The sequence below is a fragment of the Pygocentrus nattereri genome, chromosome 14, assembly GCF_015220715.1.
Source record: "Pygocentrus nattereri isolate fPygNat1 chromosome 14, fPygNat1.pri, whole genome shotgun sequence".
Taxonomy (NCBI): domain Eukaryota; kingdom Metazoa; phylum Chordata; class Actinopteri; order Characiformes; family Serrasalmidae; genus Pygocentrus; species Pygocentrus nattereri.
This window is the reverse complement of record NC_051224.1, coordinates 38,579,299-38,650,876: the sequence shown is the minus strand read 5'-3', so window position 1 is coordinate 38,650,876 and position 71,578 is coordinate 38,579,299. Positions and strand designations below refer to the sequence as shown.

The 71,578-nt window shown below is 42.2% G+C and overlaps 3 protein-coding genes across 8 annotated transcripts; 1 reads left to right on the top strand and 2 right to left on the bottom strand.

Annotated features, from left to right (window-relative positions):
- Positions 1-17,102: 17,102 nt before the first annotated feature.
- On the bottom strand, positions 17,103-27,206 carry si:ch211-76l23.4. The gene is made up of 4 exons (XM_037544584.1): positions 26,969-27,206; positions 23,507-23,627; positions 22,608-22,737; positions 17,103-18,768 (listed from the first exon to the last, which is right to left on the bottom strand). Exons 2-4 carry the CDS (start codon positions 23,607-23,609, stop codon positions 18,534-18,536), a joined length of 468 nt encoding a protein of 155 aa, XP_037400481.1. The 5' UTR covers positions 23,610-23,627; positions 26,969-27,206; the 3' UTR covers positions 17,103-18,533.
- Positions 27,207-28,323: 1,117 nt separating this feature from the next.
- On the top strand, positions 28,324-60,406 carry flr (fleer). Of its 5 annotated transcripts, none has more exons than XM_037544791.1 (20): positions 28,324-28,540; positions 28,730-28,795; positions 30,881-31,090; positions 32,544-32,600; positions 35,292-35,427; positions 35,676-35,780; positions 37,437-37,565; positions 38,436-38,485; positions 43,069-43,221; positions 43,797-43,862; positions 45,852-45,905; positions 47,480-47,545; positions 48,569-48,639; positions 49,697-49,907; positions 50,404-50,436; positions 51,013-51,084; positions 51,163-51,266; positions 52,577-52,655; positions 57,768-57,897; positions 58,303-60,406. In XM_037544791.1, the coding sequence occupies exons 1-20, from the start codon at positions 28,487-28,489 to the stop codon at positions 58,437-58,439; spliced, it is 1,983 nt and encodes a 660-aa protein (XP_037400688.1). In that variant the 5' UTR covers positions 28,324-28,486; the 3' UTR covers positions 58,440-60,406. The 5 variants fall into 5 exon arrangements, with proteins under 5 accessions (XP_037400688.1, XP_037400689.1, XP_037400687.1 ...); XM_037544792.1 differs by having other exon boundaries at positions 28,325-28,540; positions 47,480-47,533; positions 48,563-48,639; XM_037544790.1 differs by having other exon boundaries at positions 28,326-28,540; positions 48,563-48,639.
- c14h16orf89 (chromosome 14 C16orf89 homolog) lies at positions 60,027-68,278 on the bottom strand. Of its 2 annotated transcripts, XM_017713284.2 has the most exons (8): positions 67,959-68,278; positions 67,128-67,280; positions 65,305-65,455; positions 65,110-65,227; positions 64,237-64,399; positions 61,665-61,769; positions 61,450-61,527; positions 60,027-60,570 (listed from the first exon to the last, which is right to left on the bottom strand). In XM_017713284.2, exons 1-8 carry the CDS (start codon positions 68,125-68,127, stop codon positions 60,467-60,469), a joined length of 1,041 nt encoding a protein of 346 aa, XP_017568773.1. In that variant the 5' UTR covers positions 68,128-68,278; the 3' UTR covers positions 60,027-60,466. The 2 variants fall into 2 exon arrangements, with proteins under 2 accessions (XP_017568773.1, XP_017568774.1); XM_017713285.2 differs by lacking the exon at positions 61,450-61,527.
- Positions 68,279-71,578: the final 3,300 nt, after the last annotated feature.

Sequence of the window (71,578 nt, the reverse complement as noted above, 5' to 3'; positions counted from 1 at the left end):
AATTTTCTGCATTATTGAATTTTTTTGCACATGACCAGGAGAACACAAGGAAACACAAAACACAGCTTTCAATAATCATTTGGAGAAGAAAAATGTCACCCCAAACCCCCCTCCCCCACCCCAAAACTTAAGACTCTTACATCACATTGCTTGAAAGGTTCTACTTAAGTAATGTTTAGATTCAACGGGGTTGGCAGTAAAGAAGCCTGAGTCTGTGGGGTTTCATTGATCCAACTAAGTTTGGTTAATTGATTGAGTAACTTAAGGGTGCATACTTTTTCACACAAGGCCAGTTGGTGTTGTACAACTTTTTACCTTCAATCACTGAAATAATGTGTCTAAATTAGTTTGAAGATCTGAAACAAAGTTTGTAAACAAACCTCATGAACAAAATCTGAAGCAAAAGTATGAACATAAATATATATATGGTGGATAGATTTTTGGCTGGACAGTGGTGGACACTTTGGCTGATGTTGGGCCAGTTTGGGCCGTTTTCTGGCAGAATTTGATGAGCTTGGATCAGCTTTTGGACTTGACGTTGTTGGCTGGGTCGAGTTCAGACAGAATTTTGTCGGACTTGGTCGGAAATCGTTTTCAAAACATGTTGCTGTTCTTCAGTTCGAGCCAGGACAGAAAGTTCTTAGAGCTCTACTTACTTCAGTTGAGGCTTGTAGATTAGCCAGATACGTTGGATCAGGTGAGCAAGAGCAAGAAAACCACCAAAACTTGCTGGGCAGTGATTGGTCATACAGCTTCTGTGTGACGGAACCATCAACCAAGAGATTTGCTTGCGTACGATTACCTTGATTTACTCTGAACCCAGTGGAACTGTGGGTTATATCACTGGCCCTCTAAATTTAGCCTTTGATTGAGAAGCAGGAGGATTACACAGCGTGACATCCTCGCCCTGCAGTTGTGTAGTTTGGGTTCTTCAAGTTGCATGTCTGACTGAATGAGCTCCTCTTAAACTCTTGGCTTAGACGAGTGTCTCCAAGGAGTCTCTGAGCCTCCTGCTGTTCTGAGCCATCGCTAACTGGAGCGGTTCCCTCTCAGCGGCTTCTGGAGGCATCAGCATCTCCTCCTGATCCTCGGTTCACCGGGAGCCTGTGGCTTTGCGCCCAGCTGCGTCACATTCCCTCGCCCTGTGTCCACATGCATCTTCACCACCCTCTCGCTGACTGACTTTGCTTTGCCAGAGTCTAGAACACTACCCTGGCAAACATCGGAATCATTATGGTTGCTAATGGAGACGAAATACAGTCAGTATGTTTTTGGTGCCTTTCAAAAACGTCTAATAAAGTGCACTTTACGTCTTAAGATTAAAATGATCGACCTTTTTTCATGTTACATGATTAAGACCGCTACAGCCATATGCCCACAAACAACAGCAAGGATACAGAATTCCACAGAATGCCATTCCTTGACTCAGTGTATCTACTAAAACTGTGGCACTGTGCTACAACATGACCTTGCTCACAGAATTTTGTAGCGCTAGTGAAAAAAAATTTCAAGCCATTAAATGTGTCCAAAAAAAGCCAATAAATGTTTACGAACACTGCACATTGGCTGCCACCTTATCAGGTTTTGGATTTCTGTGTATTATTTGCACTATGATCGAGACTTGTTTGGTCCTGTCCTGTCCCTGTCATGAGGGTTTCTGCATCATCAACAGAGAACTGGCTGAGAGACTTTTCACTGCAGTTGCAGAGTTGGTCTGGGCTGTGAATTTGGAGACCATGAGCCAGCACCCTTTTTCGCTTTTGTTGTAGAGTTTGATGAGGCCATGAGCCGGGACACTTTTTGCTATAGTTGTAGAGTTTGATGAGGCCATGAGTCGGGACACTTTTTGCTATAGTTGTAGAGTTTGATGAGGCCATGAGCCGGGACACTTTTTGCTATAGTTGTAGAGTTTGATGAGACCATGAGTCGGGACAATTTTCATTGTGGTAGCAGAGTTTTACTGGGCTGTGAGCCAGGCCACTTTTCACTGCAGTTGCAGAGTTAGTCTGGGCTGTGAACTGGGACACATTTTATCACAGTACCAGAATTTGACTGGGCAGTGAGCCAGGGCACTTTTCACCATGGTTGCAGAATGTGACAGGGCAGTAAACAGGGCACTTTTTACTGTAGTAGTGGAGTTTGATTGGGCCATGAGCTAGGGCACTTTTCACCACAGTAGCAGAGTTTGGGCTGTGAGCCAGGACACCTTTTACTGCAGTAGTAGAGTTTGACTGGACCATGAGCCACGGCACTTTTCACCATGGTTGCAGAGTGTGAATGGGCAGTGAGCCAGGGCACTTTTCACCATCGTTACAGAGTGTGAATGGGCAGTGAGCCAGGGCACTTTTCACCATGGTTGCAGAGTGTGACTGAGCAGTGAGCCAGGACACTCTTCACTGTAGTAGTTGAGTTTGACCTTGCTGTGAGCCAGGATACTTTTTACTGTGGTAGTTGAGTTTGACTGGGCCATGAGCTAGGGCACTTTTCACCACAGTGGCAGAGTTTGACTGAGCCAGTTTTGGCCGTGAGTTAGGACACCTTTTACTGCGGAAGTGGAGTTTGACTGGGCCACAAACCAGACACATTTTTACCATGATAGCAGATTCTGATTGGGCCATGGGCAAGGAGATTCTTCACCACAGTAGCGGAGTTTGTACGGTACACTTTTTACTGCTGAAGCAATTTAGACTTGGCCACAAGCAGGGATACTGTTACACGCAGTAGCAGAGTTTAACTAGAATGATAGCTGGGCCTCTTTTCACCTCTCTTCATTTGCATCATCTCTTCATTTATTGCATCATTACATTGGAGTTTGACCAGGCAACAACATTCAAATACAGTGCAAATGCACTTACCTGACTCATGTTATATATGACACAGATGTGCAACAGAGATCAGCCCAAATCAAAATAACAATTTGGTCCTATTGCCGGTTTGGAGCAAAAATGATCTGACTCAGATTGTGTCCGAGTTCGATGATGTACAATACATTCAATTTGTCAGGTTTCCAAAGGATTTCAAAGCCAAGTCTACAGCGACCTGCATCCCAGCAAAGAGCACTCTCAAAACATTCCACAGCAAGAGTGGCACAAACCCTGGCTAGCGGTCAACGCAGGGCTCTGTAGGTTACAATTTTTCTCGGTGAGGCCCTGCCATGAATTTTATTTACAATGTTTACAGCAGTGGGAAAGGGAACGGCTGCTGTTAGAAAATGAGAAAAGCAGGTAGAGCAGAGATGGCTCTGGGTCCTGGCCCCCCCTGAGGCGAAAGATCTATTAGCAATGCTAGGCAGTTCAACAGCAGCATCTCTATGAGCGCTGCCAGCTCCTCTGGATAGGTGGATCCTCCTGAGACCCTGCCAGCATTTTTAATGAAACGTCTGAAATCTTAGCTAGTTAATTTGCACCTTCGTCTCTCTCTTTTGCAATTAATTATATGACTCTTGGCTGACAGCCTTTAAAACTGTGTTTAAATATAAAACACTGAAAAGAAGCCTTGACAGAAAAATGTGGCTATTCTACAACATACTGCCTCATCTCTGCTTCAGTGTCTCATACTTAGGGGCTGATAAATCACTTGTTCAGAATGGCCTGACTGACTCCCTGTTATTGACATCCAGAATGGCACTCATTGATTCTGGCAGTGTGTGCGCACCAGTTTTGTCAGGTACCCAAAGGATTTCAGAGAGCGGCCCTGGCAGCTCACTTTGGGGTAATTACATTTCCACTACAATCAGCCTTTAGATAAAGATTGACATTTGCACCATTGTCACATTGGATATTCAAAGTAAAGGGAACATCAATTTTAGTATTTATGTAATGTTCATTTATTGGAGTCTTTCATTTTCCAATCTGCCAAAAATCAACAACGTTGATGCCTCACCAGTACAGTGTTTCTATGATTTCATTTTACTACTGCTGACATTTGTGGCATCTGTAAATGTGCTGTGTGAGGGTGTATGTTTAAAGAACCTTCATATAATATAAAGTTTCTTAACTAATTGAAAGTTTGCACAATTTTGATTGACGAACTCGGAGACACTCACATCTCTGTCATCTCTAAAGTTTTCTTCCTCCACCATGTGAAAGAAAAACTCTTCACAACAAACCCGCGGTGAGAACGACACGTACATTACCCAAAGTGGTTCTTCTATGTATGGCACTGCAAATCACTCCTAGCACCGTTACTTTTAAGAGTGTGTGACAGATTCTCTGAAAGGTAATGAAATGTAATCACTTTTAGTATTAATAGGAAATTTTAATAGCTTTCTTTAGTCCTCGGCTCAGTCGACAGTGGCGTGAGACTTGGCTGCAGTTGGTAATCCTTTTTTCTGAGGAGAGAGCGGTCCGGAGCATCTCGCTCAGGTTCGGTTTGTTTCCTCAAAACTCATTTCACGTGTGGCTAAAACAGCAAATGGAATTGGTCCACCATATAAAACGTGCCAGCTCATTTAATTCAATGGTGCTATTCGGAAACCTGATGCAATTTTCGCCCCCAGTCAACTCCTGTCACAGCGGCCTAGCTGGCCTGTCGATCAAGTCAGCCAATTTGAACTTTTTACTGGTTTGTTTGTGAAAAGATCTGTGCAGCGCAGCGCAGATTTCTATGTTTTAGTAAAAGGATGTGAAGGAAAAGCTTTATTCCCAAAGAAAAGGATGAAGACTGGAGTGTATTTTCGATAGCAAATCCCCATCATTCATGGCAGACAAGTTTCCATCAGCGGGGGAATAGGTGGGTTTCAGTGACAGCCACTGAGCTGCATCTCTGAGCCCAGGGGAGTCTGACAAGCCTGTTAGACAGCTGTGGGAATACAGTGGGATGATGGAGAGCAGACTCAGCAGGCATAGTGAGCCTCACTCCTGCGGTGGTATCAGAGTTGGGCTCTATAGTCGTAACTGGGCCTGAAAATACAAACTAAACATTATAACCAAAATTCTATGTAAACCCGACTGTAGCCCAACAAAAGTCTATAGATCTGACTGTAACCAGACAAATTCCATGCGACTCCAATTGTAGCCCATCAAAATTCTGTCTAGACCCAACTGTAACCTGATCATTTCTGTCCCAACTAGAATCTGACCAAGGAAAACTTGGTTCTGAAAGGGACCTTCTATTGTTACAATATCAAGCTTGCAACAATAGAAGAACGCTAATGGGTTCTATGTAGGACCCTTTTCAAAAAGACTCTATACTGACTCTTAAAAAAGATGGTTCTTCAAGGGTTCTGTATTTGAACCATGAGCATGCAAAGACTTCAGAAGCTCTCAAATATTCTCTTAAGAAAATAAATCTTAAAATCTTAGAATAAATCTTAATTACTTCCTTAAGATTTTCTTAAGAAAATCTCCATATCGTCTTTTGTAGGCTGTTACATTTTACAGCTTGCCATGAACAACATGAGAAATGTTTTGATTTTGTTTTAACCATTTTTTCCCTTTATTTATGATTGATAGATCAAATCTCGACAACTCTTACAGTCTACGACAAATTTGAGGCTGTTGTAAGATGTTAAGAAAACATTTGAGAGAGTAACGTTTTCAAGAATACCACTTGTTCTTAAGATTATTCCTAAGAAAATAGTTAAGAAGTTCTTAAGAATTCTTAAAACGTCATTTGAAGAATGACAGTTTTTTTTCTTAAAAATGAAGTTAAGAAAAAACACACATTTTTTAGGAAGATTTTCTTCCCTTAAACTCTTTTCTGAAATCCTGCCCCAGGTTTGACAAGATTCTGTCCGAATTGACTGTAGCTGAATAAAATTCGGTCTGAACTCAAATGCAGGACAACAAAAGTCTATTTGAACCTGACTGTATCCTGCTGAAAAAACCGTTCAAATCCAACAAAATTCTGTCTGAACTCAACTGTCCGGTGTGTCCAGCCCCAACATCTTGCGGTGCGGGACTAATTTTCAAAGAGGGAGTGGGTGGGATACCAGCCCGCTGTAGGCGGGGACGGGACAAAGCATGCATTAAGAGAAATCCTGCAAGTGAATGAATAGCATACATAAAGTGGAACAATCACTAAAATCAAATACATAAACAATATAAGTGATAACAGCAAAACAGTTCAAATGAATGATGTCATTCTAAAGACTTTCGAAGCAGCTGATCACGTGAACAACAAATTCTGGTAGCTTACAGAGACGGCAGAGCCCTCAGTCTGATGACTGCAGCTGCCCGGCAAAATACTAAAGATAACCGCTCTGTGGTTTAATACCTACTTTGTGTTTACTGGGAATAAATGGCATTTCAGCAGAGGACAATGTATTTGTGAATAGACTGCGTCAGATACTGGATGTTGATATATCATCTTAATTCCATCTGCCATTGTCTTAAATGAATACTCATAGTCTCTTCAATAACTGTTAAGCTTCATCACCTGTCCGTAAAGCACTCTGAGCTGCCAGTTCTATGAAAAGTACACTACAAATAAAGATATTATCATTATTCCTAAAGCTATTATCCCATATCATTGAATTATACGAAGCATGGATGCTTTCTTTGGCTCAATTTATGAACCACTTATGGCCTTTTAGTGATCTCAGCTCCTCTAAAGGCTTTTATTTTTTACAGAACTGGCACCGTAGCACCGTGCACGCTGCAGTATTTTAAACCCAGGTCGCAACAACAGAGGTCCTGCGTTGAAGGAGACACTTCAGCGGGCTCTCTGTCACTTCCCCTGACAACGGTGACATTTCTCTGTCACCTGGCATTTCTTCAAGCTTTCAGGAGAAGGTGTTTGTCACTTTTCCTGAAATGAAAAGGAATGACGAGAGGACTCTGGTGGAATCTTAACAAGGGGCCTCGAATGTGCTATCAGGATGGTTCAAAAGCAAAAAAGGATAACCAGCCGATAACCACGCCGGTCAGGGGGAAGAAGAGAGCGGCCTGTCTGGGCGTGATTATCTCTGCCTCAGTCGGCTCTCATACGCCTTTGATAATAGAACTCTATTTCCACCAGCCTTCGGGCCTTTTGCTCAGGGGAGCCAATTTCCCCCTCTGTCTTGATCTCAATTGTTTCTATTAATGCACATGACAGCGAACCTGCCTCGCCTCAACATCATGTCAAACGGCGCTAATCTTTAGACAACACTTTGCGCGGAGACTCTTGAAGTTGAGAGCTGCGAACGAGGGGGACCCACTTAATCTCCTTTCTATCTGCCTTTTATTCGATTAATCCCCGCCACAGCTGTTTGAGACACAGTCTGGTTGTGTAATGTGTGTCCTTCCCCGCTGCGCGCCGTAATTGAAAAATGACGGGTCAACCTCGTTCCTCTAAATCGCAGAGAGAAGGGCAGGGGTTGGAGAAGTGTTTATTATTTATTATGTTTGCCTTATAAGCCACAAATCGTTCATTTTTTCCTGCCTACAGAGTAACTTTGCTTTTATTCTTTTAAAAGCAGTTACGTAATCGCGCTGTCTTTCTGTCGACCCGGTCACACTGTCCTGTGCTTGGCTTCTGTGCGAGATGTTGTTTTTCTGACATGTTTGTGCGGCAAATATGTTTTTACCCTAAATTTGACACACACACACACACACCCCCCCCACGACTTAAATAATGCTCCTGTATTCATGCAGTTTGCAATATTGAAACTAAATCCCGTCTGAATGTGGGATTAGTCTCTGAATAATGGATAAGTAACTCTAATTGCTTTTCTTGAAATATGCCTACAAATGTTAGTACACCAGCAATTATGTCGAGAGCTATCTCCTCAGCCAAATCGATTTGCATTAATCTCGTCCCTTGCGGCGGTAAATCTATGCAGATTATTTAAACCTCATTAAATTAATGTGTTTGAAATTACACAGCTAGTTAATAATAGATGAGGTTCGTTTTAAAAATGCAGCCTATCAATGCCCCCTCGGCCTGTGATGTTACAGTATGAACATGAACAGGTGATTATACACCGATCAGGCATAACGTTGTTACTACACTCATTGTCCACTTTATCAGCTCCACTTACTGTATAGCTGCTCTCTGTAGTTCTACAGTTACAGACTGTAGTCCATCTGTTTCTCTGATACTCTGTTACCCTGTTCTTCAGTGGTCAGGACCCCCGTGGACCCTCACAGAGCAGGTACTGTTTGGGTGGTGGGTCATTCTCAGCACTGCAGTAACACTGACCTGGTGGTGATTTGGTAGTGTGCGTTGTGCTGGTGTGAGTGGATCAGAATAGTCCACCATCCAATAACAGAACTTACAGTTTAGCTCAGTCAGAAGGACGTTTACTGAAACACTTCCAATCTGAGTGGATAAAAGTTAAAGGGAACAAAGTTTATCATATTGTAAAAAAAAATAATAATAATAATAAGTGGGGTAATATGGCAGGTAAGTGGGGTAATATGGCAGGTAAGTGAGGTAATATGGCGGGTGAGGTAATATGGTGGGTAAGTGGGGTAATATGGCAGGTTAGTGGGGTAATATGGCAGGTTAGTGGGGTAATATGGCGGGTAAGTGGGGTAATATGGCAGGTTAGTGGGGTAATATGGCAGGTAAGTGGGGTAATATGACAGGTAAGTAAGACTCTAGATCACTGGCAGTTCCACAGGATGGAGTTGAGTTGATTCCCGTATTTTGAAGTGCAGTTTGAAGCTGAAATTGTCTTGTGTAATATTTTAACTGTTGTAGAGAGTGATGGCTTGTGGGAAGAAGCTTCTCTGTAGCCTGGATGTCCTGATCCTCCGGGGTGAGAGGGGTCTGCAGTGTAGGCACCTTAACCCCTATTGTCCTTTCTGCAGATCTGATGATGCGCAGCAGTCTGTGGAGGTCATGCTTGGTGGCTAAGCTGCCCCACACTGTGATGGACGAGGTGATGCCCCGTACAAAAGTTATGGCCCACTTTATATTTCACGTCTTTTTTCCCCCCCAATATGTTAAATCCAGCAAAAATAAATAAATAGAAACTGTCCATTAAAATGTGTAGAAGTGTGTTCCCTGTAGCACCAGACAAATTAAGCCCACCTGAATGAACTCATCCGCCCTTCGTGAGTTCGATTCTGAGTATTAGACAAGGGCTAACTTATTTTCACTTATTAAATCAACAAAACATGTCATTTATGACCATATGACTGCATAAAACATCATATCCCATGACATAAATTTGCCCCTAAGTAGCGATAATTACATGCATAACCCTTTATAAAGCAAGAGTAGAGTCAGGTTCCATAATACATTGTGATGTCTGTTCATAAGAACATTATACACTGTGTTAATAGCGACAGGAAATGATAACAATGATAAAATAAGTCAACTTGATACACTTTTGTCCTTTCCAGTGCTTTGTTGTCTGGCAAAAGCCATAAACGGTTACACCGCAGCACAGATGGCAAGGAATGGGCTATTGAAACAGAGTCTGTGTGTAATCAACCAATGATGAACTCTCAGTGATTAAATCTCAAAGTGCTGTAATATAAAAATCTTGGATTCAGACAAACTAAAGCCCTAATGCAGCCCAGGAGACTTAGACTATGTGCATGTAATATTCTCGGTTTGGCTTTTTTTAGAAGGCGGCTATGGTGGTCTTACTGTCGTACCCTAACTTAGAAATGAGTTCACATAATTCTTCAGATTGTATCCTGTTGGCAGCCTTGTAAGACCTCCAATATCCTTGGATTAGAGTTCTCGGGCTTCAGGAGCTTGTTAAAATCTTCAATCAAGATGTGCACTTTTATCTAGACCCAGTCAAGACTCAATTAAAGCTTGTCAATCTCCTCGCGCTGTGTGTTTCCTCCGATTTATAGGGGTGACCCCAATAGGGAGCGCCTTACATAAGGATATCTAAGAAAGAAAAGCTTATTCCGGCAGCAGGAAATGTTAGATTGTCCCATGTTAGTCATTTTTCGGGGAAGTACATCTGGAAACACTTCAGGCTCTGACCCTGCCTGTGTTGTGAGGCAAGGCGCTATGGAGAGCGACACATGTCCCCATGTGGCCCAGATCGGAAGGTTGTTTAAATCTGTTGGAAAGAAGACATTTAAGTGACACCGGAAGAGCTCAGGCAATGTTATTCCGCTCTGTGCTGGGATGTTGGGGGAGCATTCCAGGATAAAGCGTTCGATATGCTGTTCGTCACGTTCTGTAAGCGTAAAGAAACTGGTGCTTCCATCTTTCTTCAGCAGAAAAACAGGCCGTCTTAGCTGGAGGAAAGGGGCTGAACTGAGGTGAGGCGTCTCGCTCGCTTGGTACCGAGCGACCTCTCCCTGTTGCTCAAGTAATCCATTCTTTCCACGGTGATGGCGATTTGGAGATAAGCTGGAAATCGTAGCATTCCAGGAAGACTCTCAGCATCGAGTGAGCCATTCTTCAATTAACCCAGACCTATTTACTATTCAGACTTATGGAAAAGCTTACGTTTCCAAATAGTATAAAACAAGAAAAAGTGCAGGCAAATTTTTATTTAAAAAATTTTTACATTTCATTTCATTCCTCTGTTATTTTTTTCCATTCACTAGTTATTACTCACTAAGCGGTACCTCAGTGGGGGGACTTGGCATCCTAGCCATGTCATTATGGGTTAATTTCCCACTTGTGCTGCTAAGGTTCCTGTCAACAGCCAACGTCATTCACCAGAGCGAAGCCTGAGAGTAAATTACCACCACACTAAACTACTTTTAAGAGCTCGCTGTAATCTTGATTATGACTGAGCTGGGAATGATTCAACATCCACTGGCTCATAGTGTTTGGGTCAAACCCACACCGCCCAACCAGTAAAGCCAGTAAACATGGGCTTTTGCTGCTTTTTTGGATGATTTGGAGGCATGAGCCATTTAACCCCCCCCCCCCCTCTTTAAAATGCCTTCATTTCAGTTTTACAGTTCCAGCTTTGGATCACACACTGTAAATAGCCAAGAAAACAGAGGCTCCTTGTGGACGAACACCCAGATGTGTATTACTGGCGTGATGTGAACTCCCCCAGACTCAAGGTTAAAGCAATATCAATAAATTAAGATGCTTTACTGTGGTGCCCCAGGCAGCAGAGGTGTACAGACACAGCCAGAATGGCTTGCGCTAACCCTGACTTTGAAGGCCTCAGTTAATCAGTTTTTTTTTTTTTTAAGCCAAAAATAATCTCGTTAGTACTTCATGAAGCAGAGGGTGTTTACACTAAGGCCTAAGGTGTCGACATGTGGCTCGGTCACAGTTTACAACTCACCATGAATAACACAAATAAATCATGTACATGTAGGATCACTTCTAGTGCAAATCCCTACCCACTCACCTTAAGGTCCAAACACAGCGCTCGGCCAAAGCACTGTTCAGACTCGCCGTGCGTTCTTACTTTGCTGGGGTGGTTAAAATACAGTACTGTAGGGGGCGATAGAGTACAAATCAGAGAGGGATGTACTGCTATTCCAGCAGCCTCAACAGCTAAATGTGGGAGGAGCGTGATCTGCTTTACCGCTTCTCTTGGAATGGAAATGTGATAATTAATCCTATTTTTTGTCGTCTTTGCGTGAGACTCAACTGCTCATCTGCTATGGCAGCTGAGAAAGCACACTGGTGTATAAGAGTGCTTGGTGAGGCTTGGCTGTCGTTATAGTGCCCCCTGCTGTAACTGCGTTTCGTTATGAAATTAACGCGAGTTTTTGAACGGAACTACGCGTGAAACCACACCTGTGTTCCATCCTTGCGTGAAGGATGGTTCGGGCCTAACACCTGACAGAATCAGCTTCAGCAGTTTTTTTCCAAGTTCAGTCGTCTAAGCTTTGATTTGGTACCCTGTGTTGCAAGCTGGGGACTTCTGCGACATCAGAGTTTGACTGGGCCACATGCTGGGGACTTCACATCACAACAGTGGAGTATGACTAGGCTATGAGCTAGAGACCTTGTGCTGTGACATCATACTTTGACTGGTCTGCTAGCCAAGGACTTTGAGTCATGACTTTAAAGTTTGACTGGGATGTCAAACTGACACATCAGGGATTTTGTATCATGATATTAGAGCTTGACCAGGCCACAAGCTGTGGACTTTGTGCAGTGGGATCGGACTTTGACTGGGCCATGAGCCAGGGGCTTTGCATCATGACATTGGAGTTTGACTGGGCCACAAGCTTGGGACTATATGCTGCGACATCAGACTTGACTGGGCCACGAGCCAAGGACTTTGAATCATGACATTGGAGTTTGACTGGGCTGTACGCTGGAGACTTCACATCACAACACTGGAATTTGACTAAGCCTTTGACCAGGGACCTTACTTTGTAACGTTGGACTTTGACTAGACCATGGGCCAGGGACTTTTACGCTGCAACAGCAAAGTCTGAGTGAGCCGGGGACTTCCACAACCTAGGTGTTTGACTGGGCCGCTAGCTGGAAACTAAACACTGCAACATTTGACTGGGACTGCATGACAAGCTGGGACTTGGCACCACAACAGTGGATCTTGTCTAGGCCATGAGCCGGGCACTTTGAACCACACCCTAGGATTTTGACTGGGCTGCTAGCCAAAAACTAAACACTGCAACCTTTGACTGGGACTGCATGACAAGCTGGGACTTGGCACCACAACAGTGGATCTTGACTAGGCCATGAGCCGGGCACTTTGAACCACACCCTAGGATTTTGACTGGGCTGCTAGCCAAAAACTAAACACTGCAACCTTTGACTGGGACTGCATGACAAGCTGGGACTTTGCACTGCAACAGTGGATCCTGACAGGCTCTAAGCTGTATGAACTGTATGGACTGGCAAGTAAATGGCATGTTTTGAAATTTTAAGTTTACATAGGACATCAATCTCTCTTATTTAAAAAAGTGAGGAAATTCTGTTTTTCCATGATGTCGGCTCTTTAATGTACAGTGTCTGGTTTTACCATCAACTGGACTGAATAATTAATACAAATATCCATGTGGACTTTTATTCACATAAGAAAGCCAAAACATGAAACATGCACTTCTACAAAAATCAAAATAATCCATCATAATAAATTTGTTTTGATTCACTGACCAGCGAGAGCCATCCAGATGTTCACGCACATTGTCTCTACACTGGGGATGGATTTGTAATACCCTGTGAATATATTTACTTCAAGATTGTCATGCAAGGCCTTTCAAAGGGAGATTCAAATCCGTGACAGATTGGCAGATGATTGTCGTGACTATCCTTTTATGGAAAAGTGATTATACCACTTGTTCTCTGAAAATGAGGCTTCCTCTGATGGTTTTGATGGAGCAGTGGTGTGCAAGTCTGTTAGATCACTTCAGCCAAGTCGTGCTGCTACAACAACATCACAGACGTGTGGACGTGTTAGACATGACCTCCCCACAGAGGAGAGCATTTCTCCACCTGACGCATATGTAAGGCAGACACTAACAGAAGTCAACCTGCTGATTTTTTGTATAGTAAAAGATTTTCAGACCAAGGCGACAGACAGAGCTATACTGAAATTCATTGTGCCACAAAGACTGCATTGCTTGTTCTCAACCACGATGGAAAATCTACACTACAACCTACCCACATAAAATAGAAAGTTTACACTAGACTATAAGAATTTCTCCTATCATACAAAAAATAGAAGTTAGAAGTGAAAAACAAAACTTTTCAAGCTATTTTTGTTGGATTTTTATTTCGTAAAATAAAAGGATTCGTTTGAACAATCAGGGAAAATAGTACCTTTTTATTTTTATACAACAAACAGGTCTTGGGCAATAGGACCGTAGCATTAATAACACTGAGAGCTGATTGGTTAATGCTACTGCTACTGAGAGCTGATTGGTTAGCGTTACTGCTACTGAGTGCTGATTGGTTAGTGTTACTGCTACTGAGAGCTGATTGGTTAGCGCTACTGCTACTGAGAGCTGATTGGTTAGCGTTACTGCTACTGAGAGCTGATTGGTTAGTATTACTGCTACTGAGAGCTGATTGGTCAGCGTTACTGCTAATGGGAGCTGATTGGTTCGTTTTACTGCTACTGAGAGCTGATTGGTTAGCGTTACTGCTACTGAGAGCTGATTGGTTAGCGTTACTGCTACTGAGAGCTGATTGGTTAGCATTACTGCTAATGAGAGCTGACCAATCAGCTCTCATTAGCAGTATGAGAGATGATTGGTTAGCATTACTGCTACTGAGAGCTGATTGGTCAGCGTTACTGCTAATGAGAGCTGATTGGTTCGTTTTACTGCTACTGAGAGATGATTGGTTAGCATTACTGCTACTGAGAGCTGATTGGTTAGCATTACTGCTACTGAGAGCTGATTGGTTAGTATTACTGCTACTGAGAGCTGATTGGTTAACATTACTGCTAATAAGTGGTGATTGGTTGGCGTTACTGCTACCAAGTGCTGATTGGGTGGTGAGCTGGTCAGCTCATTGGCCGAGTTTGCGTTTACTAATGTGAACATACATGAGATACTGTTAGAAAGTCCTATAACTGGAGTTTAAAAGAGTTAATCACAGCAGTGGTAAAACACGTTGTGCTGTTCTGTGTCGAGTAAAGAAGTGAATTTTCTGTATGAAAATGATTCACAAACTGTGATTTTACACAATAGCTGCATAGGAACCTTGGACTCGCTCGGGAGCGCCAACACAGCCATAAATTTCCTCTGTATAGATTTTTGTACGTCATTTTGTCATGTTTACTGCGATTGGCTGTTTCTTTCTAAATATAGTACTGAAAATGAATATCATTATAACTTGAGGAAAGTAATTAGTCATTTGTACTGGATTACATCTTTGAAACACTGCTCAGCAAAAGGCCAAAAAAAGAACCTGCTGACTTGAAACTCACTTTTATTAGAGGCACCTGCCCACTGACTATTATGAGTGTCTTCTATTATGAGTGTCTTTTGAGTCGATGGGTTCTATGCTCTTTTCTAAGCGCAGGGAAATTATCACCCATCCTATCTGACTCTAAGCCACAGAAGTGGCAGATAGAGATTTGTTTAAAATACAACAAAATATTCCTTGAACTAGTTTCAGCTTTCAGCTGTTTCATAGAGCCGCAGGTGTATGTTTCCCTCTGGTGGTGGAGAACAAGCATTACGACCTTTGCAGCATTCAAAGATGGTTTAAAGTGTGAGCGCGAAATGAATTTTCTCACTGACCTGAAAACTGTACAGACAGGCAGATAAAAACGGCATTTAAACACAGCATGTACTGTGAGCTACCTGTTAAGTTGTGGCATCATCATTGGTTAGAAGCTCTGCCAACAACCATGTAAACACAAATAGTGTTGAATGCAGCTTGGACGTGCAGTAAACATATATTCTTCAAAGAATGCGGCAGCCTGCTCACGTGGTTACTGCTGGTAAAACTGTCTGGCTTGATGGCTCCTCTCTTGACTCCTTCTCCAACTTCAACCAGCTACTCCTGCCAACCACTAAGGCGAGGCTCAGTTAATCTCGAATACATCCTAGGCCTTTTGGAAGTTCAGTTAGATGTTCCAGGTAGTTGTTAGGAATGGAACCCAGTGGCAGCAGCTCCTTACTGAAAGAGTCACTGTGAAACTGATGCAAGCGTCAAATATGTTCATGTCTGTTACAAGCTTCCGATAAAACCTTGCATCTCCATTTTTGTTGATTTTCAGTTTTTGACATAATTTGGAAATGCATGTTGGTCTTTATATTGTGTGTAAATTTCATGAAGGTTGGACTAAAAGAAATGACCAAAAATGACTTGGAAAAACGTCTGGTTCCATTGACTTACATTGAAAGTAATGTAAGTTTTTACCTTCTTCTGTAAAGTTACTATTTTGGAGATATGAGGTTTTGTTCTGACAACAGCGGTATGGAATACCTTTAAAGCTTCAAGTGCACATGTTTAATCTAGAGTGGCTGAAAAGCGCTCATACAAATCATAGGCTTCGTAATCCCATAGTGGCGCTAGCAGAAGTTAGCACTGACTGAGATTTCACGTTTATGGCCGAAACTGAGCTTATAGTCATAGTTCGCCACTGATTTACAGTCTGCCTGAACCTCACGTGTCAAACACAAGGCGTGTGGGCCAAGTCAGGGCTGTGGCACATTCCAGTTGGGCTCACGAAATTATTTTAATTTTCTATTATTATTAGCCTGTTTCACCATGAGCTGCACTACAATTCCCAGCATGCACTGCAACATAACGTACACGCTGACCCCCTTGTATAGGCCAGAGGTTACACTAAGATAAAACATGCCTGGCCAGAGAACTTGTAGAGAGGAGAATTCCTGCTCTGCAATGCCTTCCAGTTTCTCAAACACTAGAGGGCGCTCCTGAGTGAGTCCAAAATGAATGGCTTTCTATGGAGCATTTGAGCAAAATCATAGTTTATAAATGCTTAAACGCTTTTAATGTAAAAGAATGAAGTCATTTCCTGAACAGCACAAAACATTTTAACAGTGCTGTTATTTTTAAGAGCTTTTAAACTCGAGGAGTTTAAAAAGGCGCCTCATGATGTCAGCCAATGAACTGCTCCGCTCGCCAGCCAGTCCAAAACCCGTCTGCTGCAGAAAAAAGGAAATATACAGGTGAGTTTTCTTTCATTTTTCTTAGTGAAATCCATCCATCTACTGTCTAAAATTAAAGGAAAGTCCTGGGCGAGTGATTAGAAACTATTTTAACTGTTCATTCATGTTGAGCTCCATTCACTCCCATTCTTTGAGGACACACTCACTGCCCTCTGCTGATTAGCAGCCCTGTTTTTGATGTAACGAGCGGAATAAGAAGTGGCCAGGCTCCTCATAAACCGGCTCTGGCCTGGTGCTTTAAAAAAACCCTCATAGGGACATTACAGAACTCACAGTCGTCTGTAGATAATGCTGCCTCTTGTTTTATATGAAAGATTTTTTATTTAAAATTATCACAGAATAGTTCAGTTTTTATATATTTTTTCATAAACAGTGGCCAGTCCAGGTCATGGCAAAATGGTAAGTAAGGTCTTAACATTGAAATGGGTCTCAGAGAATGAAATCACCCATATGAATATGGGAAAATAGCAGAAATGTCTCTTCATCTGCATGGCAACTGATCTTCTGATCATGTGTGAGCAACTTACCTAATGAGCCAGCCTTCCGGTAGCTAAACATCTGCAGGAGTTTAGGATGCTCCTAGAGAACGAGTGAAAGGGCAATTCTATGTAGACAAAGTGACGCTTGTTTGATGCTGTTTCTCCACACATTACTCACAGATAATATATGCAAATGACACTTTATTTGTAGCTTATGCAAGACTGCAATTATGAGCCAGAAGACATTAAGCGCCACATTCCCACGCTCTCCAGACAGGTGTAACAGTGATGTTTCTGATGAATTAGCTCATATATCAGAAATGTGCCGTGCGAGTCAGAAGAGGCCCGTCATTGGTCATTAAGAGTTATGTAGGATTTCTCCTATACCTTGTTTGCAGTGTTTATTTTTGTATCATCTAATTGGATTTACTGCGATTTGCATGTTGCCACTGTTAAGACAAAACCTCCTTAAAGGGCCCATATTCTCCTTTTTTATTACAATTTCTTTTTCACTTATGAAATTTGTGCTGTTTCGCATCACCGGTTATTTTTCCAAGCTCTCTTTATTCCTTAGAATTAAACAGGCTTTTTTTTTATTATTGTGCCTTAAAGACTGATATACCGTCGCGGTCCAATGGAAAACGAATATCTCCAAAATGGTAACTTTACAGGAGAGGGCAAAAACACTCTTACCTTCCAATGTAGCTTAATGTAAAGAGATTTTATTCCAAGTGATTTTAGAGCACTTTCATTGGTCCGTTCATCGTGAAATTTTCACACGACATTAAGGACAGCTGGCGTGTTGAAATGATGTAGAGAAATAAAAATCGACAAAAATGGAGATGCATGGTTTTCAGTGGACAGCGGCGATATGTAAATGAGCTCTGTTCCGAATGGCTAATCTGTAGTGTGCCTCAATAAGCAGCCAAGGCTGAAGCACTCCTTATAACTTCAATGTGATAGATCGTAACTTCAAGTGGACAGATGTAATGCACTGGTTTGTTATGACATCATAAAACCAGTGGTTTCAAATCAGCCTAGTTTCCATATACGGACTGCATGGACTGGGCAGTGAGCACAGCATTTTGAAACGTGCACGGTGTTTATATTCTAGATCAAATTTATTGCAGAGAGGGAGATTTGGTTTTCCATAATATGGGCCCTTTAATGTTTAACCAGATTCTATTTTGAACCCTTTCCATCGGTCCTTTTCATGAAATGTTCAATGTAAAGGGTGGTTTTCAGATATGATTGTGGATGGTGATAACTCATACACATATATAGATATATATACGTATATAACATAATCTGAGATGATGTATACAATGTGCTATCATAAGATAACCTACTACATAGCCTACCATCTACTCAATGCATGCTCCTACATTCCCCAGTCGGGGTAGAGGGGGTGTGTGGGGGGTATAATTTTACCTTGGTCAGCATATTGTATATCACCAGTTTCCCAGCAACATGCAGTAACGAGATGCTAAAAAGACTGAGAAGCTCTACGGATAAGAAAGCACCACACAAACGTATATCATGGTGATTTGCTGTCTATGGCTTTGGAGAGAGTGCCAGCTCTATCTGGGATTTCTCAGAAAGCCCCTCGCTTTCACGAGGGTGGAGTTTTCTTCTTGATCACTCTCCTCCGTAATTGGGGGGAACCTGCAGCTCCGGGTGCATCTCCAGTTGTAGCTCCGGTTGTACCTCCGGCGGCCTTTTCCGCCTTCAGCTCGTCAATGAAAGTCTCAATGGGCCCAAACTTCTCCGTCAGGTCTCCAAGGTGAGCCTTCAGAGCATTGAACTCCTTGTACAGGTCATCCAAGGCCTCTGAGAGAGGCTGGATCCTGAAAAGGTCATTAATAAAGGCAGGCATTGTTATTAAAGCAGGCTTGTAAAGTACATCACAGTGCTTATAATGCTTTTCTGAGCAACACGTGAAGTTTCTGCATAATTCAGTGGTTGAGACGTGAATAGAATCATTCAGAGCGGCTTGATGTGAAACGGTTCAGACGTCTTTACAATGGTGGTGATAGGAACCAGGGGTCGCCATGACTACAACACAGATATAGACATTTTATATACCATCCAGAACCACCAGAGAACCTACACGAGTCTTCTGAGGTTTTAAATGTAACAATGATGATGGTAGAACAGTCATAAATCTGAAAAACTATTTTTTCTTTGGGGACTATTTTGCCTCGCAGCTCCTTGCATGTACCCCTCCAACATAAAACGATTTTAAACAATATGTTCTCAAAACATCAGGCAGTGAACTCATAACCATTTCACGTGGGATCTTTCTGAGAGGGAGCTTTTAGAGGGGGACGTCTGGTTCCTATCACCACCACTGTGAACGGTTCTGACTCTGTAAGTTTTTCCAGATCTGAGCATTTCATATAAAACCGCCCTGAAATGACTCTGTTCCCAAACTAACCATTTAGACATGCAGAAATTTTGAAAAGGCAGCGGAGTTCCCCTTTTTAAGAACAATAAACAACAGCATTATGATACCATCTTGTCTGATTATTATTGGTATTGTTATCATTATTCAGTTTTAGTCTGACCTGCTTTCAGTCTTGTGCCATGAGCCAACAATACAGGGCAACCAATCAGAGAAGAGATCTTTAACATATATCAGTCTTAAAGGCCCACTAACAGAACAGCCTGTTTAAAGAGAGGTTGGGAAATAAATTATGATGGTTTTTGGTGCACAAAACAGCTCAGACATCGTAAGTGTTTCAAATACCAGTGAAAATAAAGAAGATGGGCCCTTTAATTTTTTTCAAACATTGATTTATAGCCTTTCATAAATGGACTGCTACTGATTTGCTGGTCCACTCTAAATATTGTGATGACGATGTTCTATTTTTAATGCATTCACCATCGGTGGTAAGTGGGCTGAGTCTGACCATGACTGGGTTTATGATTGGCTGGCCGTGTGCTGTGAGGTACAGGGGCTTGAATGGAGTCCAGACGATAAGGAGTCTGGAAGTTTCTGATTGAGCATGTAAAAGTCTGCAAAGTTTCCAAGTGTTTTTTTTTTCTTTCTTCACATAATGAGATGGTCTGCTCTGAAATAAATCCAGGAACTCAGTCCTGGCATTAGGGTGCACCCCAAACTAGCAATTTTCTGTCCCTACTATATTTTCTGTGCATAATAAACAAAGAATGTTTATCTAAACGCTAGGTGATGATGAATATTTCAGTCAGGAATAAATGAAGAGCACATGTTATGTAGGAAACACTGGAAGCCAGATGATATAATACTATCATGATACTTAAGCCACATGACTCTATGATTCTACTGCAACAGTTGCAAAGGTCTGTGATAGGTAAAGTATTGCATGTGACTTTGTGATTTAGTGTAAACTATCATTTTTTATGGCAAATTGTTCCTCCAAAATAAAACAGATTTGCAAAGGCTATAAAGCTTCTTACCCCTGCTAAAAACAGCATAGACCAGCATGGCTGGTCACCAGCAAAACCAGCGTTTTGGACGCTGGACAAGCCAGCACCAGGCCAGCACAGACCAGCTTAGACCCCTTTTTCAGGAGGGATGATCTATGAAAAGCATTTTGGTATCCTAGTATGCCATTAAAGGGCTTAATACACTGCCAAAAACAAGAACTGAGGCCTTGTTCTTGAGAGACGGCTAGAGCCATCGTAATCACTCGAAATCACCTAATTTGGCTGATATCGAACAATATACTGCACTGCCCTGCTAGAAACACCAGCATCGACCAGCATGGCTGGTCACCACCAAAACCAGCATATGTTGTGTTTTGGATGCCGTTGTATGCTGGTCATCCTGTGAATGACTGTGCTGGGAGACCAGCTAAACCAGCACCAGAACAGCATAAACACAAACCAATATAAACTAGCTTAGACCAGTATGGAAGGCATGCTGATCTGCTGGTTTTGGCAGCATGGTGATAACATTGTGTTCCCTCGCAAAAGCTGTGCTTTGCTTAAGCTCAGACAGAGCAGCTCATTGAATATTACATTGATCTTGGATTGAAATACACTCACTAGCCACTTTATTAGGTGCTAGTAAAAGGTTGGACTAGCTTTTGCCTTCAGAACGGCCTTAATTCTTCATGGCAGACTTTCGACAAGGTGTTGGAAACGTTCCTCAGAGATTTTGGTCCACATTGACGTGATAGTATCACGCAGTTTCTGCAGATTTGTCGGCTGCACATTTATGATGCGAATCTCCACACCACATCTCAAAGATCTGGCGACTGTGGAGGTCATTTGAGCACAGTGACCTCATCGTCATGCTCAAGAAACCAGTTTGGGATGATATGAGCTTTGTGACATGGTGCATTATCCTGCTGGAAGTAGTCGTCAGTTCAAAGTCACTTAAATCATCTTTCTTGCCCATTCTGATGCTGGGTCAGCAAGGTGTCTTGACCACCTCTACATGCCCAAATGCATTGAGTTGTGGCCATGTGATTGGCTGATTAGCTATTTGTGTTAATAAGCAACTGAACAGTACCTAATAAAGTGGCGGTGAGTGTATAAAGACAGTGTCGCTTCTCAAAATCAGACATGATTCTGCTGTTAGTGATACAAACTGAAACTGAGGGTCCTCGCACAGTTAAAGCTACATCTACAGACACTGCAGAGAACAACTGCTGAATAAACTCAGCACAGACTGGCAGAACTGGGAAAACTGCCTTTAACGCTAACTATGCTAAAAACAAAGGCAGTGTCATAGAGCACCTCTGCTCCTACGTTTGCTTGCTGTCTAATGAGCATATATTTTGCGAGGGAATGCAAAACCTTCTGTGCTGAGAGCGAAAAACATTCTTTGGCCACGTAAATGCTGATAGCAGCAGCGTTAGCCTCCTCGCTAGCTTCTATTTCCTTAACAAACTATGCTAAACCGCTAGCATTAATGCTAAAAACATTAGCACTGGCTTCCTAAGTAGCTCTTTCCTGATTCTAAACTAACTCTGCACAAAGTAATTCGTAAAAAAATAGCAACTGATGCACCACATATGGTGCTAAACACTTAAAATGATGTTTCTTCAAGTGTTCTTTAGTAAAGGGAGTTGTTCTATCTAGAACCATGAGTTTACATAGAACCATTTGCAGGTTAATATGGTTCCTTGCATGGTGAAATTGTTCTTCAAATTGACGGAGAGTGTAATACTTATGCTTCTTAATAGCACCAAAAAAGGTTCTGCGATTGCTACAATGTCAATAATAACAACTAATAACTAATAATAATAATAATAACTAATAACAATGGCCTAGCTATTCTTTGTGCTAAAAAGAACCATTTTCAAAAAGGTTCTGTATAGAACCACATACAACACATTCTCCATCCTACCCGAAGAACCTAAGTATTGAATAGTTCTATATGGTTTTCTTTACTAAAGAACCCTAGAAGAACCACGGTTATAGAGGGTAGTTTTCACTTCAGTGCATTTGTTGGTGATATAACAGCTCTGACTTCATATTCAGTGGAAGCGTAAAGAACTTGTTAAATTGTTGTTGTTTTCAGCTGCAGAGGAGAACACAGTGGGTTCTCTTACCAACCTTGAGCAGATACCAAAAACCATAAAGGTAGAACCTCTCGGTTTCCTGACGTTAAAGGTTTTGTAAAAATGTCCTCTGTATAAAATATTGTGATACTATGTGGTATCGATAGTTTTTCGCCCATCCTTAATTCTACCTGGAGTAGTCCGGCAACAGGGTCTGGTGGTCATTCTGTAGAAGATGCTTCATTTTGCTCATGATACCGAACCTCCAGTCGTCCAGAACTTGAGTCAGGTTGGCCACGCCTCGCATGTTCACCTTCTCCGCTGGAGACCCAAAGGCCAAACACATTAGAACGTTTTTGATGACCGTTCTGAGTGCAAATACACTAAACAAAGGCCTATTGACCCTTTAACCCCTGTTTGGTGTTCAGGTCTGTGGGACCCATTTTCAATATTTACCAAAAGAAAAAATGATGTGGTTTATTCTTATTTCAGCCTCAGATTCTTGGTCTTTGCTCATTTTCTGTGAAGAACATATAAAATAACCCATTTTCAGAGTCTTCACTCTGTTCACCCCCACATGTTTATACTACACATGTGGTGTTGGGCTGAACCCGCGGGGAGTAAAAGTGTGGAGTTGCTGTGTCCTTCACTCTGTTCTCCTCCTACATGGCCTGCTGTAGGTATGAGTGTGTGTTTTTGTATGTGGGTGTGTGTGAGGGTGGAGAACAAAGACAGGCTGCTGACTGGCTACAGCTGCTAAAGGAGAACCCTACGCTGCACACTTGTGATATTTGAAACATCTGGTATTTTTACATAAACTGTTATGGCTGTATTGATTTAAATAAACAATAATGGGGTGGGTCCACCAGACCACTGAGTATCGAACACATCAACACCACACAGGGGGTAAAATGGACCTGAGCCATCCTGAGGCCTTACACAGAAAACTATCCAAAATGACTGAGTTATTATTAGGTTATAGGAATGGCTGGTAGATGTTTGGAAGTCTAAAGGGGCACAATGTTGCGCCTGAATGAGTAATATGCACCGGACAATTGTTTGGATTACAAGAAAAAGAAAAGGAGCTTACAGCCATCACGATAATTCCATTCCCCTTTAGCAGGGCGTTTCTTCTGGCCAGACACCACGACCACAGCTAGAGACAGGAGCAGCAAGCTCACCCTGAAGTCCATTCTGGCACGCTCCTCCACCTTCACAAGCAAAACAAGCAGAGGAACCCAGACACAGGGATGTTTAGACTTCCATCTCCTGCACTGGACACAAGCCATACCCACAGCCTCATACCACATTCTTCATACTAATCCACTCTGCTTCTTGCATAAGTGCACCAAACTTACAGGCGTACGCAAAACTTTTTGCGTCCCCAGGTCAAATGTTTCTGCAAATTTTAAGGCACCATTACTCTTTATTTGCTTATTTATTAATTAACATATTGGGGACCATAAAAAATGTGCTTTAAAGTGTGAGCATGTGCCGTGTTATGTTTCATTTTCTTCCCCAATATGTTCAATACAGTGTGTAAATAGAAACTGTACACTAAAATGTGCTGGAAAATGTCTTATTTAAGTGTGTTCTCTGTAAAGGATGTGCAAACTTATTTGCAATTAGTAAACAAATCATATAATCTGACAAGCTGCCCAAGCTTTGCATAACACTGTGAGTGGAAAAATGTTAGGGGAGCCAGTTTGCAAACATACTGACTTTTTTGGGCTGGAGGTTAGGAAACCGGCCCTGTGACCGGAAGGTTGCCGGTTCGATCCCCAGAGCCGACAGTCCATGACTGAGGTGTCCTTGAGCAAGACACCTAACCCTGTTCCCCCAGGCGCTGCGGATAGGGCTGCCCACCACTCTGGTCAAATGTGCTCCCTGCCTCTTAGTGTGTGTGTGTGTGTGTGTGCTCACTAGAGTGGTTGTGGTGTTTCACTTCATGGGTTAAATGCGGAGGTGAAATTTCCCCATTGTGGAACTAATAAGGGTCTCTTAATCACTTACTTCACTAAAATATCATAAAATATAAAAACAATATTAATATGTTTGGTTTTAGGTAACAGTCATGAATCATGTTTACTCGACCATTTTCCAGCCTCTAAGAACTTATATGTAAATAAGCTCTGTTCCGATTGGCTGTTCCCTATTGCGCAGTTCAGGCTGAAACACTCCTTATAAGTTCAGTGTGAGTGGGTGGCGCTAAACTGCTGAAGGCTGACCAGGTGTCCATATATGAACGTATCCTTTTTGTGACATCACAAACACAGTGAGTTCAAATGGACTGCGGCTTGGTTGACTGTCTGGGCAGGAGACTGAACATACGCTTCAAAGCTTTACCAATGACTCAGTTACATATCATCAAACTCTTTTTTGATTAAAGGGCCGATATCATGGAAAACCAGATTTCCCTCTTTTGGTGAATCAAAGAGGTTGGTTATTATTTGAGTACGTAAACATTGTTAACCATTCAAGCATGTATCATTCACTCTCCGGTCACTATAGTCCGTATATGGAAACTAAGTTATAAAAACAGCCTGTTTTGAGTTTCTGTGATGTCATTAGAGCCAACATGTTTACACATACCTGCCTATTCAGCTTTCAGCCGTTTAGCTACGCTCATTCCCTTACTCATTTACATAAATCAATGTTAAAGGCACAGTAACAACAACAGCCTGTTTCATTCCAAGGCCTGAATAGAGGTTGGAAAAGGGTAAAAATATTTATAAATGTAGAATATGGGCCTTTTAAAAAGTGAGGAAAATAAGATTTTCCTTGTTATGGGTCCTTTAAATTAGTTTACTCTGTTAAGAAACATTGATTGAAGCAGAGCCTGAAGGACACACCCAGCATTACCACACACACACACACACACACACACACACACACACACACACATATATATATATATATATATATATATATATATATATATATATATATGTATATGGGTCATTCCATGGAAATGGCACATTTTGAGTCCTCATCTACTCTTTAGGTGTATTTTATCTACTGGGTCACAAAAATCTATATTTTAACAGCTTTACACATACATTGAAATATCTCCTTTAATACAGTGTATTTTTTTTTTATTTGATCTTTTTATGAGAACTTTGTTTATTTATTTATTTTTGCTGACACCACCTATTTTGTCATGTCCCTCATGGCCTTCAACGAAAGTATACTTAGAATATACCAAATACAACTATAAAAAAGTCCATATATTTTGATGTCAACCTAAACAACTGTCTGTGTTTAATTGTTTGTGATATTATTTTTTAAAATTAATTGATAATTATTTATTAAAATCACATTATTTAGTTCTGTACCTAAGTAACCCCTCAACCCCGTAACACAAATGAATCTCCCCCACAAAAACAATGGTATGATCCATATGATCCATATACATCAAGAAGTGACATCACTCAAGTCTTTTGGACAACAGGACAGCAAAGACAGGCAAGTGGCTTCCTTCTTTTATTTACTTTTGGTCATTTATCTTGTGATATTGTGGTCGCCAAACTCAGTGACTCAACACCGTCACATGAAAAAAAGATAGAAAACTATTACTTATAAAAAAAAGTTTTTTTTATTTCAATATATATGCTAATTCTGAATCTCATGCATGCCATGTGCTCTCTCTCTGGTATACAGTATGTAGAGCAGCGGTCATTTTGTGCAAAAATCACAACCCCGTCACACTCGACCCCGTTACATGTTTGACTGTGAGGTTTACATATCAATGATACATTTAAGCAAAAAATTTGAAAATGTCAAAGTCCAATTTGAACCATTCTAGTGGAATGACCCATATATATAAAATTCTGGTTCCATTGACTTACCATATATTGCTGCTGTTGGAACAAAACCTCATATGTCCATTTTGGTCATTTTTCAGTTTCAGAGATATTTCGAGAATACGTGTTTCACTTTATACTGTGTGTAAATTTCATGATCATTGGACCAAAAGAAATGGTGCAAAATTACTTTCCTTTGACTTACATTAAAAATAAAGCATGTTTTTTCCTTCTCCTGTAAAGTGACCATTTTGGAGATACAAGGTTTTGTTCCTACAGCAGTGATATATATATATATATATGTGTATATATATATATATATATATATATATATATATATATATATATATTGACATACATACATATTTAATAACTTTTGAAATTTTTGATGTACTTCGAATGGTTTGTCATTCCTCCACTAAGTCCATTTTTTGTTGAGTTTTTTTTTAACTCTAACTGACTAATAATCAATAGGTTCCTCAATTACTTCATCATGTTTGTTTTGTCTCCAATCGCGTCTACTATCACAAATCTAGCCTGGAGCTCAGCGGTGCATTCCAGAGGAGACATGCACACCGGGTCTGACCTGAACATAAAGAGTGTCAATATAAAGAGCGTAGATTTGTAGAGGACCTTTAAATACCAACTTACAAGGAATAAAATAAAATTTGCGTATGTAAAACCACAGTAAACACCGACTCGCCCTGCAGGGATGTAAGCAGTAAGCTGAAGATTAAAGATGTACAAACCTGTCAGTGAGAAAGTGAACTCCTCAGAGCGTCTCCGAGCGCGTCTGGAGAAGTGCGCCTCAGCAGTGACCGAACACGGTTTCCAACCTCGGCCAGAGTGTAGCACATGTTCCAGGAAGCCCTGAATATACAACACAGAGCCGCCCGCCCATTTCTCTCCCTCCAGTCTGTCTCTGCAGCTCACATGCAGCTCATAAGCAGGTATAAGCAGGCCGTTAGGATTGGACTGATCTGTGAGTCTGGATTCTACCCCCGAGGTTCATGCTACTGATAACTAGAACTCTGCTCAGTGGAGGCCCTGCTGTGCAGCTCAAAGCCTGAGCCAAGAAACACCGAACAAATTACCATAAAAACAAACAAACAAAAGAAAGTAATAATAAATAGGCAGACAGACAAATAAATAATCAGACACACAGACAGACTGATGTTAGACAGAGAGACAGACACATAGATAGATAGATGGGTAGGCAGACAGACAGATACAAAGATAGAAAAGTAGACAGAGAGACAAATAAACAGACAGACAGACAGACAGAGAGATAGACAGATAGATAGACAGACAGACAGACAGAGGGACAGACAGACAGACAGAGAGATAGATAGATAGATAGATAGATAGATAGATAGATAGATAGATAGATAGACAGACAGACAGAGGGACAGACAGAGAGATAGACAGATAGATAGACAGGCAGACAAACAGACAGACAGATAGATAGACAGACAGACAGACAGAGAGATAGACAGCTAGATAGACAGACAGAACACAGACAGATAGATAGATAGACAGACAGACAGATAGATAGACAGACAGACAGACAGAAGACAGATAAACAGACAGACAGATAGATAGATGGACAGACAGACGGACAGACAGACAGACAGAGAGATAGACTGATAGATAGATAGACAGACAGAGGGACAGACAGACAGATAGATAGACAGACAGACAGACAGACAGACAGAGGGACAGGCAGTTAGACAGATAGATAGATAGATAGATAGATAGATAGATAGATAGATAGATAGATAGATAGATAGATAGATAGATAGATAGATAAAAAGTCTTTAGACAGACAGATGGACAGACAGATAGATAGATAGATAGATAGATAGATACAAAGTCTTTAGACAGACAGATAGATAGATAGATAGATAGATAGATAGATAGATAGATAGATAGATAGATAGATAGATAGATAGATACTAAGAACTAATTGCGTGACTAATAACACATATCCTTTTATCGGAGGTAATTAGTAATGTAGTGACGTATTAGATATTTTACTTTTACTAACAAATGCCCAAAAATGTTTAGTAGAAATACTAGAATATAAAATCATTTTAACTCCCGCGCGGCTGTGGGGATTTTTAACGCGGCCACCAAAACGTCACTTCCTCTCTCTCTCGTTGCTAGGCTACCAGAGCTTGTGTGCAGCTGAGTTAGCGTTAGCTGAGTTAGCTCCGAGCAATGTTTCCTCTTTTCTCTCCGTTTTAATGTGAAATAATCGTTCAGTCATGACTCCAACGCCGATTAAAGACGGCGAGTACACCGCCACAGTCTACAAAATGGTGAGTTCACCTGCTCCCTGCTCGTTTTTCCCATGGCTAGCGGGCTTGTTTTAGCGAGGTTTTGTCGGTCGGTAGATACACTGGATATTTGTATTATTATCATTATTAATCTCTTATTTCATTAGTTACTCGTGAAAGTAACGTCGGTTGGGTTAATCATGCACTGATCTCCGTCCTTGTTCCTCTCAGATTAAAGAACGACGCTATGGAGACGCGATTCACGTCCTGAGCACTGAGCTTCAGAAACAGATGAAAGTGAGTGAGCTAAGCTAACGCTAATGCTACAGTGACGCTCTAGAACACGGTTCTGCACGGGTTCTTTAGTAAAGGCAGTGGTTCTGTTTACTTCTGTATAAAACCATTCGCCTGCTTAAACGGTTCTTCATGGTGAAATGGTCCATCAAATTGGTGAAGAATGTGTTGTATATGGTTTCATATATCGTGAGCACCATGATAGACAGATAGATAGATAGACAGAGACAGATAAATAGATGGATAGATAGATGGATAGACAGATGGACAGATGGATGGATAGATAGATAGATTAAGTCAAGTCAGCTTTATTGTCAATACTACAATAAGATGGATGGATAGACAAAGATAGATAGATGGGCAGGCAGACAGACAGACAGATGGGTAGACAGATAGATAGATGGACAGACAGATAGACAGATGGATAGACGGATAGACAGATGGATAGATGGATAGATGGATGGATAGATAGATAGATCAAGTCAAGTCAGCTTTATTGTCAATACTACAATAAGATGGATGGATAGATGGACAAAGACAGATAGATGGGCAAACAGACAGACAGATGGGTAGACAGATAGATAGATAAATAGACAGATAGATAGATAGGCAGACAGACAGACAGATGCATAGATGAATAGATGGATAGGCAGACAGACAGACAGACAGACAGATGGATAGATGGGTAGACAGATGGGGCAGAGTAGGAGAGCATCCTGACAGCCAGAACCCTTGAAGAACCTTCTATTTTAGCATGTATGCTGTAAGTGTTTTACTATATGCTGAGCTCCGACTCTTTTCATCCTATTTTGAATTATTGTTATATTAATATTATTTGATACAAATTCAAGGAGAATCAACAAGGTCATGAAACTATTATCCTTATCGGGCAAATTTCAGGGTCATCGCTGCACCTCTTCAGGTGGATTTTTTTCATGATTCATTAAAAATGAATTGACCATTGACTGACCATCTCTACTGTTACTCAAATTACTCAATACCCACGTATAACCTATAGATAATAAAATTCCTTATTATTGTTTATTGACATTTGTATTATTATTTCTTTTTCTTTATTTAATTTCATTTTATTTGTCTTTTCAATGTTTATTTTATTTTACTTTGTTATTTATGTGTGGATATATGTAGTGTCCTTTTTATTTTAATAGGCTCAGTATAAATCTGTATGCTTTTTGTTCTCCAGGGTATATTTTTGGTTTGTCCATCTGAATTTACTTGACTAAATCGTAAGGGAAATTATGCAGTAACTGCATGAAATAAATGGAAATTTCTTTCTTTCTTTCTTTCTTTATTTGTCAAAGCTCCCCTCAAATGAACAGAACGTGTGTTTTATGATCTCCACATATCACCATATACTTACAGTTTACTGCTGAAAGCCGACGCTCTTGGTGTTGTTTTCTAAAAGTGATGTTTCCAGAGCAGATCACTGAAGAGACGCCGTCTGTTTATAGTTTAGAGCCCAGATTTGGGGAAAAACGGCTCGACTTTCAGTAGAAAAACAAAGTTCAGCTTCTTTTATTATAAGGGTTTAAAATGACGTCACCATCTATTAGACTGGAGAGAAGAGCTACAGCCTCACACGACGCCCAGCTTCTGAATGGAGCTTATGGAATATGAACGTTATGGAGAACATGACCAAGTGCGGTTTGGAACCACCGGTGGTCCCGAGGAGTTGACCAGGTTGATTTTTCCGAGATGTGATAGGAGCTGTACATTTACTTCTGTACATGATCGCGTGCATAAGATTTTAAATACACACATAAAGGTTGAGCTGGCAGGAGGCCACAGAAGCTATACAGATATTCAGTCATGGGGAAATAAGACATGTAAGATATCTGTAGTGAATAAAACATGTTATGTATGCTGATCTCCACATCCAGTTTTTATGATCTTATTGATGACCATGAGCAGCCTCGTACGTCTGGGTGTACAAACAGATTTGATATAGTAACAAATTATTCATAGGTAGTGTTAAGTGGCATTGCCGCTAGTGAGCGACCCAAAGCGTATCAGGTGGTGAGCTTGACTGAATCGTACATGTTCTTCTCATTCCTCCTGTTTTTTCAGTCCAGGGCTGCTCTCTCGCTCCTGGGCTATTGCTATTACCACATGCAGGATTTCACTAATGCAGCCGAGTGTTACGAGCAGCTGATTCAGCTGCATCCAGAGGTGGAGGACTACAAACTCTACTACGCTCAGTCTCTCTATGGAGCATGTGCCTTCCAAGAGGCAATGAAAGCCACTTTTCTTCTGGACAACCCCACGAGTCACACTAAGGTACACGGCACACTCTACTTCCAAACCTGCCACACAAGGGAAACACATCCAGAAGATCCCTAGATCAGCGGTCGGCTACCCAAATATTAAGAACACCCGTTTTGTCCTTTCAGCCAAAATCAGTCCGCCTTGGGAGCCACAATATTTTATGTCCATTTTACCATCATGGCTGTAAATATGTCTCAGTATGTCCTAAAGTGGTAGTATAGGCTAAAAATATAATTTAAACTCTGCTTTAAGCTGTAGCTCAGCTAAGCGCTTTTCCCACATCTCTGGCAGGACACTTTTCTATTTTAAGGTTCCACCTTAAACGGAGCAGGCGATACTGTTTGCAGTGCAATGGGAAGATTTGAAAAAGAAGCGGGCGAATGAGAAACGACTTCGGCTTGGTGACTTTTTAGTGTTCGTCAGTTACTCACTGCGGATTAAACGTATCAGCGATCCAGCTGGAGTGACTATAAACACAAACAAGTCGACTTGTCTCCAAATTATCGATGTCCGTCTTAAATCTCTCTCTTTGCCGTTTCGTAGCTACTAGCTGGGCGAGACTGTCGTCTGTGTTGCTATGGTGACCAGCCATCTGCGCTGATCTTCAGGGTTAAAGGGTGAATCAGCAGTTCTACATTAACTCCAGCGTTTAAGACCATTTACTGTTAAACTGTGTTGAAGGATCAGCAGAGCTTTATTTTACTGTAGAGGAGGATTATTTTATTATTACCTACTGATCTGGTTCAGCTGTGGAGCCACGACAGGGCAGTAAAAGAGCCGCATGCTGCTGACCCCTGGGCTAGACCCCCTAACTTTGTATTTTTTGATTATAACCTGGAATCAAGATATTAATAACCTCAAAATTACGTATCTTAAAATCATGTTTTTGCTGGTGTGCAGTAAGTAAGGAATTGGACAGTGACGTCACTTTCGTTGTTTTGAATCCATCACATCATATTTGAAATGAAACAACATCTAATCTTGTTTGCTTTTTATGATCCTGCACTGGAGCTAAAAGGCTGATATAAATCTGTATTTGTGTGAAGGATGTTGGGTGTAGTGCTGTACTGTGCAGAAGTCGGACACCACCCTTTGCTTATGTCATTTCCAGTCAAAACGGCCACTTCATGCACGTTATTAATTTTTAAAGAAATATTTGTTTGTATAAGGAAGGTCAAAGTCAATGGAAAGTAACAAGGTTTCAAAACTGAAGTTTAGAAACTGATTAAAAAACAAAAACAGAGAAAATGGGATTCCTAACAGTCACTTACTAGACCTGGTGGACCATCAGGTGTCCAAGACTTTTGCACAATACTGTAAATGATTGGACTTTCACAGAAACCTGTGGGTTTTTTTTGACATATAATTATGTTTCCAAGTATAATCTCTTGTTTTTGTTGACCAAGTATTAAATTATTTGGACAGCAATAAATGATCTTACATAATCTTTCTCTGTTTGCACCAGATGGTAAAACTACAAGCTGCTATCAAATATGGAGAGGAGGATTTCCCTGCAGCAATGGTTAGTGTACATTTCTGTCTTTTTGAGTGGGATGACTTGCTCAGCATGTTTGAACTCTGTAGAGTTGGGTGGTGTTAATAAATTCAATACTGTGATTGTTTCCAAGTCCTCCTCTACTTTCACACCAACCATCTCCATGTCCACCTTCACTACATCCATAAACCTTCTCTGAAGTCTACCTCTTCTCCTTCTACCCGGCAGCTCCATCTCCAACATTCTTTGCCCAATATATCCACTATTCCTCCAGACATGTCCAAACCATCTCAACCTGGCCTCTCTGGCTTTATCTCCAAACCGCTCCACCTTCACCGTCCCTCTGATCTGCTCATTTCTAATCTTGTCCATCCTGGTCACTCCCCATGAAAATCTCAGCATCTTCATCTCCGCCACCTCCAGCTCAGCCTCCTGTCTTTTAGACAGAGCCACAGTCTCCAAACCAGACATCATAGCAGGACGCACTACTGTCTTGTAGACCTTCCCTTTCACTCTTGCTGCTGTCCTTCTGTCACACATCAGCCCTGACACCCGTCTCCACCCACTCCATCCTGCCTGCACCCTCTTCTTCACCTCTTTTCTACACTGTCCATTGCTCTGGATGGTTGACCCAAGATATTTGAAGTCATCCACCTTTACAACCTCTACTCCTTGCATCTTCACCTTTCCACCTGCCTCCCTCTCATTCACACAAGTATATCACAATATTGATAAAATTCATTATTGGGATTTTTTCACAGTGTCAGATGCCTTAAATAATTCTTGATTATTAAATTGGTAGAGTGGTGCAGCGGAAGCATGCTGGGCCCATAACCCAGAGGTTGATGGATCAAAACCATCCTCTGCTAAAAAGTGTCTGGTTTCTCATGTCATGCAAGTACGCTGCACTGTATTGTGAGCTAAGGGGGGCGTAGCGGTGGGTAGCGCTGTCGCCTCACAGCAAGAAGTGTCTGGGTTTGATTCCCCGGCCGGGCGTTCAGGGTGCTTTCTTTGTGGAGTTTGCATGTTCTCCCTGTGTCTGAGTGGGTTTCCTCCAGGTGCTTTGGTTTCCTCCCACAGTCCAAAGACACTGGACATGCTAAATTGCCCCTGGGTGGCCTGAGATGGACTGGTGACCAATTCAAGGTGCCTTTTGCCTGATGAATCCTAGGACAGGCTCCATCATGATCCGGGACCAAGAAGGACAAGCGGCTTAGAAGATGGATGGTTTCAATAATAATAATATAAAACCAATACGGTTGCAGATAGACGTATAAAATGAGTGCAAACCTCTAGACCTGTGCAACACTACAGGGTTCAAATAATCTAGAACGCTAGTAAGCTGTATGAAAATGAGCTTTATATCATTCTAATATTACTGAGAAAGTAATATCAAGAACGAACTTGATAGAATTGAAGAGGAATTCCGCAAATTTTTTAAGCTTTAGGCATAATTCAGTGATTGAGATGTAAACAGAGTCGTTCAGAGTGGTTCAGTGTGAAATGGTTGATTATAGAGATTCAGAATGGTGGTGATAGGAACCAGAGATTATGACTACTTTATTTACCGTTCAAAACCACCGGTGAACCTACATGTCGCAAGCTTTTGTATGTATTATTGATAATGGTAAAGTAAAGATACAGTTAAAAAGTTTTCTTTTGCTTCACAATGGCCAACATGTAGCTCTCTACTATGAATGAGTTTAAAAAGGTATGTTTTAAGGCCGAAAGCTTCTCAAAACTATCGTAAAACAGTGTCTCAGACATCAGGCAGTGAATTCATAACCATTTCATGTAATAATGTCCTGTGAGGGAGCCTTTAGAGGTGGACGTCTGGTTTCTATCACCACCACTGTGAGCACTTCTGACTGTAATTTTCTGTAGAATGAATCATTTCACTCATTAAATTGGTGAAATGAAATGCCTCCGCAATGCCTCATATTTCCAATGTGGTGATGGGGAACTGGGGACCAATAACTATAATATTAACTATCCCTCGTAACTTCTTCCCCCAAAATACTTTAAATATTGAATACCAAGTGGCTTTAAGTGTCACATTTACATTTGTATGAGTTAATGTCTAAGTTTCAAAAGTTATAAAATAAAAACGATTGATAGGATGAGTTATACCAGAAAGGCGGTGTAGCTTCTTCAGATTGAACTGTTTTCTTCTATTTAAACTGTACAAAAAGGCAACTGTACTGCAAACCGTAACCAGACCAAAGACACATTTATAGAAAGGAAACTGAATTGAAGCAACACATATTTCGCTGTTGTCGGTTCAAAACCTCGGATCTCCAAAGTGGTAACTTTACAGGAGAAGGTAAAAACATACATTAGTTTTAATGCAAGTCAATGGAACCAGACTTTTTTCTGTGTAACCTTGGGCCATTTCTTTGGGTCCATTCATTATGAAATTTACAGACACTGTAAAGGACAACAGCCATTTTCAAATTATGTCAAAAACCGAAAAAAAAGGCAAGATCGGAGACATCGCTGTTGTCAGACGAGACCTTATATGTTAAAATTTACAATAGGTCAATATTGCGAAGGCTAAAAATCAGTATTACAGCAAGACACTGAAAGAGTACATATCATCCAGCACTAGAACTTGCAGAAGAAACTTTAGTGGCAGATGTGGAAAATTGCTCGCCGTCCACTGCGCAGCTGGAACGAGAGCTTTTCTGAAGAGGAAACGTTTGGTTTTGGCTTCTGCAGGCCCTGGTGGAGCAGCTCCCTGTGGATGACCCGGACACCGATGTGGATCAGGGCTGCCTGCTCTACAAGATGGGCGAGTACGAAAAGGCCTGCCTGAAATTTGTGGCCTCTATGCAAGTGCTGGGCTATCAGCCAGGTGAGCAAGCCAGGACAGTTACCCACACACCCTCACAATGCATCACATGTGTAGTGCACACAGTATCGCTCTGTGGCGGTTGCCAGGAAAAATAACAAGGATACACAGGCTTATTGAGCCCTCAGGGTAGCAATTTAGATTTTTATGGATCTGGATGCCGTATACAGATCTCACGACCCCGGGGGGGGAGACTGTTCTGAAAACACACCAGTCCTGCACCGTGTCATGTTTGTTCGTTCTCGTTGCAGATTTGGCATACAACATCGCCCTCTGTCACTACAGCCTCAAGCAGTACGCTGCAGCCCTCAAATACATCGGGGAGATAATTGAGCGTGGGATGAGGGAGCATCCAGGTTTGCACTGCTGGAAAAGTTTACAGTTCCCTGTAATAAAAATGAGCCTGTTATTTGTTATCTATGACTTTTACCTCCCTGAACACTAAGCGTATTATTCAGTAACTGCTGAGAATTATTCAGTAGTTACTTAAGCAATAGAACACGGGAGACACTGTGAGACACAGTGAGACCGGGAGACACATCGCAAAATAACATCACAGCTGTGATTTGGTCGCAGGCATGAGTCGAAGGTGTGATGTTATAGTGATAACACACAACCTTGAGTGTTCTACTGCTTTTATACAACAGTTAAATAAATAAAGCAATAAAGCAATGAATTAGGCCATGAACGTGGAATTTGATATGTTTTAATATTCAATTCCTATAGCTCCTTAACGAGCAGCTCGTTTCTATGTCAGAGTAACAAGCTCCGCCCACTTGCTGCTCAGCCGGCAGTTCGTTCTCCAGCTCCTTAAACTAAATTCCCAAACTGTCGTCACCGTTGAGCAGCTTTTCTGTCGGCAGCTGTGACAGAAGAACAGCTGAACAACCTGGAATCAGCCAGAAATGAACCCAACACCATTCGCCAGATGTGTCTGATCTTCAGAGTCGGACCAAATCAGACTGAGCCGTAAAACTGACCCAATATCAGGTTCAGCTCAGTTTGGTCAGTTTCTCCAGATCAGTATTAATGTTGTTTTGTTCCAGCCGGTCTGTGAAGCTTCTTACAGCCCGTTTAGTTTGGCGAATGGTGTCGGGTTCATTTCTGGCTGATTCCAGGTTGTTCAGCTGTTCTTCTGTCACAGCTGCCGACTGAAAAGCTGCTCAGTGGTGACGACAGTTTAGGAATTTAGCGTCGTCTCGTCTTCAGAGTCGGACCAAATCGGCTGTCGGTCAAATGTGATCTTAACAGTGTCCGTTTTCTGTTTGTGATCAAAGAAAGAAGTAAAAATGTTCAAATGGCTTCAGCGTCTCCTACAGCCGTCAAAGTCGTTGCTTAGCAACAGTGTCTCAGCGTAGTAATACAGTGTTTCTGAACAATCCGTGATGATATGGTGAAATAACAGCACCGTTAGAACGCCTCTCAACCAATCCGCTTGCGTGGCTGGAACTAACTGTTCTGTAATACTAAAAGTCAGTGTTGGAAGAAAACCTCGAATCTCCATTTATTAAGTTTTTCAGTTTTTGACTTGAAAATGCCTGTTGTTCTTCACATTGTCTGTAAATTTCATGATGAACGGAATAAGTAAACAACACAAAATGACTTGGACAGAAGTCTGGTTCCATTGCGTTACATTAAAAGTAAAGTAGTTTTTTTTCTTCTCTGTACAGTTACCATTTTGGAGATACGAGTTTTTCTTTTTTAAAGGCTTATTGTTTTGTCTTTGTATAAAAGGAATAAGAATCATTGAAAGGCTCTGCATGCTTTGTTATTGTTTAGTTGAATTCGTTTGATCGTTTTTCCTTCTGAAAAGCTCATTAAACATAAAAATATTCAACAAATGACTTGCTTGCTAAGTCATTGGTAACAGCCCTCATATCCACTGAGTAAGTTATGTAGCTGTGAGAGTGAAGAGTTGAAGGGTGAAATGTTCGAGCGTGGTGGTTATACCTCTGAATTAAATTACATTTAATGCATATTCATTTGTTCTACTGTTCTTTTTTTACCCTCAGAACTTGGAATTGGCATGACAACAGAAGGCATTGAAGTGAAGAGTGTCGGTAACACGCTGGTGCTGCACAAAACGGCGTTGATTGAAGCTTTTAATTTGAAAGCAGCCATCGAGTACCAGCTTAAGAAGTGTAAGTACAGATAGCAGAACCTGCCACAGAGATCTAAGAGCTTGAAAAATGGTGCATCGTAATCAGTGGTGGGCTTATGCAGTGACCCTGATCATTCTGATGCTATGTAGACTGATCAGGCCTTGTTTCTACACTCACTGTCCACTTTATCAGCTCCACTGACTGTATAGCTGCACTCTGTAGTTCTACAGTTACAGACTGTAGTTCATCTGTTTCTCTGATACTCTGTTACCCTGTTCCTCAGTGGTCAGGACCCCCCATGGACCCCCACAGAGCAGGTACTGTTTGGGTGGTGGATCATTCTCAGCACTGCAGTAACACAGTGTGCGTTGTGCTGGTACAAGTGGATCAGACTCAGCAGTGCTGCTGGAGTTTTTAAACATTGTGTCCACTCACTGTCCTCTATTACCTTGTTGGTCCACCTTGTAGATGTAAAGTCAGAGACGACAGCTCATCTGCTGCTGCAGTTTGTGTTGGTCATCCTCTGGTCCTTCATCAGTGGTCACAGGACACTGTTGGCTGGATATTTTTGGTCGGTGGTCTGTGGAGGTCCTGACCGCTGAAGAACAGGGAAACAGAGTATCAGAGAAACAGATGGACTACAGTCTGTAACTGTAGAACTACAGAGTGCAGCTATACAGTAAGTGGAGCTGATTAAATGGACAGTGAGTGTGGAAACGAGGAGGTGGTCAGAATGTTATGCCTGACCGGTGTAGATGGTACTGATATTAATTTAGGCTGTCAGTCTATTTATGTTGCTATGCATTGTCTTGCTGAAAGACTGGCTGTGCAGACTAATCCATTTCTTGGCTTCTGAGTGAGACAAAATAAAACAAAAATTTATTTATTTATTTATTTATTGCTCCACAGATGAAGCTGCACAGGAAGCACTGACTGATATGCCACCGAGATCAGAAGAGGTATGGGAATAATTGGTTTGCTTCATTTTTTATAGCGTTTTAAAGCACATATTGTTTTGCCACCTTTAATAATGTAAGTAAGGGACTTTCACAGTGAATCTTAATCGATTTAAGCAAATCATTTATTAGATTTTACCCTCGTAGTGATTGGGCATGTTTTAAGATTTACTGCTCTCAGAGCTTTATGTGGGTCTTTATTTATGTGATATTTTTTTATTGGCCTTATTAGTCATCAAATTAATTACATTTGATTATTACTGATAGAATCAATAGCAGCCTAACCGCGGTATCCTTCCTTGATGTCGTACTTTTCCTATTCATCTCCTACATACTTAGGTGGTTAAAGATGCTGCTTCAAGCTTTCTTTAGTAAAGAAAGAGCCATGAACGTTCACTGAACCCTTTCCATGGTTCTTTGCATGGTGAAAGGGTTCTTCAGATGGATGGATGTAGAACATGTTGCATATGGTTCAATATAAAACCTTTTAAAACTACTACTATTGTCAGGCTTGTTGCAATAGAAGAAGCCTTATTAGTGCTATATAGATCATTTAAAGGGTTCAATGAATGTTCGTGGTTCTACATAGAACCATTTTACTTACTAAAGAACCCTTGAAGAACCATCGAGCCTGACATCGTAACAAGAGTTAGGAACCTTTTTGGTGCTTATATGGAAGCCCCTTTCAAGAAGTTCTATTTAAAGCCAGATACAACACATTCAACATCCATCAATCTGAAGAACCATTATCATGATGCCAGGAACCCTTTAATCATGGAAAAAAGTTCTTTGTATGTTCGTGGTTCTATATAGAACCATTTTCTTTACTAAAGAACCCTTGAAGAATCCTCATTTTTTAAGTGTGTATGCTTGTTTTCGCTGTTAGCTGACGCTGCCAGATGAGGTGAGATACCTGTCAGCAGCTGCATTTTTTCCTCAGCCGTTCCTCAGAACCCGGGCGTGCTTACTCTTGCACGCTCGCTTTTCCCGAAGGAGTGCGTTGATCAACCAGTCAGTGACAAAAGAACCATGAATCTTTCTAAATGTAAAATTTCCAACTCCTTGGCACGCAGTCCTTCTCCTGCAACCCCAGTTCCAGTGAAGTCGGGACGTTGTGTAGAACATAAATAAACACAGAATACGATGATTTGCAAATCCTTTTCAGCCTATATTCAATTGAATACACTACAAAGACGAGATATTTAATGTTCAAACGGATAAACTTTACTGTTTTTTTGCAAATATTCACTCATTTTGAATTTGATGCCTGCAACACGTTCCAAAGAAGTTGGGACAGGGGCGTGTTCACCACTGTGTGACATCACCTTTCCTTTTAACACTCAATAAGCGTTTGGGAACTGAGGACACTGATTGTTGAAGCTTTGTAGGTGGAATTCTTTCCCATTCTTGCTTGATGTACAGCTTCAGCTGCTCAGCAGTCCGGGGTCTCCGCTGTCGTATTTTGTGCTTCATAATGCGCCACACATTTTCAATGGGAGACGGTCTGGACTCCAGGCAGGCCAGTCTAGTACCTGCACTCTTTTACCACGAAGCCACGCTGTTGTAACATGTGCAGAATGTGGCTCGGCATCGTCTTGCTGAAATAAGCAGGACGTCTCTGAAAAAGACGTTGCTTGGATGGCAGCAGGTGTTGCTCCAAAACCTGTATGTACCTTTCAGCATTAATGGTGCCTTCACAGATGTGCAAGTTACCCCTGCCATGGGCACTAACACCCCCCCCACACCATCAGAGATGCTGGCTTTTGAACTTTGCGCTGGTAACAATCTGTACAGTCCTTTTCCTCTTTGGCCTGGAGGACACGACGTCCATGATTTCCAAAAACAATCTGAAATGTGGACGCGTCAGACCACAGGACACTTTTCCACTCTGCGTCAGTCCATCTCAGATGAGCTCAGGCCCAGAGAAGCCGGCGGCGTTTCTGGGTGGTGTTGATATCTGGCTTCGCTTTGCATGGCAGAGTTTTAACTTGCACTTGTAGATGGAGCGACGAACTGAGTTCACTGACAGTGGTTTTCTGAAGTGTTCCTGAGCCCATGTGGGAATATCCGTTACAGAATGATGTGGGTTTTTAATGCAGCGCCGCCTGAGGGATCGAATGTCCCGGGCATTCAGTGTTGGTTTTCTGCCTTGCCGCTTACTTGCAGAGATTTCTCCAGATTCTCTGAATCTTTTGATGATATTATGGACTGTAGATGATGAAATCCCTAAATTCCTTGCAGTTGCATGTTGAGAAACGTTGTTCTTAAACTGTTGGACTATTTGCTCATGCAGTTGTCCACTAAGTGGTGAACCTCGCCCGTCCTTGCTTGTGAACGACTGAGCCTTTCAGGGATGCTCCCTTTATACCCAATCAGGACACTCACCTGTTTCCAATTAACCCGGTCACCTGTGGAATGTTCCAAACAGGTGTTTTTTGAGCATTCCTCAACTTTCCCAGTCTTTTGTTTCCCCTGTCCAACTTCTTTGGAACGTGTTGCAGGCATGAAATTCAAAATGAGTGAATATTTGCGAAAAACAAGTTTATCCGTTTGAACATTAAATATCTCGTCTTTGTAGTGTATTAAATTGAATACAGGTTGAAAAGGATTTGCAAATCATCGTATTCTGTGTTTATTCATGTTTTATACAACGTCCCGACTTCATTGGAATTGGTGTTGTAATTATGGAGCGGATGTGTCCTCTGTGCAGCATTGATGGGACTTTAATGCTTCTCTGGCTGTGTTTGGGCTGTAGCTGTAAGCAGGGAAGCCCACACCTGCCTGCTGGAATGATGTAGGGCTGCCGAGACATGCCTCTGGAGAGAATTAATTAATCCAAGCAGTACGTCCGACTTACATAAGCCCTCATTAAACACACTGTCTCTGCCCTGCAGGAGAAGGTGCTTAGCACTACTGCGGTGTTAGAGACTGGATTTTATCTAGTCATCAAAATATTTAGGTTTCCTTTCATGTAGCTGTCATAGAGCTCAGAACATTGGATTATTGTGCAATTGTGTCATTTTTTTGCATATGTTGGTCTAGAAATTGAACTCAAGTGCATTTATTTGTTTGCTGCCCTCTACTGTTAACCAGTGATATGGCTATTGGTTGAAATTGTTTCCTGGAATATTCCTGAAACTAGAATATCTTACAATGATACAAAATCGTCGGCTACTATATGTGATAATATTCCCAGAACAGTAAGACTGGAGAATATTTTAAAAAGTCAAGTTTTCAACCTGTTGAATGCCATAGCCATCCGTGGCCTGGAGTCTGAGAGAGCTATAATCTCTCTCTCTCTCTCTCTCTCTCTCTCTCTCTCTCTCTCTCTCTCTCTCTCTCTCTCTCTCTCTCTCTCTCTCTCTCTCTCTCTCTCTCTCTCTCTCTCTCTCTCTCTCTCTCTCTCTCTCTCTCTCTCTCTCTCTCTCTCTCTCTCTCTTTCTCTCTTTTTTCGCTCTCTCTCTCTCTTTTTTCGCTCTCTCTCTCTTTTTTCGCTCTCTCTCTCTCTCTCTCTCTCTCTCTCTCTCTCTTTTCTCTCTCTCTCTTTTCTCTCTCTCTCTCTCTCTCTCTCTCTCTCTCTCTCTCTCTCTCTTTTTTCTCTCTCTCTCTCTCTTTTTTCGCTCTCTCTCTCTTTTATCTCTCTCTCTCTCTCTCTCTCTCTCTCTCTCTCTTTTCTCCCTCTCTCTCTCTCTCTCTCTCTCTTTTCTCTCTCTCTCTCTCTCTCTCTCTTTTCTCTCTCTCTCTCTCTCTCTCTCTCTCTCTCTCTCTCTGGGTGCATAGGATGAGCTGTGCTCTCTGCCCCATATTTCAGCACAACACGTCTGTTGGCTGAAATAACAGAATGGATCTCACAATCCTTCCATCATTCTGCAGATGTATTGGAAGTAGCAGTACTAAAAGATTAATTAACTTAATCCAACTTAGTTCCAAGTTTAAGTTGAATAAAAACTGGCTTTAAACTCAGGATCACAGATGAGCTCCTTTACTATGTTGATCTGTAGGCGTCTGTTCATAAACATAAACCAGCCCAAACTCATTTACTATAAAATGAAATGGTGTTTGTAGAAATTCAGAAAAAAGCCGCGTCAGTCTCGACTGCATATGTGGACATATTTCTATATTGAGCTCTATTTACACAAAGTTAGGTTAGTTCATCATTTATGTTGAACAGACTCTCCCAAAGTTTTACGCTGCTGCGCTGACGTTGAACCGCGTGCTGCACTGGGTCGGTATGACCAACAGGTCAAAACCAGCTCTAAACAAAGTGACCGCTGGGCCCTGATTGGTGCTCTGGCTTTGCGCTTCTTTCGTCTTGACATGTTACGTTTTTATACACACAGAAACCAAAAGGAACGACACTGCCAGATATTTGTAATCATCCATAGTGTCCACACTGACCCCCCTGATGGACACAGGGGTCCCTTGTCCCTCTTCAGGTCCACCACCAGTTCCTTTGTATTTGTCACATTGAGCTGCAGGTGGTTCCGCTCGCACCATGCGACAAAGCCCTTCACCGTATATATATATAAAAAATAGTTGTTGTAATGTTTGTTTTATTTTTTATGCTATATTGCCCACTCCTCCAGGAGCTGGATCCAGTCACCCTTCACAATCAAGCGCTCATGAACATGGACACAAAGCCGTCAGAGGGCTTTGAGAAGCTGGCCTTCCTCCTGCAGCAGAGCCCTTTCCCTCCAGTCACTTTTGGCAACCTGCTCTTGCTCTATTGCAAGTATGAGGTGAGAGTCAGTATTCTTAAAGCAGTGGTGTTTCCTCCTTTAGGTTTACAGTAATGACTAATGTAGCTTAAAGTCCACCAAATAGCATAATGTCAACTGCATGTCTAAATAATCATCACATACTTGCTTCAAACTGTGAGGAGCAGTTTCGTGATCTCTAATAGATTTGCTTATGTGGTTTCTGGCACTGTATGATAGGGGTGGGCAATAGGATTATATTTTATCGTTATCGTGATGTGTGACATTTTTTGCCATATCGCCCACCCCTACAGTATGACGACGCTGTTATCTGTTTTAGCTGCGAGAAACCACATATGAAGCAAACTTTGGACACAAATTTGTAAGTTGGTTTCTGGCGCAACCATGACTTTAAGGAAAACTTCAGCGTGTAGGTAAAAACCTGTGTGCCTCATTTATTAGTTTCTTAGTGAGCACATTTTTGTTGGTTATGTAACACCCCAAGCTGCGCTGTAATATGGGGGTTAAGCTCTCCCTGCCGTGCAGTAAAAGTAGGAATTTGTTTGAGTGCTTTGTTATGAGAGTAAACGTTCTCTTTTCTCTGCTTTTGTTCACAGTACTTTGACCTTGCCGCTGATGTGATGGCTGAAAACGCACACCTCACTTACAAGTTTCTTTCTACAGTAAGAGAAATTGTTTTGACTTTGCTTTCCACTTTGACTTTACTCATGATTAGTTGAGCGTGTGAAAGGCTGATTAAAGCTCCACCGTCTTAGTTTAGGTGGTTATCTTCACCGTTTGGTTTTTCTTTTCTAAGAATTGGTCAGAATTGGACAGCCAGTCTTTATCAGAGCTTAAAAAGAATAGAAGCATGTCTGGGACTGACAGGTTAGGATCTGACAGGTCAAGCTAAGATATTATCTCATCTTACTGCATCTTATCTCAAGTTAGAAAATCTTAACCTACACGATCGAAGTTGACAATCGACTGTCTTGCCTGTTACCATGCAAACCACTATGCGCACACCTGAAATATAAACCCATAATTATTATAATGAAGTTAGTTTGCAAGACAGCTGCAGTTACTGATGTAAAACAAGGAAGAGCCAAAGTGAGATAAATTTGGTTATGAATATTATGACACTGCTTTGTGCTGTTTATGAGAGCATTGTTGCTCACCGGTTTCAGTTTCCATTTCCCAGACGCTTTAGCCGACCACACTAACATTATTCCTGCTAAGAAACAGACACACCTTAAGCTCTGTCTTCTTATTATTCACCATCACTGTGTTTTATCTCACGAGTTTTCATCAACATTAACACACAAAGATAATAAGTGGGGACAGTGGAGATCTTGTCTGCAGTATCTGGGAAAGGACTGGGATTTTGCAATGTAGCAATAAATGTAACGTCATCATATGATAAGACTGTGCTGCATAAAATGATGGAAACGGGCTGTTAAAACAGAGGTTTAGACACCTCTGAGGAAATTTTGTCAAGTTAAAATGTTTCCTGAACACCGTTTTCTGATAAGATGATGAACTTGGAAATGTTACCCTGTAATAGCTTCTGTCCTGAATTCAGCCCATAGTGAATTGATCTTGAGAGAGATGAGATGAGATTTCAGAGTTACGATAATTCTGTAAACGGACCGTGGCTTAGCATAGCAGGACACCTCATTATAACATAGCTAGGGATGCACCATTATGTCAGAATTATATTGGTATTGGCAAATATTTGCTTATGAAAAATAGCATCAGACAGATTTGGCCAATATTTCAAACCAGCGTTTGTGTGCAAACCTGTATCAGCATCAGATTTCAGCAGATCTGAAATCTATATGTGCATGAATGAGAATTAGAATCACTTTATTTCGATAGGTGCTACACAGACAAGGAGATGGTCTTGGTGAGTGCACACAGTTCTGATGTGTAACATACTGAAGAGACCAGACAAGCACACAGATATTTCTCTAAAGGACAAATGAAATAGAAACACAGTCAACAGGTTAGTTTAGTAAAGGGGCTAATAAGAAGTGTGAATATTGTTACACATGCAGATATGAGTATCTATACGTATATAGGTCTGAGTAGTAATATAACTGTGACGCACAGAGTTTTACAGAATGATATGAGGATTTGTAAAAATGACATATCTCCGGTTGTGCACATAAACGTTATCTTTCAGAGACGTTGTACTGGCTTGAGATGCAGTGAGGAGGTTTGTTTGGTTCAGTTTAAGTGTAAAGTGTGAGGTGTCCTCTGTGGTTGATGAGCTACAGCTCTGGGGGAAAAAGCTGTTGGCATGTCTGGCTGTGCTGGTTCTGATGGCCCTGAATCTTCTACCAGAGGGGAGTGGCTGGAGAAGGTGATGTCCAGGATGAGAGGGGTAAGCTGTAATTTTGCCAGAGTGCTTCATCACCCTGCCATTGTAGATGTTGGCAGACTGCATCCAATGATACTCTCCACCATCCTGATTACACACTTGGAGTTCTGGTGAAGGGGAGGAACCAGAACAGATGGTTATGGCTGAAAATAAACGATGAACGAGTAATATCGAATCGACATTGTGCTCATTTTGAAGCAGCACTCTGCGCGTTACATTGCGTCTGTGATTTTCTGCGAGATTTCTCTGTTTGAGTTGAGAGTTTGATGCTCTATTTCTCTGTATGCAGTACTTGTATGAGTTCCTAGACGCCATGCTGACGTCTCAAACAGCTCCAGAAGAGGTAAAAGTGGTCCTAAAACCACTTTTTTTATCATTGTTTTTATCATTTCTGCTTGGCCTGTTTTTATATAATCATTCACATATTAAAAAATATCCATATCAACTGACCTCCATATTAATTTCTTAAATTACAAACTGAAAGTGGATGTGGCATAAATCATGTCTGAGAGATACTAATAAGGGAATTTAGACAGCCAATCAGCATCTAGATTTTAATTGTTATATTAAAATTTGCTATTGAATGAGACAATTTTTCAAAAACCCAGTAGTATTGAAATAATTTTGTTGACACCAAAAAAAAGGTTTGAGTTTTGATACCCAGCTGGAAGACATTTAATTGGTTAAAAATAAAAGTGCTTTTATATCTTATAACGGCATCTTTTTCCACTGTACCTCGGCCTGTATCGTGCCACTGATCTCTGGTTGCTACAGTCAGGGCCTTAAATACAGGGTGAGTCAAAAAGTTTCATCTGATCTCAAAATGATTTATTTCACTTGTAAATCATTACGGATCAACGCACACACACATACACACATTCTCTAAGCCGCTTCTCCCTCAGGGTTAAGGGGGGGGGTTGGGGTGCTGGAGCCTATCCCAGCAGTCATTGGGCGGAAGGCAGGATACGCCCTGGACAGGTCACCAGTCCATCGCAGGGCAGACAGACAGACATGCACAATCACACCCACACCCACACCCAGGGGCAAAGCAGCATGTCCAATTGGCCTTATTGCATGTCTTTGGACTGTGGGAGGAAACCGGAGAACCCGGAGGAAACCCACACAGACACGGGGAGAACATGCAAACTCCACACAGAAAGGACCCCGGTCACCCAGCCGAGGAATCAATGCAGTAAATCCATATCAACTGACCTCCATATTAATTTCTTAAATTACAAACAAAGTGGATGTGGCATAAATCATGTCTGTGAGGTACTAATAACGGAATTTAGACAGCCAGTCAGCATCTAGTTTTAATTGTTATATTAAAATTTGCTATTGACTGAGAATCAAAACCCAGTAGTATTGAAATAATTTTGTTGACACCAAAAAAAGGTTTGAATTTTGATACCCAGCTGGAAGACATTTAATTGGTTAAAAATAAAAGTGCTTTTATATCTTATAACGGCATCTTTTTCCACTATTAACCTGGAGAACGCAGAACGTTCTGCTCAGGGGTCTCAGCTCCTCTCAGACTGAAAGAGCCAGTCAGAAACTCTATGACCCCCTCTTACAGTTGGATTGTGATTGGTTCCTCGGCGCCTCACGGCTGTAAAAATATGGCGCATTGAAATCAGATGAATCTTTTTGAATCACTCCGTATTTAGAAGTTATTGTTAAGTTAGCTGCCTACCACAGCACATTCGAATTGAATTGATATTGAAAACGTGTAAAACAGCATGTGACTTCTTTGGCTGAATAACATCACGGCTGGGATGATCTACTGCGACCAAACCACAGCCGTGATGATGATCACCATAACTCGTTCCCTGTCCTGTTCTGTTGCTTCAGTAAAATGATTATTACTGTTGCTTTGTACTTTGAACGACCCTGACTTTTCTTTGTCTCATCCTCTAGGCCTTTCGGAAGTTGGACGAAATCGCTGGACGACTAACTGAGCAATTACGCAAGGTTACCAAACAGGTTACACTTTGTCCATTTGGCTTCAGTGTGTGAAAGTGAATACACCTGCATGCAGGCAGAGAGGAGGCAGGGCATGTCTGACAATATAGTGCAGATGAGGTTCTTATATTTTTACTACTCGGCTATTGAAATGGCCAAAAAACTACAAGCCAGGTCAAAAAAATTGTCAACACTTTTTTACTCAGTTTAGTTTCACATTTTTTGGTACAATCTAAGGTAGGTCAGCATAACAGTTACAAGAACTTCAGTTAAGCTGATATTGCTTAAATGCATCCTTCCTACAGGTTCAGTCATTTCAAGTTCCCACCCACTGGCTGTGACTCCCAGTATCACAATGGTGCCGCTGCCAAATATGCTAATATATGTATAGGCAAAAAACGTCTCAACACTATCCTAAAACAGTATCTCGCACATCAGCCAGTGAATTCATAAGCATGTCATGTAAAAACCTTTGAAACCTTTTAGAAGTGGATGTCTGGTTCCTATCACCACCACTGTGAACCAGTTTCTCTAGAACAGAACGCCTGGATGACTTTTTTATCCTTAACCCTGGAATGTTTAGTTAAATGATACTTTTTTAATCCCACAACCGGGGAAATTCCGCCTCCGCATTTAACCCATCCTTGAAGTGAAACACCAAATACACACTAGGGGGCAGTAAGCACACTTGCCCGGAGCGGTGGGCAGCCCTATCCACGGCGCTCCGGTTGGGGGTTAGGTGTCTTGCTCAAGGACACCTCAGTCATGGACTGTCAGCTCTGGGGATCGAACCGGCAACCTTCCGGTTATAGGGCCAGATCCCTGACCTCCAGCCCACGACTGCCTCAAAGATTATGCCGCTATTTTGAAAAATGTATAGAATTCCCCTTCAAATAACATTTCAACAGTATAGCTAACAGACAGCAATAACTCAAGTTGTGTTGGGGTTAATAGCATTTTTATGTCAGAGAGGCACAGGTGATGGATCCTGTGGTATGAAACAGGCAGAAACATGAACTCTTTGTTCTGTTCTTTAAGGTACAGGAATCACGCCGTATGAGGGATGACGAAGGCCTAAAAAAATCTCTTGAAGACTATGATCAACTTCTGGAGGAGTAAGTCAACATTTTGAGGCCTGAGCTGTACAGTCAGTATATACCAGCAACTTTTTCTAATGTGTCATTGAGCTTCCTCAGTACACTGTTAAAAATGAGAGGTCAGCTCAACTGGAATGATGGTGATTACATGGCTTTTCTTGACTTGACTCAACTTGAGGACACCAGAGTTCACACAACGCAAACTTCTTAGTTGAGTCAAAAGTTCTCTCATTTTTTTAGTTCTGCGTCTCGGTGAGGTAAATAAGATGTTTCCCCACTAGCCAGGACTCTTTCCATCACACTATACTGCTAGACATTTTTCCTCTTGGGTACACACTTGTGGATGGCTACGGCATTCCTGGGTCTCAAACTCACAGCCTTCTGCTGGGGTGGCGGCTCAGTCCACTGCACCACTCAGGAAGACATGAAGCAGCTCAGATTTTGTGTCTACAAATGTTTAAAACACTGGAGAAAATATTTGTTGTTTTGACTTTAAAGCGTGGCATCATCTCATCTGGAGCAGCTGACTTATAATTCATCCCAGTCCCAGGAGGTTGTGAATCCCAGCGATACCACAGTGGTCCATATCCAAAAGGCCAAGAGGAGAATATGCCAGATGGGACTGTGTGGTAGAAGTAGTGCCAGCTAGTGGAGAAACTGAGTAAAAAAAAAAAATTGTTTCTCTAACCAAGATGCAGATCTAGAAACAGTAGCTGGGAGAATTTTATCTCAGCTAAGAAGTTTGAGTTGGTGTCCTCAAGTTGAGTCAACTCAACAAAAGCCATGCAATCAGTTACTTATATCGTCGCTGTCCAGTAAAAAAACAGTCTTACCTTTCAGTGCAAGTCAATGTAAAGAGGTGTGATTTTAGAGCATTTCTGTTGGTCCATTCATCATGAAATTTTCACGCAACATAAAGGACAGTTGGTGTGTTGAAATGAAGAAAGGAAAACAGACAATTTCATGGAGAAACCTGGTTTTTGTTGGGCAGCGACGATATCATTTCATCAGACTTGTCATTTTTTACAGTGTACCAGTGCACCCGTCGTTTGTTTATTTCGTATTCTTTTCGAAGGTACATTCCCGTGTTGATGGCGCAAGCTAAGATTTACTGGAACCGCGATAACTACAACATGGTGGAGAAGATTTTCCGCAAGTCGGTGGAGTTCTGCAGCGAGCACGACACTTGGAAGCTCAACGTGGCGCATGTGCTTTTCATGCAAGAGAACAAATACAAGGAGGCCATCGGATTCTACGAGCCCATCGTCAAGAAGCACTACGACAATGTAAGCGCAGTGCAGTGCGTAACACTTACAAAGGGGTTCTTAATAACTGGTGCACATCTGAAATAAAATACATAGAGTTTTGAACCAGTAAGTGAGCATTCTGTTTGAAGGGGAATATCACCAATTTCTTCATAATTAAATGGTTAAGATGTAAACAAAGTATTTGAGAGTGGTTTGATGACAAATGCTACACCCTAGAGAAACTTACTGGGGCTTTTCATAGAGGTGGTGATGGGAGCCAGTCTAAAGCGCTGTAATGCCTCTAACGGCTCTCTCCTAGAAAGTTATGATTATGATTATGCTGCCTGAAACATTTGCAGATACCGCCATATATTGCATATACACTGATCAGGCATAACATTATGAGCACCTCCTCGTTTCTACACTCATTGTCCATCTTATCAGCTCCACTTACTGTATAGCTGCACTCTGTAGTTCTACAGTTACAGACTGTAGTCCATCTGTTTCTCTGATACTCTGTTACCCTGTTCTTCAGTGGTCAGGACCCCCATGGACCCTCACAGAGCAGGTACTGTTTGGGTGGTGGGTCATTCTCAGCGCTGCAGTAACACTGACGTGGTGGTGGTGTGTTAGTGTGTTGCGCTGGTGCGAGTGGATGCCTGATCAGTGTGTGTTGTTTACACAAGTGAACCATTAAACATCAAACCACTCCGAATGATCTGAACAGTGCTGAAATGTGACAAACTGGTGGGATTCCACTTGAATAGAGTTCATTCTTTTATATTTAATTGCTCATTATTGTAATGTTAAGATGCATAATTTAATATGCTGCTTATAATTTACAGTAATGCCATATTGAACAGGAGTTAAAGGTTATTATAAAGTAGGTAAAGTAAAAAAAACCCATGTTGTTTGTTTGTTTTGCCCTCGCTAGCTGGAACAGTGTAACATTCAGGAGTGTCCCTGCAAAAGAAAGCCTTCGGTAAAACGAGTGGTGGAGTTTTCCGCGTGTTCTCAGAGTCCTTGCCTGAATGCATGGGACAGTGTGTTGTCTGAAGCTTGCTGTTTTGATTTGTGTGCTGTTTGCTCGTCCTTGATCGTCACCCTACGACCGAATAAGCAGCCATGCTGTCTTTTCCCGCAGATCCTCAACGTCAGCGCGATTGTTCTGGCTAACCTGTGCGTGTCCTACATCATGACGAGCCAAAACGAAGAGGTAGGTGTTAACGTGGAGGACGTAGTTTATGCCTGCGCCGGTTTATGCGAGTTTCTCATGTGTCCCGTGTGTCCAAAGGCAGAGGAGCTGATGAGAAAAATCGAGAAAGAAGAAGAACAGGTGTCCTACAACGATCCAGACAAGAAGGTCTTTCACCTGTGCATCGTCAACCTTGTGATCGGGTATGTGCTGGATTGTGATATTCAGAGACCTTAAAACTGCTTTTAGGTACTCATTTTTCCAGGAGGTGTTTCTCAGGGGATTAAGATAATGATTTTTATAGTGATATAAGAAAAATGTATAGGGTTACTTGGCATAAAGCAGCTGTGTGCTGCTGCTTTGGGTATATTTATGTGTCGTCCTCTGTATGAAGAGCAGGTGTTCCTAAATAATGATCGAGTGATCGAGGTTCGAGTGCTGACGTCACAACAAGGGGATAAAACATGTTGGCTGTATTCCCAAGACTTTAGTTTGAGCTCTAAGGGAAAAATAGCAAGTAATGTATCTATTATTTTGACGGTTGGTTGAATATATAGCGTGTTCTGTTTATTAACATGATAGAAAGCAGCATTTAGGAACATGTAAAATGTGTATTATCAGGACAGCTGACGCAAAATCAGTTAAATGTTTTTCATTTTTAATTTTAAGAAATTTTAAGAAATGCTTCGTGAACTTAAGACAGTCGCACAGTAACAGTATTTAATGCAGAAATCACCACCATCACTAAGATAACGCTGATTACCACTATGGGGATTTCAGTGTTACGTTATATTTGCTGTTTTTCCGTGTCCATGGAATTTGTAAGAGAAAACATTTAATTTAACTTCAATTAAACATGAAATTTGTTACAGTACAGTCCATGTATTATTGAGATACTAATGGTGTGGGTCATCTCTTTTTCTGTGATGCATACAAAATTGAGTTGAGTGTTTAATACCACCCCCTTGTGGAGAATTTAGTAACCATAGCTTCACAATGACCTATTGGTTGGCTGAGAATAATCGTCAATATTGACAAACACGCAATTTTATCCATATCAAGGTAAAATCTCACCTGTAAATTTTAAATTACTGGCTGTTATTATCAGTCCTGAGAGTTTTAGCCCTTTGAAATTAGTATTACTATTAGTTGGGGCAGTCATGGGCTGGAGGTCAGGGAACCAGCCTTGTGACCGGAAGGTCACCAGTTCGATCCCCAGAGCCGACAGCACATGACTGAGGTGTCCTTGAGCAAGACACCTAACCCCCAACTGCTCCCCGGGCGCTGCGGATTGGGCTGCCCACCGCTCCGGGCAAGTGTGCTCACTGCCCCCTAGTGTGTGCGTGCTCACTAGTGTGTATGTGGTGTTTCACTTCACGGATGGGTTAAATGCGGAGGTGAAATTTCCCCATTGTGGGACTAACAAGGGTCACTTAATTAATTAATTAATTAATTAGTATTACCACAAAATCGTCCTGTCAGCATTTTGAACAGAATCTAATTATGCTTGCAGGACCTTGTATTGTGCGAAAGGGAACTATGACTTTGGCATTTCTCGTGTGATCAAGAGCCTGGAGCCGTACAACAAGAAGGTATTCCTGTTTCTTTGCCACTGCTGTGCGAAAAATATGGAAAAATATGTTCTAATTGGAGTTTCAGACATATTCAGACATACCCTCACCCCTCTACACAGTTCTGCTATGTTATTTTTATCTCACCAAAAACGAAGAACATCCTACCATAACCAGCTGAACAAACACTGTCCTCTCAGGAACGTTCTCACCCTCCTTTGGGCAGCGTCCTGCTGAGACAGATACTGGACGGACGAGCTACTGCACATCGGCAGCTGTTTCTGCTTTTGCATCATAGTCCGATATGTGATACTTCACATCTGCATTCACCGTAGTGCCTGATAGAGCCTAAAGCAACATTACAGTAATGAGAGATCATAGCATGGTGCTAACTGCCAAAGCTGTGATCATCATCCGCCTTGAAGCCTGGATTTCATCGGAATTTTTGCAGAACTGTTGCTTTAGGAAGGTGCCTTCATTAATGAAATCAGGTGGTGTTGGTCAATATATGCAGTAAAGGCTACAAAACAGTGCAGTGTGAAGGTCAAATGTGAAGGTTTCCCCATTATCTGATTACTGTCTGACTCATGTAGACCTGGAGTTTCCCCATTATCTGATTACTCTCTGACTCGTGTAGACCTGGAGTTTCCCCATTATCTGATTACTGTCTGACTCATGTAGACCTGGAGTTTCCCCATTATCTGATTACTGTCTGACTCGTGTAGACCTGGAGTTTCCCCATTATCTGATTACTCTCTGACTCGTGTAGACCTGGAGTTTCCCCATTATCTGATTACTGTCTGACTCATGTAGACCTGGAGTTTCCCCATTATCTGATTACTGTCTGACTCCTGTAGACCTGGAGTTTCCCCATTATCTGATTACTGTCTGACTCGTGTAGACCTGGAGTTTCCCCATTATCTGATTACTGTCTGACTCGTGTAGACCTGGAGTTTCCCGACTATCTGATTACTGTCTGACTCCTGTAGACCTGGAGTTTCCCCATTATCTGATTACTGTCTGACTCGTGTAGACCTGGAGTTTCCCCATTATCTGATTACTGTCTGACTCATGTAGACCTGGAGTTTCCCGACTATCTGATTACTGTCTGACTCATGTAGACCTGGAGTTTCCCCGTTATCTGATTACTGTCTGACTCATGTAGACCTGGAGTTTCCCCATTATCTGATTACTGTCTGACTCCTGTAGACCTGGAGTTTCCCCATTATCTGATTACTGTCTGACTCCTGTAGACCTGGAGTTTCCCCATTATCTGATTACTGTCTGACTCCTGTAGACCTGGAGTTTCCCCATTATCTGATTACTGTCTGACTCATGTAGACCTGGAGTTTCCCCGTTATCTGATTACTGTCTGACTCCTGTAGACCTGGAGTTTCCCCGTTATCTGATTACTGTCTGACTCCTGTAGACCTGGAGTTTCCCCGTTATCTGATTACTGTCTGACTCATGTAGACCTGGAGTTTCCCCATTATCTGATTACTGTCTGACTCATGTAGACCTGGAGTTTCCCCATTATCTGATTACTGTCTGACTCATGTAGACCTGGAGTTTCCCCATTATCTGATTACTCTCTGACTCGTGTAGACCTGGAGTTTCCCCATTATCTGATTACTGTCTGACTCGTGTAGACCTGGAGTTTCCCGACTATCTGATTACTGTCTGACTCGTGTAGACCTGGAGTTTCCCCGTTATCTGATTACTGTCTGACTCCTGTAGACCTGGAGTTTCCCCGTTATCTGATTACTGTCTGACTCCTGTAGACCTGGAGTTTCCCCGTTATCTGATTACTGTCTGACTCCTGTAGACCTGGAGTTTCCCCGTTATCTGATTACTGTCTGACTCATGTAGACCTGGAGTTTCCCCATTATCTGATTACTGTCTGACTCATGTAGACCTGGAGTTTCCCCATTATCTGATTACTGTCTGACTCATGTAGACCTGGAGTTTCCCCATTATCTGATTACTCTCTGACTCGTGTAGACCTGGAGTTTCCCCATTATCTGATTACTGTCTGACTCGTGTAGACCTGGAGTTTCCCGACTATCTGATTACTGTCTGACTCGTGTAGACCTGGAGTTTCCCCGTTATCTGATTACTGTCTGACTCATGTAGACCTGGAGTTTCCCCATTATCTGATTACTGTCTGACTCCTGTAGACCTGGAGTTTCCCCATTATCTGATTACTGTCTGACTCCTGTAGACCTGGAGTTTCCCCATTATCTGATTACTGTCTGACTCATGTAGACCTGGAGTTTCCCCATTATCTGATTACTGTCTGACTCATGTAGACCTGGAGTTTCCCCATTATCTGATTACTGTCTGACTCATGTAGACCTGGAGTTTCCCCGTTATCTGATTACTGTCTGACTCATGTAGACCTGGAGTTTCCCCATTATCTGATTACTGTCTGACTCATGTAGACCTGGAGTTTCCCCATTATCTGATTACTCTCTGACTCGTGTAGACCTGGAGTTTCCCCATTATCTGATTACTCTCTGACTCGTGTAGACCTGGAGTTTCCCGACTATCTGATTACTGTCTGACTCATGTAGACCTGGAGTTTCCCCGTTATCTGATTACTGTCTGACTCATGTAGACCTGGAGTTTCCCCGTTATCTGATTACTGTCTGACTCCTGTAGACCTGGAGTTTCCCCATTATCTGATTACTGTCTGACTCCTGTAGACCTGGAGTTTCCCCATTATCTGATTACTGTCTGACTCATGTAGACCTGGAGTTTCCCCGTTATCTGATTACTGTCTGACTCCTGTAGACCTGGAGTTTCCCCGTTATCTGATTACTGTCTGACTCCTGTAGACCTGGAGTTTCCCCGTTATCTGATTACTGTCTGACTCATGTAGACCTGGAGTTTCCCCATTATCTGATTACTGTCTGACTCATGTAGACCTGGAGTTTCCCCATTATCTGATTACTGTCTGACTCATGTAGACCTGGAGTTTCCCCATTATCTGATTACTCTCTGACTCGTGTAGACCTGGAGTTTCCCCATTATCTGATTACTGTCTGACTCGTGTAGACCTGGAGTTTCCCGACTATCTGATTACTGTCTGACTCGTGTAGACCTGGAGTTTCCCCGTTATCTGATTACTGTCTGACTCCTGTAGACCTGGAGTTTCCCCATTATCTGATTACTGTCTGACTCCTGTAGACCTGGAGTTTCCCCATTATCTGATTACTGTCTGACTCATGTAGACCTGGAGTTTCCCCATTATCTGATTACTGTCTGACTCATGTAGACCTGGAGTTTCCCCGTTATCTGATTACTGTCTGACTCATGTAGACCTGGAGTTTCCCCATTATCTGATTACTCTCTGACTCGTGTAGACCTGGAGTTTCCCCATTATCTGATTACTCTCTGACTCGTGTAGACCTGGAGTTTCCCGACTATCTGATTACTGTCTGACTCATGTAGACCTGGAGTTTCCCCGTTATCTGATTACTGTCTGACTCATGTAGACCTGGAGTTTCCCCGTTATCTGATTACTGTCTGACTCATGTAGACCTGGAGTTTCCCCGTTATCTGACTACTGTCTGACTCCTGTAGACCTGGAGTTTCCCCATTATCTGATTACTGTCTGACTCATGTAGACCTGGAGTTTCCCCATTATCTGATTACTGTCTGACTCATGTAGACCTGGAGTTTCCCCGTTATCTGATTACTGTCTGACTCCTGTAGACCTGGAGTTTCCCCGTTATCTGATTACTGTCTGACTCCTGTAGACCTGGAGTTTCCCCGTTATCTGATTACTGTCTGACTCCTGTAGACCTGGAGTTTCCCCGTTATCTGATTACTGTCTGACTCCTGTAGACCTGGAGTTTCTCCGTTATCTGATTACTGTCTGACTCCTGTAGACCTGGAGTTTCTCCGTTATCTGATTACTGTCTGACTCCTGTAGACCTGGAGTTTCTCCGTTATCTGATTACTGTCTGACTCATGTAGACCTGGAGTTTCTCCGTTATCTGATTACTGTCTGACTCATGTAGACCTGGAGTTTCTCCGTTATCTGATTACTGTCTGACTCCTGTAGACCTGGAGTTTCCCCATTATCTGTTTACTGTCTGACTCCTGTAGACCTGGAGTTTCCCCATTATCTGATTACTGTCTGACTCATGTAGACCTGGAGTTTCCCCATTATCTGATTACTGTCTGACTCATGTAGACCTGGAGTTTCTCCATTATCTGATTACTGTCTGACTCATGTAGACCTGGAGTTTCTCCATTATCTGATTACTGTCTGACTCATGTAGACCTGGAGTTTCCCCATTATCTGTTTACTGTCTGACTCCTGTAGACCTGGAGTTTCCCCATTATCTGATTACTGTCTGACTCATGTAGACCCGGAGTTTCCCCATTACCTGATTATTGTCCGACTCATGTAGACCTGGAGTTTCCCCATTATCTGATTACTGTCTGACTCATGTAGACCCGGAGTTTCCCCATTACCTGATTATTGTCCGACTCATGTAGACCTGGAGTTTCCCCATTATCTGATTACTGTCTGACTCATGTAGACCTGGAGTTTCCCCATTATCTGATTACTGTCTGACTCATGTAGACTCATGTAGAAGTTCTTCAGACATGTGAACAGTTTTGAGCAAGTTTTGCTAGAACGGAGCGTTTTGCATCAAACCACGGCTTTGTTTACATCTATGTAGTTCTGCAGAATTCCTGAAAAATCGGTGTAGTTCTCAAAACATGGAGAGGCCTCTTTTAGTTATTATGCTTCTAAACCAAGTTCCACCTTTTATTAAACAGTCAAGTTCAGTGCTCACTTTTAAGAAGCATCTAAAAATGGATCTCTTCAACTCAGCATTTCATTAAAACTACATCTCGTGGTTTTTATCTTTTTAATTTGATGCTTCGTTTTCTTCTGATACTAAATAAATACTCCCGATTTCTTGTAAAACTGTTTTATCACATGTCTATAAAACACTTTGAGCTGCCACCTGCATGAAAAGTACTATATAAATAAAACATATTATTATTATTATTATTATTATTATTATTATTCCTGTAGTACAGGCATACAGAGCTGAATGGAGGGCTGAAAGGTTACTGATTGCAGAGTATGGTGTGATTGTGTGATTCCAGCTTGGCACAGACACTTGGTTTTACATCAAGAGATGTTTCCTCTCCCTGCTGGAGAACATGGCCAAGCACATGATCATGCTGAGGGATACAGTGGTTCAAGACTGCGTCCAGTTCCTGGAGCACTGCGAGCGTGAGTGTCTCTAACTGTGTGCTGACCCCTGGTTACCATCGCTCAGTTTCCTTTTTCACCATCAACGCTTATCAAATAGAATCAAATCGGTGATTTTTTTCAATTGGAAATTGTTACCATAATGACTGCCTTGGCAGTTTCTTGGCCAGCTTGTGTTGGATGTAACATCCCTTTATTTAAGGGTTAAACTCTGAACCCATCCTCCAGCAGCCACTGTACATTCTTTAAATACAGCACGACTGAAACATGATGTTTCATATTGTAACAGATTAGCAGTTGAGTGTGTTTGTGAGTCTGTTATTCAGTTGGGGATAAAGTGCAGTGTTTTCAAGGCAGTGGTGTTAATTAAATTTCAAGCCTGCTCTTCTCAGCGGGGCTAATTACTTTTTTTCCTCTCTCCCTAAGTGTACGGAAGGGATGTGCCGGCCATCATCGAGCAGCCCCTGGAGGAGGAGCGCATACACATCGGCAAAAACACTGTCACGTTCGAGGCCCGCATGATAAAGGCCTTGTTCTATGAAGTCACTGGCTGGAACGACTAGGGTTATTAACGCCCTTTTAATGTTCGTGATGGTAAAATGACGCTGGGATTGTTTTTACCGGACACTCCCGAACATGGCCAGCATGTTCTGATTAAAACAACACTCCAGCATTTTTCACCCTGATCTCTATCTGTAGCACCATAGACTGTAATTCAAAAGAACAGGATAAAAACAAAAAAAAACTGGCTCATAATTAATCAAACTCCTCACAACAAGAATGCAGATCTGGGGTCAGCTTACAGCTTTTATATAACACACAATCAAACGACAAGAACTGGAAATACTTGATAAATAAGGGCCACACTTGACTGGACACACACTAAGAGTGCTTCAATTAAAATGGCTCATTTTAAAGCTTAAAGTAATGGTTTAATGAAAAATCTAATTCGCACATCTTTCCACCACAGATGTAGTCGGCCGAGTCAAACACTAGAAGTCAATAGTCACCCAAAGCTTTTGTTTTAATACAGCCCCAAAACCCTCAATCCACTCCAACTGCATCCAGGTCCCCATTAGGCTGCCAGCTGACTGTTGCTAAGACACACTAGAAGTCCTCAGTCACCAAAATCGTAAATACGCCCCCAAAACTTCTCTAAATGTGCTTAAACCACGTCCAGCTCCTCATAGAGGTTCCACTGAGGTGTTGATGTAGCCATTTTAGCCAACACATAAATATTCAGGTAGAAAATTTCAATATTGCCAATTATTTATTAATAGGAACACCATCTGTAGTGTCTATGTCCTTATATGAGACCATAGGAGTCAGACTTTGGTACAATCGCTGCATCCAGCTACACAGTGTAGTTCTGTTTGTTTCTAGCTCAGGTTGTAGTAAGTCATACTGTATCCTAACCACACGAACAGGTCTCAAATAAAGACCTGGACGCGGTTTGAGAGACGTTTTCTGGATGTATTTATGGAAAAGATTTGGGTGACTATTGACTGGCAGTGTTGGTTAGCAGCAACCTTGTGGCTCCAGCACTAAACTAAAGAAGCAACATTTGGACACCAAACATGTCTTGGCTGATCAACGACATCTAGGCTAAGTGGACAATTGCGTGCCTGAGATTTTTTGCCAACAATTTTGTATCAGTTCAATACCAGCATATCGCTGCTGTCGGGAAAACTGTCGTTTTTTTCAGCTTTTGACATAATTTGGAAATGCCTGTTGCTCTTACATTAAAAGTAATTTTTTTTTTCCCTTCTCCATGTTGGAGATCCGGGGTTTTGTTCTGACAGCAGCGATGTGCTGGTACTGAAAGAAAAGTCAAACGGGTACCGTGCCAACTCTGCAACTACCACATCGAAATGATCACCCATGGTTATCGACCGTACGCTACGATTGTTGCAGACAGAGATTTAAGTGGAAAAACCTTCTACAACAGCAGTAGTGTGGTAGAGTTTCCCAGTCTTGATGCTCTGCACTGCACATTTTAGTGCTTTTCTTGATTGAACAGATCTGGTTTGAACCTTTCATGAGGTTCAAATGGCTATATTAAAGCTGGAAACCAGTCATGTGCAGTGCAAGAGGGTCTCAGTACTCAACAGGGTCAGGATTGGGGGAAAAAATCGAAACTATTTCACTGATTAATGCTTGTTAGAGTGTAATTTCTTTTGCAATACATAGTTTTTGTGGCTTCAGTCTCGCTTCCCATGCAGCTTGAGAGTACATGCTGTTCCTGGAATGCAGTCAAACATGCATTATTGAGAAAGCTCTTTGGGTCAAAATGCACCCACAGGGGTTCCAAACTCTGAGCATTAAAACTACTTTTACTGAGTACCAACTGCATGTGAACTACAATTCAAACATCTGTTTTTAGGTTACGGCTATGAAACACGTCTACTCATGATTATCTTCATATGGCGTGTTGTTTTATTACCAGAGCATCGCTCTTCGATACTATACTGCTATTGAAAAAATGTACAGATTGTTTATTTTTCTATAGAATAAAAAGGCATGCGTGTTAGTGAATGTAACCATTTGTTATTATTTTATGCACAGGTCCACAGCCACAGTGTCCAGAGTCTTAGATCAGTGGCCTCTTGGTGATGTCTTGCTCAGCCAGGTAGAAGTTGAGGTATCCGCCCAGTGCACTCACTGCTACGCCCGTCATGTGACTCGAACATCCGTCTGCAAAAGGAAAAACGCTCGGCAGTTACTAGCCCACCACAGGAATGAGGAGAGAGGTGAATGTAGTGGAGGAGAAAAGTAGGATACAATCTTTAGGGCTGATTCATACAGGATTTTACTCCTTTATTCACAGAATCACCAGCCATCACCATACACCGGTCAGGCCTACCATTCTGACCACCTCCTTGTTTCTACGCTCACTGTCCATCTTATCAGCTCCACTTACTGTATAGCTGCACTCTGTAGTTCTACAGTTACAGACTGTAGTCCATCTGTTTCTCTGATACTCTGTTACCCTGTTCTTCAGTGGTCAGGACCCCCATGGACCCTCACAGAGCAGGTACTCTTTGGGTGGTGGATCATTCTCAGCACTGCAGTAACACTGACGTGGTGGTGTTATGTTAGTGTGTGTTGTGCTGGGTGGATCAGTAAACACCTCAGTGTCACTGCTGGACTGAGAATAGTCCACCAACCAAAAATATCCAGCCAACAGTGTCCTGTGACCACTGATGAAGGACTAGAGGATGACCAACACAAACTGTGCAGCAGCAGATGAGCTGTCGTCTCTGACTTTACATCTACAAGGTGGACCGACAAGGGTAGGAGTGTCTAATAGAGTGGACAGTGAGTGGACACAGTGTTTAAAAACTCCAGCTGCACTGCTGTGTCTGATCCACTCGTACCAGAACGATTCACACTAACTGGAATTTAAATAAATGAATCGTTTGCACAATAAAGTCCATAAAAAATACATTATGTAATATTATAACTGATTATAATTAATTCTAATGAATCTTCAGACTGAAGCACTTTTAACACCCCTGCTTTCTCCATAATCAAGAATCAGCTTCACCAAGGCAGGCTAGATGTGACCGTCACCTTTTAGAGTCTTTTCTCTTCTCTTCACTCGCTTGTGGGGTGTATCCAAGAATTCCTCAAACATTTGCAAGTAATCCTCTGGGAGGAAAAACAGAACAGATACATGATACAGATGTTCTCCGTCGTCATGGGGATGAGACCGTTCCGCTGTGCTGCGTTAGAGCCAGGCGCTTAATGTAGAAAACACATGAGTGCGTATTGCCTAATACACTTACCCTCTTTTCCAAAACAGCCCAGTTCTTTGTCTTGCCATTCCAGAATGTGCTGTAACCAGTCTCCTTTGTAAAAGTCCGAGAAGCCAGCCAAGCCACATAGAAGGACTGTAAAAGGAAGACAGCGGTTTAAGTTTGAAGGATACATCATATCATTGCCATCATATCAAATCTTCATCACTTCATTTTTTAATGCTATACAGCAGCCGATCTTTACATTCTGTGAACGTTTCGTGATCAACAGGCGTGAGAATAAAGTATTGCTAAACTGACATTCTTCATGGTTAAGAACACTTACTTTAGTCTCTCAGGGTGAGATTTGACCTCATAATGATATTGATAATGACATTTCCGGGACCACCTGTTTAACCTTCGATGCTATATTCGCCGCAAGCAAGGGTTTGCCCCGCCCTATGTTCCTCTAGTCTGTTCTCTTTTAGGGCCAATCTCACTTATTTTTACCCCGACCCCGTGTTTTCGAGTGTTGCCTCTTGGAACTGAGCTACAGGGCAGTGGTTGAGAACTTCCTCTGAAATGAGACCCTCAAATAAAGAGCATCGCTTCATTATCAGCTACTAGCGCCGCTCTGTAGGCGACCCTGCCCGTCTGCAGGGACAGCAGAGGAGGGGAAAGTTCAGCTCCTCACTGCTGGGCTTTAGTTACATTTAGGGATCAGACGCCTTCAAAGAGAGGGGCAATCATTTATTATCACCCACCACTAATTCTTCAGTGATATGAAGCTGAAGTCAGAGATTCTCCAGACTCTCTTAAATGGTCCAGTAGCTCTGATGCCTGAGGCGCCAGAATGTATCTGCTGCATCATTTAAGGTGGAACAGGAAATGTAGCTGGCTGGCCACCGAGACGTTATGCTTGCTATGACAAAAAGGACCATAATACACTGAAACAACATTAAACTAAGATGAGATGGTTATCAGAATTTTTAACAGAGAAATTTCTCACATTTGTGGATTTCTTTGGTGGCTTGCGCAGCCGTCTTGCCCATTTTTCTTTTTTTTCTCATAACTCTCTTTTTGTAGTGAGCGTCTAAAAAATAACTCAGTTTGGAGGGTCATGTAGCCCCAACGCTTCGCCCCTACCCCTCTATCTCAACAAGAATCGGTACGCCCTATCCCTAGACGTGAACGCGCAAAACCGAGGGCTAAGGGCTCAGTGGTAGGGGCGAGGGGCGAAATGGGTTTGGGCTTTAATGCCCAAAGTACAAGCTCGGTAGTGAAATGTTATTGTTAGCTAACAGAAAGGTTTTTCCTTTGCGAGAGCTGATGTTCATTTTTGCTGTGTGCAATGACTTCTCCAAACATCTACATGGGCTGGAGGTTAGGGAACCAGCCTTGTGACCGTAAGGTCTCCGGTTCGATTCCCAGAACCGACAGTACGTGACTGGGGTGTCCTTGAGCAAGACACCTAACCCCCAACTGCTCCCCGGGCTCTGCGGATAGGGCTGCCCACCACTCCGGGCAAGTGTGCTCACTGCCCCCTAGTGTGTGTGTGTGTGTGCTCACTAGTGTGTATGTGGTGTTTCACTGCACAGATGGGTTAAATGCAGAGGTGAAATTTCCCTGTTGTGGGGCTAATAAGGGTCCCTTAAATGTTCTTGATTTTTTGCATATATTCCCAAATTTGCCTTTAAAGGCACTTGCATAATGACATGATACCCACATTTTATATAGCAAAATGTTCAGAACGGTCTCGGCTCTCTCTGTAATGAGGCCCTTTTGACCTGAAGCGCTGGGAAAAGAGATAACTGGGTCCAAAAAGCTGGAACAAACATTAAATTCAGTTTTAGAAATTCTTAAAATCGCTTGTGAAAATATAGCTGCACTCGTGTGGATGAGTTGTTTTGGTGCTTGGGTTGACCAAAGTCTTAGGTTCACGAAAGTAGTGGAAAGTATGATTAAAATAGTAGATAAATGTTTTCCTCATCACCACTTTACAAAACCAGCGGCGGCGACGCGACGGGTCAGTCTTTAGCGCTTTCCTGAGTGTCCATTAGTCAGTTTCACGCAAAATCCAGACAGAGAGACACACAGAGCCAGAGGACAGACACACAAAGCCACCAGTTCCACACGGTGAGAGGCAGATGATGTGTGTCTCAGCCCCTCTTCACAGGCTCATAACTCCAGACGTGAGTCTCATATGATCTTGTGATAAGACGGAATGGAAAGGGCGACTCAACAGATTGAGGAAATGTTCGTACCGTATTTCTGCGCTGGATTATCACAAAGACACATAGAAACACAGAGAATTTCATAGTAGCATAGTAGAGAATTTAACGTGTTGGCACATTTGTCGACCGCAGAGGGTTAACTGAGGTTTTGGGGGACTTTTCAGCCATGCTAACTTACATTACATCCATTTCAGCTCTGCCTTAAGAAGGTGTTGGATTGGTTTAGAAATGTCACAGCCTAATAAGTCAACATTTCAACCCACATTTAGCCCCAAATTTCTCATAGTAATGTCCCCGGACGTTCTCGCTGTGGCCCAGGAGCCACGCTGCTGAAATGCTATCCGTTACGCCGCTTACATAATGGCTCTTGGCACCAAACATATACTAACTGTTTTCGATGAAAATATCCTGCATCTGGCTGGTGAAGCCTTTGCTGATAATCTCCTGGTTGCTCTTCATCATGTTGGAGCAGAATATCCTCTGATAGTGTTCCACAGTAATGTTGACGCGAGACAGCCGCATATCACCTTTCAGCATCCTGGAGCATCCTTTCTGAGGAGACACAGACGTCAGGCTGCACCGGTGACACATGGCTAACTGCAAATCATCGCTGTCCAAATAAACCTCATACATTTTCCTACAGCAGGCGCCGTCAACAGAGTGAGCTCCAAAATGACGTGGAATAAAATCTCTTTACAGTAACTTTTATTTAAAGTTAAGAACATTTTTGCTTTTCTGCTGCAGAGTTTGTGTGGACAGTGATTACAATGTGTTGGCATTGCCTCAAAAAATAAAATACACTCACTGGCTACTTTATTCTGTCCACCTGTCCTGTATCTACACTCACTGTCCATATTATCAGCTGCACTGACCATACCCTGTCCTTCTATAGTCAGGACCCCAACAGAGCAGGTATTGGGTGATGGACCAATAGTCTACCAACAGTGCCCTGAGGGCAGCGTCCTGTGACCACTGATGAAGGACTAGAGGATGACCAGCACAAACTGCAGATCACGATTAATCAATTATTGAATTAAAAATATACATATATAGTATTTTTATATACACACACACACACACACACATATATATATATATATATATATATATATATATATATATATTCTGGTTCAGCTGACTTGTTTTGCCTCTTGATTAATTGATTGATTATTAAAATAATTGATAGATTACTTGATTACTGATGGAATCGACAGTGACATGCATTTGCACTGTCAGTCACAGGAGTGAAGCTTGGACGTTACCATGGTCCCAATCATGAAGTACAGCAGCTGGTGAGACAGCGAGTAATATGGACATCCGAAACGCGTCATTGTGTCTCTGCAGGACTTCGTCACGATGCACGGCGTCCCGTTGTCTTTCCTTCAGAAACGACATTTGTAATTCTGAATTTCGTTCGTCCTCTTTTTGAATGTGACCAGTGTTTTTATTCATCTTACCACGTTCCCAGCAGCAGCGTCATGCACTTGTCCCCCACCTGCTCATCATAACACTCTGTAGTTCTGAGCGATGAGTACACGAGGGAGGGGTCAGTGGAGCTCCATTCGCGAGGCAAAACCCAAAAAGCCGTGTCCAGGATGGGCTCGAACTCTGCGGTGAACATTAAGTACATAGCGTGGTTAAGGACTGTTTCTGAGTGTTTGTGCTTTACTTGACTGTTTTGACTTTTACTCCCCTTTTTCCAATATGCTAAACTAAATAAACTTAAATAAACTGTTAAAATGGCTCTATATGGCACCAGTTCTCTATTGCATACAAGCTTGATATTGTAACATTAGCGGAACGCATTTTTGTGCTACACTATATTTCCAAAAGTATTCAGTCACCCATCCAAACCATTGAATTCAGGTGTTCCAGTCACTTCCATGGCCACAGGTGTATAAAGCCGAGCCCCTAGGCCTGCAGACTGCTTCTACAGACATTAGTGAAAGAATGGGTCGCTCTCAGGAGCTCAGTGAATTCCAGCGTGGTACCGTGATCGGACGCCACCTGTGCAGCAAGTCCAGTCGTGAAATTTCCTCACTACTAAATATTCCACAGTCCACTGTCAGTGGGATTATAATAAAGTGGAAGTGATTGGGAACGACAGCAGCTCAGCCACGAAGTGGTCAGCCACGTAAAATGACAGAGCGGTCAGCGGATGCTGAGGGGCATAGTGCACAGAGGACACCGACTTTCTGCAGAGTCCATCACTACAGACCTCCAAACTTAATGTGGCCTTCAGATCAGCTCAAGAACAGCGTAGAGAGCTTCATGGAATGGGTTTCCATGGCCGAGCAGCTGCATCCAGGCCTTACATCACCAAGCGCAGTGCAAAGCGTGGAATGCAGTGGAGTAAAGCGCCGCCACTGGACTCTAGAGCAGTGGAGACGTGTTCTCTGGAGTGACCAATCACGCTTCTCCATCTGGAAATCCGATGGAATGGTTTGATGGTGGCCAGGAGAATGGTTCTTGTCTGTTCTTGTCATGGTGTGGGGTTGTTTTTCAGGAGTTGGGCTCGGCCCCTTAGTTCCAGTGAAAGGAGCTCAATGCTTCAGCACCAAGAGATTTTGGACAATTTCATGCTCCCAACTTTGTGGGAACAGTTTGGGGACGGCCCCTTCCTGCTCCAACATGACTGCACACCAGTGCACAAAGCAGGTCCATAAAGATGTGGATGAGCCAGTTTGGTGTGGAAGAACTTGACTGGCCTTGCACAGAGTCCTGACCTCAACCCCATAGAACACCTTTGGGATGAATTAGAGCGGAGACTGTGAGCCAGGCCTTCTCGTCCAACATCAGCGTCTAACCTCACAAATGTGCTTCTGGAAGAACGATCAGAAATTCCCATAAACACTCCTAACCCTTGTGGAAAGCCTTCCCAGAAGAGCTGAAGCTGTTATATTGGCAAAGGGTGGGCCAACATCATATTAAACCCTATGGATTAAGAATGGGACGTCACTCAAATTCATACGTGTGTGAAGCCAGAAGAGCAAATACTTTTGGCAATGTAGTTTATATAGAACCATATACAACACATTCTACATTAATCTGAAGAGCCATTTAAGCATGCAAATGGTTCCACATAGAACTCATGTTTCTAAATAGAACCAGTCCTTAAATACCATCACAAGGATCAGAACTGAAAGGGTTCTTCTGTGCTGGATTCCACTTTTATAATACAACATTTCATCAAGATCAAGACCTCTTTATGACTGAGAGGTGTGAGGTGTGTGTGTGTGTGTGTGTGTGTGTGTGTGTGTTGACTTGTGCTGAGCTTTACCTTTGTAATATTTCGGGTCCGTCTCCTGCAGTGACCTGACAGCGTGGGACAAGCTTCTGTCCAGCTTTTTGACCAGAGACACAGCCGTGGAGCGCTGAGAGAGGCTGACGAAGTCTGAGTGAGGCCAAGCTCTCGTGGCTTCCTGTAACTGAGCTGTTTGATATGAAAAAAGCAGATGTTTTTAATAATAACCTTGTTATTATTACACTACACAAGAAATACACCTCAGCAAGTGAAATAAGCTTCGTTCTTGCAGAAGCACTGCTGTCTCTGATCCACTCGCACCAGCGCAACACACATTAACACACAACCACCACGTCAGTGTTACAGCAGTGCTGAGAATGATCCACCGCCCAAATAGTACCTGCCCTGTGAGGGTCCATGGGGGTCCTGCCCACTGAAGAACAGGCTAACAGAGTATCAGAGAAACAGATGGACCACAGTCTGTAACTGTAGAACTACAGAGTGCAGCTATACAGTAAGTGGAGCTGATAAGATGGACAATGAGCGTAGAAACGAGGAGGTGGTCAGAATGTTATGTCTGACCGGTGTATACTGTGCATATGTTGTGACCCTTGGCACAAAAATTATACTGTTTTTTATCAAGATATCTTCACTTCTGATCACCATATGTGCTCTTCATGATGCTGGAGCAGCTGTAGGCCTTCTTTAATGCACAGAAAGCACGAAACAGCTGAAGTCCAGTGGTTGTTAGTTCAAAGTAGTGTGTTGGTCCTTTTTAAGTGACCAAGCTAAGCACACAGGGTCCATCAGACAGTGCCAAACGCCAAAGACAGTAACAGTAAAACCAGAATAAACATGAAAACTTACTCTGCAGAACGACATAACCAACCACGCCGTCCAGGTTAATGTGCCCGCTCTGCTTTTCGAAAAAGGCCACTGCTTTGGACAAGCTGTCCAGCAGGTCATCAATCAGCTCTTGACGCGAGCAGTGGAGCGCGGAGGAGAGAGCGAGGAGCAGCAGGAAAGGACGAGGCATCGTTTAACAAAGTTTAAAAGAGGGAGTAAATGAGGGTAAACGGATGAATCTCGATCCTGAGGCACTTTTTTATTGATCACTCATCAGTGGAGCCGAGCTGAAGTGCAGAGGAGCAGCGCGTAGTAGGAAAACCATCACGTGGTTGACAGATTTTGTGATGGTCCAGAAATCAGTAAAGTGGTGGAGGGTGGGAGGGGCTATAGGCCGCGTTCCATTCAGACGTCACCGTGCTTACGCCCTACGCCCTACTCCCTACACCCTACACCCTTCACAGGAAAAGCAGAGCGGGTTTAGGGGAAGCCTGGACGCTTCGTGTTTCTCCCGTTAGATTCTCAATGACTGGGAGTGAAAAAGTTTCTAACCACTTTTCCAGAAGCTTCGGTTCATTTTGGATGTATTTCACTAAAAAGCAAAGAAATCTTACTATTTCCGTTCTTCCTACAGAAAACGAGTTTTGGGTTGATTGGGTATCATTACTGCCACTGAGCGCTGACTGGTTGGCATTACTGCCACTGAGCGCTGACTGGATGGCATTACTGCCACTGTATGCTGACTGGATGGCATTACTGCCACTGTGCGCTGACTGGATGGCATTACTGCCAATGTGCGCTGACTGGATGGCATTACTGCCACTGTGTGCTGACTGGTTGGCATTACTGCCACTGTGTGCTGATTGGTTGGCATTACTGCCACTGTGTGCTGACTGGTTGGCATTACTGCCACTGTGTGCTGATTGGTTGGCATTACTGCTACTGTGTGCTGACTGGATGGCATTACTGCCACTGTGTGCTGACTGGTTGGCATTACTGCCACTGTGTGCTGATTGGTTGGCATTACTGCCACTGTGTGCTGACTGGTTGGCATTACTGCCACTGTGTGCTGACTGGTTGGCATTACTGCCACTGAGTGCTATTGGTTGGCATTACTGCCACTGTGTGCTGACTGGATGGCATTACTGCCACTGTGTGCTGATTGGTTGGCATTACTGCCACTGTGTGCTGATTGGTTGGCATTACTGCCACTGTGTGCTGACTGGATGGCATTACTGCCACTGTGTGCTGACTGGTTGGCATTACTGCCACTGTGTGCTGATTGGTTGGCATTACTGCCACTGTGTGCTGACTGGTTGGCATTACTGCCACTGAGTGCTATTGGTTGGCATTACTGCCACTGTGTGCTGACTGGATGGCATTACTGCCACAGTGTGCTGACTGGTTGGCATTACTGCCACTGTGTGCTGATTGGTTGGCATTACTGCCACTGTGTGCTGACTGGTTGGCATTACTGCCACTGTGTGCTGATTGGTTGGCATTACTGCTACTGTGTGCTGATGGGTTGGCATTACTGCCACTGTGTGCTGACTGGTTGGCATTACTGCCACTGTGTGCTGACTGGATGGCATTAGTGCCACTGTGTGCTGATTGGTTGGCTGTACTGGCACTGTGTGCTGATTGGTTGGCGTTATTGCAGTGTAATGTATTGTAGTATATTGTATTGTATTGTAGTGTAGTGTAGTGTATTGTAGTGTAGTGTAGTGTATTGTAGTGTAGTGTATTGTGTTGTAGTGTAGTGTAGTGTATTGTAGTGTATTGTAGTGAAGTGTAGTGTATTGTATTGTAGTGTATTGTCTTGTAGTGTATTGTCTTGTAGTGTAGTGTATTGTAGTGTATTGTATTGTAGTGTAGTGTAGTGTATTGTAGTGTAGTGTAGTGTAGTGTATTGTAGTGTAGTGTATTATATTGTATTGTAGTGTAGTGTATTGTATTGTAGCGTAGTGTATTGTAGTGTAGTGTAGTGTAGTGTATTGTCTTGTAGTGTAGTGTATTGTAGTGTATTGTATTGTAGTGTATTGTCTTGTAGTGTAGTGTATTGTAGTGTATTGTATTGTAGTGTATTGTCTTGTAGTGTAGTGTATTGTAGTGTATTGTAGTGTAGTGTAGTGTATTGTCTTGTAGTGTAGTGTATTGTAGTGTATTGTAGTGTAGTGTAGTGTAGTGTATTATAATAATAATAATAATAATAATACATTTTATTTCATGGCGCCTTTCAAAAACCCAAGGTCACCTTACAAAACAGGAAAAAGCAACAATAATAATACATGTGAGTCAACAATCATTTGAATACGTCAAAATAAAACAACACTAAAAGAGTCACGGTAAAACAACAAACCAGTTTAAAGAGAATATGCTTGCTTAAACAGGTATGTTTTCAATAGAGATTTAAAAGAGAGAAGAGATTCTGCATTCCTAATAACTTGGGGGAGGGAATTCCAAAGCTGAGGGGCACAGCGACTAAAGGCTCTGTTGCCCATAGTAACAAGACGGGCAGAAGGAACAAAAAGATGGGTGGAGGATGAGGATCTGAGGGAACGGGACGGAGTAGAGATGTGTAACAGTTCAGACAGGTAAGGAGGAGCAAGGTTATAAATGGATTTGAATGTGAGAGTTAAAATTTTAAAATTAATTCTAGCTTCAATGGGTAACCAGTGGAGCTGTTGCAGAACCGGGGTGATGTGTTTTCTGGGTGGAGTATGAGTAATGACCCGGGCAGCAGAGTTCTGGAGAAGTTTCAGTTTATGGAGAGTCTTATGCGGAAGACCAAACAGAAGAGAGTTGCAGTAATCTAACTTGGATGTGATAAGGCTATGGACAAGGACAGCAGCAGCATGAGAAGTAAGAAAGGGACGAAGTCGGTTAATGTTACGCAAGTGAAAGTAGGCAGAACGGGTGATAGAATTAATATGAGATGAAAAAGAAAGCGTACTATCAAGTATGACACCCATATTGTATTGTAGTGTAGTGTAGTGTACAAATTCTGCGGCCTGGCCTGTTTCTCAGAGGTTCTTGTTGAGTTCCTTGTCCAGCTCTTGAGAAGCCCTGGATAGTCCATATTCTAGTTTTACTGCTACACCTGAGGCAGGTAATCAGGAGCTGAGGAATGCTGATCACCCGGTTTAGCTGTGTTTAAAGGGGAACTCCACCAATTTTTTCAAAAAAGTCTACAAGTTCAATCCTTGAGACGTAAACAAAGTGAAATGGTGACCTCAAGAGAAATTTCAGACGTCGTTACAGTGAAGGTGTTAGGAACCGTGGTCACCATGACCTAAAGGCCAACAGGCGTTTTCAAATGATGTCAAAAACTGAAAAACTGAAATGGAGTGATGAGGTTTTGTTCCGACAGCAGCGACATATTTGTTCAGTTATTGATATTATTGTGCAACTTGAAATTTCTCACGCGGCTGGTGTGTGTAATCGTACACTGTTCAGCCCTTATTGTTTGTACATTGTTTGGAAATAAATAAAACAAGGGAAAAAGGAAAGATGTTAATTTTACAGAGAAATGGGTAAAACAATTATTACATTTGCTAATTAGAATATTAACAATATTAAATATGGATTTATGTATGGACGCCTGTTTCTGCCTCTGGTGAAATAATCTTTTAGTAAGTCAT

What these genes read in the sequence shown, in the direction of transcription:
- si:ch211-76l23.4 (XM_037544584.1), bottom strand. Translation starts at nt 23,609, where the DNA reads ATGGACTTCAGGGTGAGCTTGCTGCTCCTGTCTCTAGCTGTGGTCGTG. An exon ending in ATGGAATTATCGTGATGGCT is followed by an intron (nt 22,738 to 23,506) that starts GTAAGCTCCTTT and finishes TTGGGTCTCCAG; the next exon opens with CGGAGAAGGTGAACATGCGA. An exon ending in CTGTTGCCGGACTACTCCAG is followed by an intron (nt 18,769 to 22,607) that starts GTAGAATTAAGG and finishes TGACCTTTTCAG; the next exon opens with GATCCAGCCTCTCTCAGAGG.
- flr (XM_037544790.1), top strand. Translation starts at nt 28,487, where the DNA reads ATGACTCCAACGCCGATTAAAGACGGCGAGTACACCGCCACAGTCTAC. An exon ending in TGCCACCGAGATCAGAAGAG is followed by an intron (nt 38,486 to 43,068) that starts GTATGGGAATAA and finishes CCACTCCTCCAG; the next exon opens with GAGCTGGATCCAGTCACCCT. An exon ending in CTCAAACAGCTCCAGAAGAG is followed by an intron (nt 45,906 to 47,479) that starts GTAAAAGTGGTC and finishes CTCATCCTCTAG; the next exon opens with GCCTTTCGGAAGTTGGACGA.
- c14h16orf89 (XM_017713284.2), bottom strand. Translation starts at nt 68,127, where the DNA reads ATGCCTCGTCCTTTCCTGCTGCTCCTCGCTCTCTCCTCCGCGCTCCAC. An exon ending in TGGTTATGTCGTTCTGCAGA is followed by an intron (nt 67,281 to 67,958) that starts GTAAGTTTTCAT and finishes CATATCAAACAG; the next exon opens with CTCAGTTACAGGAAGCCACG. An exon ending in GGACCCGAAATATTACAAAG is followed by an intron (nt 65,456 to 67,127) that starts GTAAAGCTCAGC and finishes TGTTCACCGCAG; the next exon opens with AGTTCGAGCCCATCCTGGAC.